At 35.0% G+C, this 72089-nt stretch overlaps 1 protein-coding gene across 2 annotated transcripts; it reads left to right on the plus strand.

The window, feature by feature from the left end:
* The first annotated feature begins 451 nt into the window (after nt 1-451).
* Nucleotides 452-59865, plus strand: LOC149779490 (tRNA wybutosine-synthesizing protein 4-like). Of its 2 annotated transcripts, XM_089940176.1 has the most exons (15): nt 452-630; nt 3090-3214; nt 6869-6944; nt 9664-9747; nt 16755-16869; nt 18834-18981; nt 20898-20964; nt 22445-22476; nt 31183-31273; nt 36563-37013; nt 42804-43163; nt 46079-46179; nt 48369-48547; nt 50229-50358; nt 59353-59865. In XM_089940176.1, exons 1-15 carry the CDS (start codon nt 550-552, stop codon nt 59566-59568), a joined length of 2256 nt encoding a protein of 751 aa, XP_089796302.1. In that variant the 5' UTR covers nt 452-549; the 3' UTR covers nt 59569-59865. The 2 variants fall into 2 exon arrangements, with proteins under 2 accessions (XP_089796302.1, XP_089796303.1); XM_089940177.1 differs by lacking the exons at nt 452-630; nt 3090-3214; nt 6869-6944; nt 9664-9747 and adding an exon at nt 13124-13272.
* Nucleotides 59866-72089: the final 12224 nt, after the last annotated feature.

Consider the following 72089-nt stretch of genomic DNA (forward strand, 5'->3'; position numbering starts at 1 on the left):
GAGAGGGGGCTACCCCCCCCCCCTCCCCCCTCCACACACACACGCACTTGATCTGATCCAGGCGTTGATATGCTTAATGTGATACGAACCAGGCCCGGCCCTTGGGCAAGACGAACGATGCAACCGCCTTGGGCCCCGCGCTGATGGCTATACATATGATGTTGCCAATACACTATTGGTAGGAAATTAACTCCGCAATGCAAATTTGTTGCTTGGTGCCCCACTCATTGCTTGTTGCCTTGGGCCCCGCACATCCTATGGCCGCTCCTGATAGGAACAAGCAAGAAATTGCATAAGTTATCACTCACTTTATCATACCAGATTATGGAGAAATACCATGATCTATTAACATTCTTCTTTGGGAATCAACACAGTTGTAATATGTAGCATCCCTATCGAATAATACAAAATGTCACGTCCATTCGACTGTTTGGCCAAGTCGGAACACAGAGTGTTACAATTTATCGTTGTGGACGAATCGAGCATGCCCACATGTAACGAAAATGCAGATTCAAATGCAAGGCTGTTTATCGTTTTCTTGTTCAGATTATGTATAATTGCAAGGAGAAAACAAGAAATATGAATGAAACAACTAGACACAAAACGAAAAAAACTCGTCGAGAAAGTGCGGTTAGTAAATTTGCATTTTCGCCTTAGAAAGCCAAGTGTCAAAGAGTCCCCTGTTTTCGATACTCTTAAACTTTGAAAACTAAGGGAGCGTCCGCAGTGCTTAAACTCTTAATGTTTGAAAAGGTGTTAATTTCAAAAAGAGAACACGAAATTGAGATCATTTCCCTCACAAATAAAGAAATAAATAATAAATATTCGGTTTGTTTGAATGGTCGCTATGTTTGGGAAGACCCTAGTCGTACAACGTGACACATCACCCGATAGTTTTGTTATGGGCGACACATCACCCGATATTTTTGTTCTGGGTGATGGGGTGATGGCACTAAAACAAGATCAACATGTGCTATGTCTTACATTGTGGAAGACCCTAGTCCAGTGTTGTCCAACCCGCGGCCCGCGAGCTGATTTGAAATGGCTCGCCAGAGCTCGAGCAGCTATATAGTCGTTGCTTTTCAGTTTTCTGCTGCGGCCCTCGGCTTCAAGAAAAACATTTTTCAGTGGCTCATGGTGTCAAAAAGGTTGGACAGTACTGCCCTAGCCATACAATCATAAGACTTCTACGTGTTACCCTCATTATTGATGTGTCGATCAGACAACATACATATCAGGATAGACGTCTTACATGGCTGAACTAAGGAAGACCCAAGGAGGGTATGCAGAGAACTCGCCCTGGGAAAACTCGCCCAAACGTATCTGGAGAAGTCGCCCCAGAGTGGTTGGAGAAGTCGCCCCAATTGGTTGGAGAAGTCACCCCAAAACTTGTCACCCAGATAACTTTTTATAACAGAATTAAATCATCTTTTACGTGATTCATATTTAGATTTTTATATATATATGCGATCACAAAGGAGATATTAACTGGTAATCATAAAAAGCAATATCATAGCAATATTTATAAGGACAAAATTAAATCTTTATATAATCTAATGAATGACTACAGTATAGTTATTTAAAAGGAAGATAAGTCAAACACTATTATTATTATGAATCAAGATGATTATGTTAAAGAAGTTGAACGTCAATTAAATGATGAAAAATACTACAAACATATTATCGAAGACCTGTCAATAGAAATTAAATAAAAAAATTCAACATGCATTAAAAATAATAATTTCGTATATGAGGAATTTGATACTTTCCCTCTTAACATACGTACACCTCAATTCTAGATATTACCCAAATCTCATAAAAATCCTGACCATAATTTACCTTTAAATTTTCCAGGACGACCCATTATATCAGGTTGTAATTCATATACTGGAAACCTATCCAAATTTATTGATAGTGTTTTACAACCTTTAATGAAATCACTTCCTTCATACATTAAAGATATAACTACTTTCATTAAAAAGTTGAATTCTGTTCCACAGCTCATTCTCCTTCTTCTTCTGATTATTCTCATCTATCAATCTATATATATATATCTATGTATCACACCCTTTTCTTACATACAGAATACGATTGGCTGACTATTACTAAGTGAAGGACAGCCCCCTTCCCCCCAGATCATACCAGAACTAAATGGTGCTGAAACAACAGGAACATGACCCAGTTATCCAGATTTGTCATGATGCTGACCAGTTTACCTAGATTTGTCAAAGCCTTCCTGAAACCCAAAACCTTGACCTGATATTGATACGTTTTCCAACTCTCACACCCAACTTATATTAGATAGAAACCTGACACTGGAACTGCTATTCTGTTATTTCCTGCCCACTTAGACTTGTATATTTTAACTTTTTCCCAAACTACAAATCCGTTTTGTCATAATACAAAATGAAGAATAAGAAAGTCTTAATTTAAATTCCTGGAAATTCTTTTTTGCCCAGTAGAGTATCAGTCTTTATGGGACTCCTGTTTTAAATTATCATGAGTAAATCAAACCAAATTATATATTCTGGAGAGATCTTATCAGTGAACAACAAAAACAAAATCCAATTCTAGCTCAGAATAGATCCAATCCAGAATCTGAGTTTAAAAAGTCTTCTCCTACAAAGATTACCAAATTACAATCCAGATTGTAGATTAGAAAAATGATTAGACATGACAAGTGAACCCGCTAAAGATTTGATTGCTGCAAAGTCCATAGTATATCTTTTAAAATACCTTAAGTCAATTCAGAATTTAAGATGAATTTTCTTTGCCCCTTGAAAATTTTGTCTGCCCCAAGATTTAGGGGATAAGGGAACACATTGCCCCTTGAATTCCTGGGTGCAGTGCTGACATTATGACTGCAAATTGGGTGTAAGTTAAAATAGATGGAAGAAAGAAAAGGAAATTGTATACTGGCTTGATATGGGAGGTGTTTGTTTAAGGAAGGTTTCCATCATGTTAGGTTGCATTGTGTACTGTGTCTGTCTTTGTGCATAATTCTGTATAGTGTCCTGTTTTTGTACATACCATTTGGTGATTCTATTAATTCATGGTATCTAAACTTTGTAAATTACTGATGTTTACAGGTCCAAGGGACAAATGACAGCAGCATCGTCAGTAAGTGTTCCATGGCTGCAACTGGCTATTTCCAGGATGACTATCTCCAGTATTTTGTTACCAAAGTCACACGAAGGTCACCACTTATACACAGGTACTTGTTCTTATTACTACACCATGACAGTGTAAGAAAACAAAAGTCACACGAAGGTCACCACTTATATACAGGTACTTGTTCTTATTACTACACTATAACAGTGTAAGAAAACAAAAGAGAAAGTAAATGCATCAAAGAACCCATAAAAAATAATTCTTATTATAGGGCCTATATTGCTGCAAAATGTGACCTGTCCCCAAGTTGGGTTGAGTGGCCAGATGTCACAGAATTAATGGTTTACCCAGTGTATGAACAAAATCCATCAAGTAATTTGGAAATAATAAGCAAATGAGACAAACTTGAACCAAAACCATAAGGTTTAATATATTCATTTTCAGAGATATCTACCATCATAATTTTTGGCAAAAGAGATACTGTAATTGGGATTTGGGACAAAGTTATGTTAAATACATTAAAAAGTAAATTTTGAAATATTGAACAATTAAAAATAAGCTAGTAAATTTATAAATTTGGGGAAAAAATGCAAGCTGGGAAGTCATATTTAAAGAAAATACTGCTATTTCAAGTATTACATTCATAACTATATCATGCTGGGAAAGTAAGACTATTTACCTAGAATGTTATTTTCTCTTTCACAAATCACACTGAAAAATTATGACACTGTAATCTATACATGCATTAGTTGTGAAATTGCAAAATATGAAAAACTGACACTAATAATTTGTGACAAAGTAATAAATACATTTTTTGTATATGAAAATGACAGCAATGTTCATTTGCTAACCAAATAAGCTATATTTTATATGCCAGCCTTAATGTGGAGTATATTAAATTATTATGAAGCACATCCATTGTCCATCATCGATATAATTTCCACACAATACAGTAATTCAAGTTCTTTTGTGGATTGGGGTAAAGAAGAAGCCTATCAGTTTGGGGGTTAAAAGGTCAAGGTCACTGTAACTGATAGATGACAGATGGTTTTAACACAATCACAATTGTTCTACATCGCACACTTTGACCACACTTTATGGCTGGCTTACACTTGGGGAAACAAAGCAGATTAAAATTAACATGAAATAAAGTTGAGGAGATACCAGTAGTTTGCATATGCCTGCTTTGAAAATGAAGCCAGCTGTTCAGTTGTGTAATCCAGGTGATTGATATTAGGTCCACTTGGTCCTCTTGCACTTTATCAAATTTGAACACTTGAAATGCAACATACATGTATGTAGTTTGTATTGTCCAGTTACTTGAAAAATGCCTGTTATTAAGCCACTTGCTACAAGATGTATAGTACAGAATGAGTTTCTAATTTGGGATATTTGGAACGTTGTGCCTGTCATTTTAATGTCAAACATAGAAAGTATAACAAGAAATACTCATTTTTTTACAAAGAACCCCTTTGCAGAGCTCCTACCAAATGATCTTAGAGTGATTCTTAATCATTAAGATGTTTAACATGCCTTTGAGAATGAATAAAATGGTTATAGGTAACTGAGATTAGCTTGGGGAGCACTTGTTTGTTTGGCTGTGTTTTCATGAGTGCTTGTACTAAGAGTGAGTACTCTTATTTCATGTAAGTGCAAAGCATCTGGAACTTGTCTTGACTGCGTAGTTTTCAATCCAGTTATACAATATTATGCCAGGAGCAGAAGAAATGCACCAACAACTTTCTTCTTACTAGTGATGGGAATCGGTCAGAATTTCATAATCAATAATCGGTTCCACTTAACCAACTGATAATTGATTATAATTAGTTACTAAAAGAAAATTTTAATTTTTGTTTGTTATACAGTTAAATCGTTGTTCAAGAATTCAGAATGTTAATAATTGTACAGGAGTAATCTCTTTTAATTTCTGCTATTAATTTTGTGTATTCCAAATAATCTGAAACAGAGGGTAGTAACTATCTTTGACCCTGTGCTACAATGGAAACTTTGTGCTTACTGTACATGCAGTCAGTGTAGCAGATTCTGTGTTGTAAATAAATTGTTTCATGGAATTAAATGTACCTCATTGTTTGGTTCATTCATTATCATTTTTGGAAGTCTTGAAATCTGGAGATTCCTTTGGAGACACTTATCAGAAACTTTAATTAAAATTTTAGTCATATCTGTGTAGTGAAAGATTAGAATGCAAAATTGAAAACTCTTGGGAAGAACTCTTACCCATAACATAAATTAATTGCATAGTATTTACCAACTGACTGTCACCTCTGTCTGCTTGGGTTCGAGTCTCGGATTCAGCCAGTGTGAGAAAGCTTGCCAGTAGCTTTTCAAGGGTCGGTGGTTCTTTCCAGGGATTTCCCGGGTTCTTCCTCCACCATTAATACTGGCCGCCATGTATAGCCTATTGTGTGCTGAAAAATGGCGTTAAACCCTACAACAACAACAACCAGCTGACTGCTGTCCCTATGTTTAAGGTCTATTATAAATTTTGAATAGCAATTTATTAACATAGCAGGGGTCATGCTACCAAGCGAAGTGGGCGACTAAGTCACCTAAAAAATGTAAACTTACCTTCTTCTGTTAGAAAAACGAAAATGACTTCACCCTGTGATTTTGTTTTAGAGGTATATTGATTGATCATACTTTTTTAAATGCCTTAGCCAGGTTTTTCCTAGCATTATAGTGAAATGTATTCATCAAGCCATCAGTAGTTAGGCCTAGTTTTGATATCAGTTATGCAGATGAACAAACTCTTGTACATTCACAGGCTGTGTTTTCATTGCTGATTGACCATTAACCTTTTCCCGAGTAAGTTAGCAACTTTCACTGCCTGATTTCCATATGTTATCCCTCAACGATAAAACATAACAATTTGTGTTTTGAAACTTTAATTTAGTATGTAAATAGCAATTTGTGTTTTAAGAACAGAATCAGTGATCTGAATGTTTTAACTGCCTTTTGTCATAAAATTAGTTTGAAACTATAAGTGGACCAATAATGGGGAAGTACATTGCTGTGTGTGGGAAGTATCAGTTTATTAGATTGTCTTTTTTCATAAATCATCATGCAGGTATATTCAGAAAAAATATACAATTCATAGAAGGCAAAGCCGTGGTATTATGTTATTTAAGATTTAACTTTAAAAGGCAATTATGATGGTCAGAAACGTATATGGGACACTTGTTATGGAATTCGCAAAAAGGGCTTTACGGTCAAAGTTGTTTTCCGACTTGACTCATATTTGGGAAAACAAGGATAAAGGCAATGAAGCAGATGCTATTTAACAAATGCCTAAAATTAATACAAGTACGTAGAGAGATAAATAAACCAGATTTGCATTCCTATCAATGGACTGTTGAAATAAAGCTATATAAAGTGATAACATTACGAAAACCCCTCCTTCTAAAAATGTCTGTGTTGATTTGGTTGTAAAGAAGGGTTTAGTTCATGTACCAACTATAAAGGAGCCATTTTATGCATTGTAGTGTGTCATATACAAACAGTTACAGTAATGTTTTATCTGCAGCAAAGAAATGATGGGTTTATTATTTGGGTGTATAGGGAAGACCCCAAGCTATCCCATGGTACAATTCATGAATCCTGGGAAGGAAGTTGGGCATATAATGTGCCAGAACATCGGTTAACAGAAGTCCTTTACACATATGAAACCTGAACAGTATGCATTACCATACATTATAAACAGGCCATTGAAAGTATTTCCCTTTTATATTTACTGCAGGGGCTATTACATTAGAGCAAGAACCATGGACTACATCATGAAGAAGTTTCTGGAGATCCACACAGGAAAGAGACAAGTTCTGTACAGATACAATACATTATGTCAGCATAGCAAAAATGAGGCTTATTTCAAATACATCTAACTTTCAATAAGGCACATTTCAAATACATCTTACTCACAATGAGGCTCATTTCAAATACGTCTTACTCACAATGAGGCTTATTTCAAATACATCTTACTCAAATTGAGGCACATTTCAAATACATCTTACTCACAATGAGGCTCATTTCAATTACATCTTACTCACAATGAGGCTCATTTCAAATGCTTCTGACTCACAATGCGGCACATTTCAAATACATCTTACTAACAATGAGGCACATTTCAAATACATCTTACTCACAATGAGGCACATTTCAAATACATCTTACTCACAATGAGGCTCATTTCAAATACATCTTACTCACAATGAGGCACATTTCAAAATACATGTTAGGAACTTTGCTGCCAGCGACCCAGTATTTTTCTCACAAATTTTGGAGGCTTTACCAAGGTTCCATTTCCAATAATCTGAGTAAAATGCCTATTATTTAGTAAATATTCTTTTATGTTCTGGTGTACACAATGCACCACCTTATGTCAGTGACTAAAATAGTAGAGAAGTTGCATAGAGAGTTTGTAAGTTGGGACCTTGCTTTGTGGAGCAATGTTGTAATTTTGTAATCTGTAAGTACTGCAAGATAACTTTGCTATTAATAATTAGAACTGAACACAATTTAATATGCTGCTTTACATTTATCAGACTCTGACACACAGCTTTTGATTATTAAGGTTCCTTACTGCCTTACCTAAATTTTCCACTGATAACTTTATTTTCTACTGCACAACTTCATAAACTAAATTTGGTATACAGCTTTTTAGGAACAAAATCTGTTGAGTTCTGCTTTCAACTTGCTAAATCATGATTCCATAGGAGTTATGGATCCCCGTTTTACCATCCCTCTACACTTGATTTCTGCAATGTAACCTTTTGAACCTTCATCTGTTCAGTTTCAGACAAATATTTTCAAGTACAGCTTTATATTTACAAAGACTTGGATGAAATTATTCTGGGCTTATCTGCTTTGCATCAAATTAATTTTGAAGATACAGAACCATTTTTTAACAAAGATGAGGCAAGCTACTTTAATAACATTTGCAGTGGCATCTGCAAAGATAAAAGCATTGTAAATTTTTATTAAATATTTAAAAATCCCAGCTATTCTTTCTTCCAAGATCCTAGGCAGCAGTCTGGATTGGGATTCATAGCACCTGCCCTCAGGGTGAGGGTGGGGGTTGGCGTGGGGTGATAGGTAATATTGTACAAAATATACATATTGTGAGTTGTACATTCTTGGTCAAGTTTTATGTTTAGCTCAGGTTTTTGCACACTGTATAAATACTGGTATGTCTATAATAATAAAACTAGGTAACCGTTTGAGTGTTTTTCATAGCACCTGCAAAGATAAAAGCCTGTATATTTACAGCCTCACTGAATTCCAATCATTATTTCTTCCTAGGTCCTAGTCAACAGTTTGGAGTGGGTTTAAGATCACCTACCCCTTTGGAATGATGGCTACCTTATGTACAAATAATGTTATTAGTTATACATTCTTGGTTAAGATTTTTGTGTTTAGCTCACATTTTTGCACACTTTATAAATACTGGTATACCTGGAATCATGAAACTTGGTGAAGGTATACATTCTAATGATTACTATAACCTTTTTCAATGAATTAGGTCACTGTGACAGAAACTTTATGCTTCAATACCTGGATAAATTGTCGTTCAGTTTTAGTTCTCAAGCTTTGTTATTGAAAATCATCAACGGTGATTATTGTACATAGATGCCAATCAGTTTGTACTACACTCAATCCACAAGTGAACGTCACTGTAACCTACATTTCACATTTTGGATTATAGTTTTGCATATAGCTTGATACCAAATAGGTTTTTCTTAAACCTTGTGTATAACTATATTGTGTAGATTTATGAAAATTGGTCAGGGAATGCATTTTGATAAATACTATTCCATCACGACAAAAGCAGGTCACTGTGATCCATATTTCATATTTAACTGATTTTGGTTAAATTGTGTTATAATTTTATTTCTCAAGCTCTGTTCAGAGTAGAATCATCATAATAGATTTTATGCATCTCTATTAATACTACACCTTTACAGGAACAAAATATCATTGTGGCTTAGGTGAAGGTTTTGCATTAAGCTCATAATCAGATTGTTTTTTAGCACCTTTAATACATGCTGTTGTACCAAATTCATGAAATTTTGTGGGGGATGCATCTTGCTGAGTACTACACTCATGTGACAAAAGTAGGTCACATTGACCAATATTTTTATTATTTAACTTTTTAGGTCACTTTGACCCATATTTTTTTATTTCACTTGTTCAAAGTTTTATGCCATCATTTCACATTACTATTTGTGTAATAGTGGTCCACTGTTTTTTATGACATCTAGTCCCTTTTCTATTTAAAGCCCCCCCCCCCCCAATTAAACTGTGGGGTACCTTAGGCAATTTGCCATAGTTTAACCCTGAATAGCAGATATGTATAATTATTCTTTTTAAAAAAAAAAACTTTCAAAAGAAATATTAAGATTATCAAATTTACTGATTGCATTTGAATTATTTATTGAGATAGAACTTGCATGTTGGCAGACTTGTCCTTTTAAAGTTTTAATTTGTCAAAACACCTGTTTTTGCTTTATAGAATAATTTTATTCTTGCTTATTGTAGATTATCTCTCTTGGAGCTGGATTTGACTCTACATTCTTCCGCCTGAAGCCTCAGAACTTATTGGAAGAGGTCACATTCTGTGAGGTGAGGTCTTTAAGGAATGTAATAGATCTAATTTAGTGAAATTTTCTTTAGAAATGAGACACTACTTGGGGTGGTGATTGAAAATTAGAACCATCTACAAACCCTTCTTTCTTATGCTGAAATGAGCAAAATTGAAAACATGTAACATCTGAGAACCATTGACTCATAAATTGGAAGATCTTTCCTTACTTTCTTTTTATCCCTTGTTGGTTCTGAAAATAATATGGCATTCTAATAAACAATTTGCATTAATTGCTGTGACAAGCCCATCAACTGATGATAGAACAGCCACAAGTTTTGGATTATAAAATTTGAACAGCAATCTACACTGAAAAAAAAAATAAAAGCACATTTTAATAAAAATTTGCAATCAGAACCAAATCAGTGCCAAATCTTTTTTTTACAAATCCATTACATAAGTCGCAATGCATCTGTTTTATGAAACTTCATAACAGGTGATATACTGCACTGAGCACCTTTGGTAAACAACTGTCATTTGCATAATGGGAATAATGACATTGATTCAATGGGTTGTATCAAAGTTTCCATGACATTATAGCATAGAGTATTGGTTGAACCTTAAACAGCCAATCACAGATAAGGAGCTATCAAATTTCAAGGCACAAACAACAGCTGTCATTAAGGACACAGGTGAAAGCATGAAAACTTTATGCTAAATAATCAAGAAACATTTTTCCATACAGTCCTGTCCCCTATATTGCAAGGTTTGACTTGTTCTGAAAATGAAAAAAAAAGAATAATAAAAAATTTGATGGAAAATTGTGAACAAGGTCACCAGACTGAAAGAAGAAAAATGGTTTTACAAAACAACTTGACATGGTTGGCATATAATATATTGTTTGTGGTACTCTTGTTTGTTTCGTTGTTACATCTCTGAATAATGTATTGAACATATAAATGTTAAAGAAAAAAAACTAATTTCATGTGTGCCTTGATTGAATATACAGCTATCCCTCATTATAATGAGATTGACAGGGTCCATAATTGTTGGCCATGTTATGCACTGAACCATGTTATACTGAGAACCACAATATGTACAGAACCTATATATATTAAAAAGAGTGTGATATACCAGGCCCTGTCAATTTTTTTTAAATAATGCTGTTTTGAAAAGAAAATGAAGATGTAAGATTAAGTTTTTCCTTGTTTTCTTTCAACCTTTATTGTTATACATTGGTATGATTTTGATTATGGGGTCCTGTGTTACTCCATTATATCTAGAATTGTTATAATGTGGCATATTACAATGGGAGAGAGCTGTCCAGAGTAAATAACAAATGAAAATGTTAATTCACAACAAAACATTTCCTTTTTTAAAAAACACTCTGGATATTTATTTTTGAAACAACCATGAAATCAATTGTTTGTGTTGTTCTGTTTGTAAAACTTTGATCCCATGATTTCATTGCAAGTAATAGTGAAACTGTCTCATCCTTGAGGAAATGTCTGAGTGCCAGTTCAGGAATTTTAAGTTCACTACAAGTCCTGGAATTTGCTTCATAAATATGAACCATATCTATGAAACAAAGCTTTTTATTCACCAAGTACTCAGTTTGCTTGGTTGCCTCACTATCTTTGATCATGTATGTCAGTGAGTAGGCTAATTTAAGGTAGTTTAATAATATTACTTGATAATAATATTTATAACAATGTTCAGTTGATCAGTTGAAGAGTTTACCTGATACACAACTGTGACTGTTAGGTATTATGCAAACAAGATATGCATGCCTTTTTAGTTTTCTTTTTTTTCACCCCCCTTTATTTGATTTGATACAAAAGATGTAATTAACATGATAATACAAAGTAGGTCTGCTTTTAACTGAGTGCAGCAATGCAACAAATACTTATGCAAGTTGGAGATTAAAACAAGGTTGATATTTAAAAAGGTTCTCAGAGAAATGCTCATGCTCATGAACATAGCTGTGATGCTTGATGGACATTTTTCCTTGACTACATACATTGACTGAAGGTTCGGGTCATTGAAACTCATTAGTCAATAACCCTGCACTCCTGGAGCCTAAATAGAATACTATTCAACACAGAGGTTACTCGTCATTCACAGTACCTTTGTTCCTTGTTTATTTATTGGAATCTCCTCATCAGAATATGGGCCTTCTTTGAAATGGACAGAATGAAATGCTATCCTGGAAATAAATTATGTTCCCCCTCCCTCCCACTTCATCTGATGACAGTCTTTCTGTTTAAAATATTTCCAAATTGTGTCCATTACTGTTGTTCTCTTTTGATAATAAAATGAATGTTGGCTCTGTTCTCCATTCGTTCATTACACTGAACTGATATCATTTGCTTGGTGAAGTGTTTGTATTGGGCGTGTTTTGTTTATAAAAAAAGCCTTCAGAATATTAAAATTCTTGCTCCCACTGTCTCATTGCTGTCCTTTCTAACAGTTATTACTCATTTTAGCTGTCTTTCCAGAGAATAGTGGATTCTTTGTCTTTTCTGTGCCTGGACATATGGTCATAGCATGAAGATGTATGTCAGCTGCTAAAAATGATTGCCATCGAATCAATAACAAATTGTTCAAGGGAGTTTATGATTTTTAAAGATTTAAATATACATGAACCCCTTGAACAATGGAATGATTGCTTTTCACGTGCAGATGTGAGGCTTCAGGTGTAGTACTTCGTAACAATTAATTACGAATGTGTCATGCTTGTAATAGAACCTATGGCTGTTACCCGTCTAAGTTTGGAGAATAATAGAAGCTTCTGAAGCAAATGTTAACAATTTTTGTGATTTGAAAAGAAAATTAAAGAAATTAAGAATTGCTTCTTTTTGGTTTGTATCAATATATTCTAGTGCTTCTGATTTTAATCTGTAGTAAATCAAGGTAATAATTTATGCATGAACTGTGTACTTCTGGCTGTCACTCCAAGTCATTCAAAGCCTCTGACTTTCACCTAGTAAAGTCTGGCTTCTGGGGGTGGATAATGATAATAGCTTGTCAAGCAGACTTTAAGAACAATGATTTTTATAAAAGATATTAAAACATCATTGATCTGTTTTTATCAACTCATTTTAGTTGAGTACTGATATGATGGAAAAGAATGTTACTTTTTATCTATTTTACGTCCTTTAACAGTAGAGACTGTAGATTGGTAGGTAGGATAAAATGTAGATGTTTTCACATTATGTCATCATGTTATAGTGGTTGTATAGAGCCAATTAAAAATTCAGATTTAAATTTTGAAATAATTAAAAGTTGATAAAAGATTGCAGAAAAAGTCTTTAGTCTGAATTTATTTTATGCATGATAATGTTTACAGTAGCCATTGGATACTAGTAAAAGTAGAGGTTAGCTGTGTAATTGTTGTTTACACACGAGTTTCAGACTTTGGTTTATCACACCACTCCAGTGGCATAAGTCATTAGAGCATCTGCCTCGGATGCGGGAGGTCACAGGTTCAAACCCCAGCCGAGTCATACCAGAGACTTATAAAAATGATACTAACAGCTGCCTCGCTAGGTGCTCAGCATTAAGAGGTTAGTGTTCGGACTTTTCAGTCTGGTGTCAGGATAATGTGACTGGGTGGGTCATCATGCTCCATGTCTCTTGCATGATGCCCCAGTGCTACACATCACATTAAACTGCCACACAGCAGACATCATATAAATATGACTGGAAATTTTTTAAAGCTATGTTAAAAATCCAAATCACACACACACACTTGTAACCATCAGAACTTGGAAGAATTGTATTTATGGCTACATGTATTGCAGTCACAGTTATATTTTTAACTCAAGTGGAGAGCTTACAGTATGATCCTTGATCTGTCTGGCATCCATCAACATTTTGCTATTTTCAAATTCTTTTGTGGAACCACAAGACAAGTTTCAGCTAAACTTGACACAGAGCATCCTTGCATAAATACCTTTCAAGTTTAGACAAATGATGCAAATCCACCATCAAATAGGGCTGCAGTTGCTAAAAGTACTATAACCTTTAAATCCAAAACCACAGAACAGAATTTGATCAAATTTGACAGTACACTTCATTTCATGTAGACTGTCAGATATGGGTGCCATTACCGAAAATAGAAAAACCTGTCATCCATCAACAATTGCTTTTTCAAATTCTTCTATCAATCTGCCAATATTAATTTCATCCAAACCTTATAGAGAGCATCTTGGCATAAAAGCCCTTCAGATTTATACAAATGGTCTCAATTCACAATAAAATATGGCTGCCATTACTAAAATAGCAAAACCATTAAATGACTTTTTTGTATAAAAAAAACTCTGAACAGATTATGATCTAATGTAACAAAAAGCATAAAACCTGAAGACATCTGAAATTTATAAAGATGATGCCATTCTGTTATCAGATATGCAGCTGTTACTAAAAGCAGAAAATCACTTAAACAATTTCTCCAAACCGTTGAATAAATTTTGACCAAACTTAACAGAAAGCACCCTGGCATGAATTGATGAGAATCCACCATCAAATATGGCTGCTTTTACTTGGAATAGAGAGACTTCAAACAACTTCTCAGAAATTGCTCAACAGAATTTTAGCAAAATTGACAAATATTCTGGTATTAAGGTCTTGCAGGTTCATAAACTTGTGTATGGTTCACATTAAATATAACCTGTCAGTACTAAAAATGGAAAATCCTTAAAATGATTTCTCATAAACCAATAAATTGAATTTAATCACAATTTGTTGAAAGCATTTTGGCACAAAGGCTTGTAAGTTTGTACAATTGATACAGTCCGCTATCAAATATGGTTGTTGTTGTAGGGTTTAAGGCCATTTTTCAGCACAAGATAGGCTGTACATGGCAGCCAGTATAAATGGTGGGGGAAGAACCCAGAAAAACCCTGGAAAGAACCACCGACCCATGAGAAGCTACTGGCAAGCTTTCTCACATACCCACATTGGCCGAATCGGAGACTCAAACCCATGCAGACAGGTGAGATAGCAGTGATCCGTAACAGTGAGTGCTTTAGACCACCCTGCCACTCAGGGCCCTTAACAAATATGGCTGCTGTTGCTAAAATTATGACAACTTATAAGAACTTTTTAAAATAAGCGCTTAATAGAATTTGACAGAAAGTGCGTTTGTTTGAACACCTTTTAGATTTATACAGATGATGATATTCTGTCGGCTGCCATTGCTAAAAATAAAACATTTACAAGCAATGTTGAACAGAATTTAATTAACTTTGCACAAATGATCGTGGATTATGTGAGCTTTTCAATATTGGACAAATGGTGCTGATGTGTGTTCAAATATGGCTGAATTATAAAATATAAACTAAAGAGACCATGAAACACTTGTTTTTCTAATATACACGATCAACGTCATTGGAAAAATTTAAGCACGAAGCATCCTAATGACCCAGATTTTTTGACCAACTGATTTTGCATTTGGCTGTTTAGCAACTAGAATTCTCAGCACGCTTTTGTTACTTCTTATTTATCATAATTTCAGTGCTATCATTTGTATTTTATGCATTTGCTGTTTTATTCAAGCACACATTAATCAACATGATTAAAAGTTATTGCCCTTTTTTAACACTCGAAAAATGAAAACCAAACTTTGTTAAATGCATTTAAATTTCCATCCCATCGAGCAAAAAATCAATAAATGAATGCAGCACAAACAAAATCATAATTGCATTTCTGAAACCATAAGTGAAAAAGGAATAAATATAATAGTCAAAATGCAAAACCAGATGAATATCAAATGCATTTCAAATAAATAAAGCTCAGACTAAATGCAGAAAAATACAGATAAAATTATTTATTTCAGGGTCTGTACATACCCTAAGGCATAAGTTTCAAAATACTTGCACAATGCATGGCTTGACATCTGTGTATTGCGTTCACAGCATGTTAAATTCTTCTATAAAAAAAACTCCCACCATTCAGTAGTCACAGAACATTGATATGTATAAATAACTCAACAAGCGACATGAATCTAGCAATGATAATATAACTTAGTCCATCCTGTTTGAGGCTTTATGTAAGTGAATGCTATTTAGTACTGTTTTCATTACATGTTATAATGCTAAGTGTACATGACATACTGATTGTACATATCATAATGCAAATTGTATATGTCATACTAATTGTACATGTCATATTAATTGAACATGTCCTAATTCAAATTGTACATGCCATACTAATTGTACATGCCATAGTGCAAATTGTACATGTCATGATACAAATTGTACATGTCATAATGCAAATTGTCATGCCATAATGCAAATCGTACATGTCATATTAATTGTACATGTCATAATGCTAATTGTTGTTGTTGTTGTTGTGGGGTTTAACACCATTTTTCAGCACACGATAGCCTATACATGGCGGCCAGTATTAATGGTGGAGGAAGAACCTGGGAAAAACCCAGAAAGAACCACCGACCCACGAGAAGCTACTGGCAAGCTTTCTTACCTACCCACATTGGCCGAATCCGAGACTCAAACTCATGCAGACAGAGGTGAGATGGCAGTGATCCGTAACAGAGAGTGCTTTAGACCACTTGGCCACTCGGGGCCCCCATAATGCTAATTGTACATGTCATGCTAATTGTACATGCCAGTGTTAATTGTACATGTCATGATAGTAATTGTACATGTCTTGATGCTAATTATACATGTCATGATGCTAATTGTTTTATGTCATAATACTAATTATATGACATTATATAGATAATTGTGATCAAGATATACAAAAATTGAATTTAAATTTGCCATCCTTGTGATCTGGTTGACAGTAAAGAATTAACAGTGGTTTCCTGCTATTCTGTTTAGATTATTCACCATGTTATTACCAGCATTGCTGGTGTTGAGATTTGCCATGATTATCATTCATGATGGCTGATAAGACCTTTTATCCAAGTTTTTTTTATAATGAAACACACTATAATGTAATCATTAATAATTATAGAATTAAAGACAATGGGATATTTATTAGATTGGATTAGTTTTATGCTAGATTATAACTTTGTTTGCAGATTGATTTTCCAGATGTGGTAAGAAGGAAAAAGGAAATAATTATGTCTCAGCCACCTTTACTGGAGTTGGTAGGGGAGATTACTCACACCAAGGCCACAGACAATCTTTTGGTGGGTATGTATTTGCTTGGAAAAGCATTCTTCATGTTTTGATTATTACTGTCTTTCTATTTTTAAATTGAACACCAACTATTAAAGTTTATGATACAAAAAATGGATGGGTATATATCATCAGTCTTTAATAAAACAGTTCCAAGTTAACTGGCTGCACTCTTTCATCATAGAATCACCATATGAGACCAAAAACAAAACAGATCTTTCCATTTATCATTACAAAGGTCTTCAGGGTCTGGTTGGAGAGATAAACTGTTTTAAAACATATTCTGCTGGGATCATTCTGATAGTCTACTTCATTTAAAATGATTTGTGGAGATAACCAGCATTACTAAAATTGCTTCAACACTAAATGACCTATTCACCAATCTAAAACCCATTAAGGTATCTCTGCATGATTCTCTGAACTCGTGTAACGGTGTCATACAACCTACAGATTTAGATGGTCAAAGTGAGACAGAGATGCTTGAAATATTGGAACTCAAAACATCTCCCAACTAAAATGAATCAACCTTCTCTGAAATAGCAAGTTAATTCCACCAACATTTACATATTTTCTTTTTCAACTGTAACACTTTGCCTGAATCAAACAAAGCTGGTTTTTAAACATCCCAGTCAATTAATTTATCCCTAATTCTCTACAGTGCATTAACTGCCAGAAGTGTGGTCACCACAAAGAAGAATGCAAGAAGTAACAGTCTGCTCCAGATATGGCCACAATAGGTTGCCATGCATACAAAAGATGTGCAGATTGCTAGAGTAACCATTTCTCTTACTCCAGAGACTGCTGTTACAGTAGTTGAGAAGGAAATAGAGTGGGCAAAACATCATCTTCACTAGCCAAGGTTCTGATATGTTAACCCAATCTACACCTTCGTGGATGAAGCAGATATTTCTATGTTTCAGGACTATGAAATTCATTGGATGCTGCGGCAAGCCACCACATCTAATCAAAATTAAGTTGTTCAAATTTGAACACTGTTACTACATGATCGATACAAGGGGAGCACACCATTTGAGTGGACTCATAAATAAGCAATTTTTCACTGTCAGTCTGTGTTTGTACAAATACCTTTCACTCAAATACACCAGTGATGGCTTATCTCTGATACTTAGTCATACTTTCAGTGTTAAATTTATAAAGTATCCATTTGAAGTCAGTTGCTTCCACCATTTTTGGCCGATGTACAAATACACCACTATTACACACTATTGGTGGTTGGCATTACATACTAAGGGAAGCAACTCATTAAATCCAATAGATGTCACTAGAACAAAGCACTAAAATATCTGCTTGATCCGCCAAGGTGTAGATAGGGTTAACATATCGGTACCTTGGCTAGATGGCAAAATAGGAGATAGAAAGGCCTGACCTTACCTGAGGCCAGAAAGTTTGTGGAAGCCACAGCTTAAGATAACACTGCCTGCTAATCCTACATGAACATGGCAACGGTGGAGAATAAATCTTCCACAAATTCTGACTGAAACCAGACAAATTACCTGGCCACAGGACAAGACTAAATTTACATGTGAAAAGCATGAAGAACCTGACTTAAGATAAAATATTAAAGTTTGGATCACAAAAAGGTTAGAGCACATGTGCATTGGAACTTTCGAGAGAGTATTAGAGTATATACTCGATTATAACTTGACTCGACTTTAAGTTGACCATCCTTTTTTAGGGCTACTAAAGCTAATTTCTCTTTGACCCTGAAAATTGGTGTAATGTGTGATTCTTTTATTTTGGGGCTCTTGACATTTAGCTTTTTATCAAGAGTTGTATTTTATGACTCGATATCTTTTGATCAAGAGTTACATTTTGGGACTCTTGACATCTTTTGATCAGGAGTTACATTTTGGGACTCTTGACATTTATCTATTTATCAGATTATATTTATTAGTGCATATATGGGAGTAGTTGATTAAAATAGACAGGATTAGTGAATTATTTCTTTTTCATTTCAGAAATTGACAGTGCGAATTACAAGCTCCTGGGGATAGACCTGGGACAACCCAACACATTAGAGGCTGTCCTGAAACTGTGTCAGATTGACTTTGACTGCCCAACCCTCCTCTTCTCGGAGTGTGTCCTTACATACATGACACGCAGATGGTACTTACTCTGCTTTTTCAAATATATTTCCAATCATTAGCTATTCCAGTGAGAACACTTGTACTGTGGCAGAGGTAACAGGTCATTTCATACCCAAATCAATTCATCTCAGGGTCAATTTGTCCCTGGTTGTTTTTGCCCAGGTCATTTCATCCCTTAAACTTTTTCACATCTTTTACCTAAATATATGTACCTTTATTTCCAAATATTAATTTTTCCTTCATCAATTAACTCTGCAGAGACTCACTTGATGCGTTGGTTGTTGTTGTAGGGTTTAATGCCATTTTTCAGCACAAGATAGGCTATACATGGAGGCCAGTATAAATGGTGGAGGAAGAACCTGGGAAAACCCCAGAAAGAACCACCAACCCACGAGAAGCTACTGGCAAGGTTTCTCACGTTCCCACATTGGCCAAACCCAACTTGATGCATTGGTTAAAGGCCTCAAATGAGAGGACACAACACTGAATTAAGCATGCTGCTGGCACTTTCGGTGTTAAAAAATCTCACTCATTCTGAGGTTTTGTAGATCAGTACATTGATAAAAGTAACATTGAATATTAAACATTTTAAAGAATTGTTAAATAGTTTGAAACAAGGTATATTGGGACTGAGCTAACCATACTGCACATACAGATGAGCCAACATATCAAGTATTTTTTTCTTCAGTCATTACTATGCTTTTTTCTTTTTATTTTTCAAGTTATGCAGTGTTGTGTTTTTGGTTTTCATTATAGAAATAATATGCATACATTTGTAGTTTTAGTTTTTTACAAAGTTATTATTGATTTTCTTCGTCTGTTATATATATATATATATATATATATATATATATATATATATATATATATATATATATATATATATATATATATATTCTTTTAAAATTATTTTTTAAATCATTTTTATTGAAAATGGTATATTAAAATGATATGGATCTGATCTCAAAATAGCTGTAGTATGGTGCTTATATGACCTCCAACATGGCAACATAGTGGCAATCTCTGTAATTTTATCACAGTTCCACATACATGAATGGTGACATTGATGTGACCTTTTCATTCGAACACTTCTTGCAGTGTAAAGTTTGATTATTTTTTTAAGAAAGTGGTGCATATCTGACCACCAATATGTCAACACTTTTGTCAAGGAATTATTTTTTTAAAAAAACCTAATTGGTATTGGGGTTGAATCCAAGGTCATTGCTTGCATTTTTATACTTTATCATGGAGCTTATGAACACAGAGACTTGCACATATACAAGTGAATTTTGACCAGACTTTGTATTTCATTACATTCCAATGAACAAGTTGGTAGCACTCTCATATTGATCTTACAGTCAAATGGTCCTGACTATAGTTTTGAGCTGTACTTGCTTGTCAGCAAGATAACACTAACAAGTATGAAGAGATTTTTTATCAAATCTAATTTGTGAACAACTATAGCTTTAACCAAACTTGGCATGTGGATATATCTTGACATAGCCATGATACCAGGTTTGAGGTGAAAGGCTTCAACAACAGAATTTTGTATCGCATTTACAGCTCTCTTGTGAACATGAATGTCAGACATGGAAGAAAATACTTTTTTTTTACCAAATTTCCTTAGACTCTTGTTTAGTTAATGGCAGGGGTCATGTTAGGTCCTATTTTTTAAAAAGTCATTCCTTCACTCCATCAGGTCCAAAGGATAAATTTTGGATCAAAGTAATGCTTAAAGAAACACTCTCACACCCATTGTTGATAATGTATAATAAATTGGAGTGAATTGACAAGATCTAGGGATAGAGTTTTGCCCCACTAGCATGGACCCTGTCAGTTCTACACCTCCTGTGATTCTACATTACATATTTGCTTCTTTTGAAACAATTGTAGTATGTTCAAACATTTAATCTTCCATGTTTTTATACTTTTCAGTGCCTCAGCTGTGATCAAATGGGCAGCAGATACATTCACATGTGGACATTTTGTAATATATGAGCAGGTAAGATTCTCTTTGCTTGGGTCATATGGGAGCTGCGATGGCTCAGTGGTTAGCATGTCAGACTCATGTCTGAAAGGGTGCTGGTTTGAATCCTACCATCAGACCAGCCTTGATTCAGCTACTGTGGTGTGTCCTTGGGCAAGTCACTTTACTCCAATCGCCTCAGAAAATTGTGTTGCTGTGCAATAAAACACCAAACCCCTTCTCTCCCCCACCCACCCCGAAAAAAAACTTGATCATTCAGCATAATATGATCTGACCCATATAACCTTGGAAATGTAAGGATATGTAACTGAAGAACCCAGTTTGCATCGAATGTAACACTGTTAAACGGATGTTAATTAAAGATTTACCAGATGCCAACATCTCCAATTTTGGCAGAGTTTCTTAGATTGTTTAAAACAAAATTGGCACTTTGGATTATGATCCCTTGCACTGGACTCACAGGTTTGGTATTTAGTTCATATCAGATGCTGGTTTTGTCCTTGAGAAAGCACTTAGTTTCCATTTCCTGAGCATGATCTAGCCAAATAAAAGGCTGAAAGAGGTGTAAAAAAACAACAAATGAACGTTTTCTCCAATTATTTAGCCATGTTACCATCAAGGTAATAGGATCTTTAACTGGTAAAACTTTTGAACATGTTCTTCCATCAAATACATTACCCATCCACATTTACTGTTTGAAATTACTTCTGCTACCTCCAGAATCCAGGTCATCCATAGACTAGAAAAGTCTCCCTGTGTCTCTTGGTATAAACAAAGGGAAGTAACTCTTGTATATTACAACTGTCAACTAGGGGTTTCATGGCGTTATGCCCCTACTGGGGAGGAGAGGAGGAGAAGACAAAACTCCTCAAAGCAGCAATAATTCTCATTATTTATGCAGTTGGCCTCCTCTTAACAGAAAAAATATGTTCTGGTGTTTCATCACTTGCCTTTGCAAACTCAGCATGTTTCTTTTGAGTTCATGATTCTTAAAGATCAGATTCTGCTCTGTGTACTAGATCTATGTTACTTGCACAGACTTTACAAAATGAATAATGTTCTCCAAGTCATGCCTTTGGGAAAGTAGAAAAGATAACGGAATGCTCTTTCAAATATTGCAGAATTTGATTTGAAATCCATTTGTATTCTTTAGGTGGTGTTTTATCAGCCATCATTTTCCCATGTGTCTCAAAGTATATAGACTGGTACTCAGTCTCTTTATGTTGTGTCTAAAACAGACAAGGGCAGATTATAGCATGTATACTAGCCACTACAAATAATGAAAAAGAAATGTACATAATCAAAATATTATTGAAAATTTGGTATGTGAGATAATCATATTTAATTTTGAGTCTGAGAACCAAATTGGTGCTCAGTTTTTTGTGTGACTGTAAGGCCAGGAATATGGCACTGTCACTCTCTCCTACACTGTATACTATGTCCATATGAAATAAAGGTACATGAAAATCAGTTTTACAAACTTTTCTGTTTACAGATAAATCCGGATGATGCCTTTGGAATATTCATGTAAGTACTGTAAATAACACAAATATGACAAACATAAAGTTTTACAAGGGAAACTGATTTTTTACAAAAACTTGTATACACATTACATTTTCATGATGGGTGTAGTGTAAGCCTTAATCTAATTAGCTTTGAAATATCACTTGACAGTAAAAGTAATCAGATATCCCACACTGGACTAGAACTGATACACACCAACAGCTGGCTTATGTTATAGATTCACTAGGGTTTAAGTTCCATGGGAAATATACGCTCAGGGCAGACTTTACTCCCCTTCCAAGTTGTATTGATGTCTTGTATTTAATAAATACTATAGAACGCCTTCTGCAGTTATTCTTCAATAACAAATAACATTACATGGTGGCAGCGGTAAAAACACAGGATTGAAATTATCAGAGTTGAAAATGGCTTCATTTCAATATACAAATCTAGACAAATTTGACTTTTCGAGACCTGAAACTTGGGAAAAGTGGTTTCAGCGCTTTGAACGCTTTCGTCAAGCGTCTGGACTTAGTGAAAAAGAGGAAGAAATTCAAGTGATTACCTTGATTTGTTCCGTGGGAAGTGAGGCTGATGACATTTTGTCTTCGTTCAACCTGACAGAGGAAGACCAAAAGAAGTGGAAGCCCGTGACAGATAGACTCATGCGATATTTCATTCCAAAGAGGAATGTAATTTTTGAAAGGGCAAAATTTAATCAAAGAAAACAGGAAGAAGGAGAAACAGTGGACAGTTTTGTTACAGCTATCTATGTGTTAGATAATTGTAATTTCGGGCCACTACATGATGAAATGATCAGAGATCGACTTGTAGTTGGACTGCGAGATTCAAAACTGTCAGAAAAATTGCAGTTAGATGCAAATCTAACTCTAGAGTCTGCCATTAGTCGAGCTCGACAAAATGAGGCTGTGAAAAAGCAACAAACAACAATACGAGCAAGTGGAGAACGAATGTCTGAAATGGATGCAGTAAAATCATCTTCACTGAAATATGGGAAACAGAAACATAAAATCCCAAATGTTCAACAAAATAATGTCAGCAGAAAAGGATGCATGAGATGTGGAAAGAAAATCATCTCGAGACCAATGTCCAGCAAAAGAAGCAGAATGCTACAAGTGTAAGAAAAGAGGACACTATGCAAAATGCTGTCTGTCAAAATCAACAGTTCGCACAATAGAATCTAGAGCAGAATCTGGATTTCTAGGGACTGTTAGCACAAAGAAGGGTCAGCTGTGGATAACACGTGTGATATTGAACAACACTTCACTTGTATTCAAGATTGATACTGGAGCTGATGTGACTGTAATTCCTGAGAGGGATTTAAGAAAAATTGGAGACCAAAAACTATCAAAATCAGATTGAAAACTGTATGGACCTGGAAACTTTGAACTTAAAGTGCTGGGAAAATTTACATGTGGACTGGAATCAAACAATGCATTCAGTGTACAAGACATATTTGTTGTAAAGGGACTGAATCAGGCACTCTTGGGCAGGCCCGCGATTCAGGCTCTCAAGATTATTGAACAGGTAAATATATCCTCAGTAAATGCCTCAGATAAAAACTCACAAAATGCAAGCAAAATTCACGATAAATCCATACATTTAGATAGGGATTATCACGAAAAATATCCAAATTTGTTTAAAGGTCTAGGGAAAACAAAATGGTTCTATAACATAACTCTGGACAAAAATGCCAAACCTTATGCCTTATCTACCCCAAGAAAGGTTCCTATCCCTTTATTGAATAAAGTTCAAGAGGAGTTGGATAGAATGGAAAAAATGGGTGTTATTTCAAAAGTAGATGAGCCCACTGAGTGGTGCGCGGCAATGGTTGTTGTTCCGAAACCAAACGATACAGTAAGAATTTGCATGGATCTAACAAAACTGAATGAATCGGTTAAAAGAGAAAACCATCCACTACCATCAGTTGAAGAATCCCTTGCAAAACTAGCAGGTGCAAAGTTTTTCACCAAACTTGATGCAAACTCAGACTTTTGGCAGATAAACCTGTCAGAAGATTCACGCCGCCTTACAACTTTCATTACTCCTTTTGGTAGGTTTTATTTTAATCGCCTTCCATTCAGAATCAGTTCTGTGCCTGAATTTTTTCAGAAAAGGATGTCAGAAACTCTGGAGCGACTTGACGGAACACCTTGTCACATGGATGATATTCTTGGGGAAATGCAGAAACAGCATGAGGAAAGACTAGAAATGGTCATGAAATCAATTCAAAAGGCCGGCGTCACTTTGAACGCTGAAAAGTGTGAATTTTTGAGACCATCCATAAGGATTCTTGGGCATGTTGTTGACGAAAATGGTTGCCGACCTGATCCAGAAAAAGTCAAAGCTATAACTGAAATGGAAACACCAAAATGCGTAACAGATATACGACGATTTCTCGGTATGGCAAATCAGCTTGGCAGATTTAGTCCAACTTTGGCAGGAAAATCAAAACCATTATGTGAGCTTTTGAAAGGTAAAAACTCGTGGACTTGGGATCCAGATCAAGAACAAGCTTTTAGAGATATCAAGCAAGAAATGATATCTTCACCAACTTTAGCACATTATGATCCAAATAGAGAAACAGTTGTATCTGCAGATGCATCTTCATTTGGACTAGGTGCTGTGCTACGGCAGAAGCACGGTAGCACTCTGAGACCGGTGGCGTTTGCATCACGAGCTATGTCAGAAACTGAGCAACGCTATGCTCAAATAGAAAAAGAGGCCCTTGCAATCACTTGGGCTTGTGAACACTTCAGTAGCTATTTAATTGGGTCACAATTCAAACTTGAAACTGACCATAAGCCATTAGTACCACTAATGAGCACAAAAATCTTGGGAGATTTACCCCCAAGAATTCAACACTTTAGAATGCGTTTGATGAGATTCAACTTTTGTATAGTTCATGTTGCTGGCAAAAATCTATTAACTGCTGATGCTCTATCCAGAGCACTTTTAACTTATTACTCTGAGAGTGACAGAGAATTTCAGGCTGAAACTAACACCTACATTGATTTCATAGTTAGCAATCTGCCTGCATCAAATACTCGACTTGAACAAATAAAGTCTGAATATCGAAATGATTCGATTTGCAAACAACTTGTACAATTCTGTGAAACGGGGTGGCCAGAGAAATCTGCTATTGACGTAAAACTTCAATCATGCTGGGCAGATAGAGGTGAATTTACAATTCAAAATGGTCTTTTAATGAAAGGTACACGCCTGGTCATACCAGAATCACTTCAAAGAGAAATCCTTGAGAGAATTCACGATGGTCACCAAGGCATATTTAAATGCTGAGAACGCGCCAAAACATCAGCTTGGTGGAAAGGACTAAGCATTCAGCTAGAACACTTGGTAAAGTCTTGCCAAAATTGCATCGAAAACTCACAAGATCAAGCTGAACCAATGGTACCAAATGAATTTCCAAGTCGACCTTGGCAAAGAGTCGCTTCAGACTTGTTTGAACTGAATGGTCAAACATATCTCTTGGTGATTGATTATTTCTCATGATACATCGAAATAGCAAAATTTCAAGACACAGGTTCAAAAGCAATTGTCAATCATCTCAAATCGATCTTTGCGCGACACAGTATACCAGAAGTATTAGTTTCAGATAATGGACCACAATACACATCCGCAATACTCAAAGATTTTGTGACAAATTATGGGTTCAGGCATATCACAAGTAGTCCAAAATATCCACAGAGCAATGGTCTCGCCAAAAGAGCTGTTCAAACAATTAAAAGAATGCTTAAAAAAGCAAACGATTCTTACATAACTCTTTTGACATATCGCGCAACACCACTACCAAATGGATACAGTCCTGCTGAATTACTGATGGAAGAAAATTACAAACTACTTTGCCAATGGCACCAAACTACTTAGAGCTGAAATGGCCAGATTTAATGAAACTGAAGAAATCGGAAAACTATCAAAAGCAAACTCAAAAGAGAAATTATGATCGTTGACATTACGCCCGAAATATGAAAAAACTTAAGGTAGGGAATAAAGTATGGATTAAAGATCATTTTTCATCAGGGATAATTAAATCTTAGGCATCTACACCGCGTTCATACATGGTAGTAACTGACAAGGAAGAGATACGGCGTAATGGGAGAAATTTAATTCCCATGCCTACCACATTATTGGAGCCTCTCAGAGTGACTGCTTCAGACCCTGATACTTTGACTGACTCAGATGAAAGCAAAGCAGTGCCAACCAGTCAAAACGGATATTTCACACGTTCGGGAAGATTGTCAAAACCACCTGAGAGACTGAACTTGCAAAAAAAAAAAAAATTAAGCTGATGTAGCTTGTTGAGAAATGCGGTCATCAGACCACGTTTCATTTTAATGTAAACTTCTCAGGAAGGAAGATGTAGTGTAAGCCTTAATCTAATTAGCTTTGAAATATCACTTGACAGTAAAAGTAATCAGATATCCCACACTGGGCTAGAACTGATACACACCAACAGCTGGCTTATGTTATAGATTCACTAGGGTTTAAGTTCCATGGGAAATATACGCTCAGGGCAGACTTTACTCCCCTTCCAAGCTGTATTGATGTCTTGTATTTAATAAATACTATAGAACGCCTTCTGCAGTTATTCTTCAATAACAAATAACATTACAGTGGGTCTCTACGTAATGTAAATGTAGATAACTAGCAATAATTTTAAATCTGTAGAATGAGGAAGTAAGAGGGCATTGCAGAAAAGGGGTTATGATTCACAAAATCTGCAGGGGTAATTCACAGGAACAGCTTCCTAGCTAGGCAATTTATAGGCAGCCATATGCCTCTAACTTGTGCAGACAAGCCAGAATGGGGAGAGAGAAAATTAGTTTCTCCACCCCAAGCCTCCCACCAAGTGTCAGTGACTTCCTATCCATCCTACCTGTTGGCAAGCCCCAAATAGGTGCCAGACTCCTTATGTTCCATCTTAACTTGGATCAACCTGATCCCGACAAACAATTGGGAGAACCAAGTCTCTTTGGATGGACTCTGGATCTCATTTATTCACCCCCCTCCACTTCCATAATGCCTCATGATGACAGAGATCCCAAGTGATCCCATGAAGGCAGATGTATTACAGAGGTTTTATTCTGGAGTTTTTCTGGTCACAAAAGCCAAAAGGAAAATAAGAACTGTCATAGACTTGAGAAGACACAACCAGTCAATCAAGATCAAGACAGCAAGTCCATCTATTTGTAAGTGTGACAAAATGAATGTGCAGTCAGCCTTGATCTCTCTTATATGTATTTCCATATGCTCATTCATACAGTAGCAGAGTGTATGATACCAATTCTGTGTTCTTCCATTTGGTCTCAACCTCAGCCCTTGGGTCTTCGCCATACATTGGACTGTGCCATAACCCACTTCTGGAATGCACCTCCACAGCAACAGCAGTATACCTTGACAAAATATTGCATAAGCATCTGGTAATTTTGGGTTAGTTCTGTACCTCTTTCATCTGCCTCCACAGCAACAGCAGTCAGAATCAGGCACGACTTGTGAAGGTTTTGGCTTTTGAAATATTAGTTATTGATATTCTGGTCTTTAAATGTATTTTCTCAGTTTGAAACATAGTGAAGTCAGCTGACATGCATATTCGGTCTGCTTCATTTTATATTTATGTAACATGGCCTGGCAGAGGAGATCTCAATCTTGTCAGGCCACTTGTAGCTGGTCAGATGGTTACCAAGCCTGTTTATAATATCACAACCTCAGACAGGGCATTCCTGCAAGTTTTGCTGGGTTCACCGTAAGGCAAAAGCCAGGTGCATGATCCCACATGGATTACCCTTGTATGCATATTCTCTGGTTGTGCTGTCTTTACATATGAAGTTCATCCTTTTAGTAGAGCAGTCACCATTCTCCTTAGGGGAGATGTGGATTAAGATTAGATGTCCAAACATTTCCAACTCCTCTTACCTATTCTACTAATGTTAATGTCATCTGGTAATGTATTTGACAAAGAAGGAAAATTTTTCAGTATGTTTCTCAAAAATTGTTACCTGGGTTTTATTGCTATCAACCCCTTCCACCTTTCCCTACAAATGTGGGCATCATGTTATAGATTTTGCTTAAGCTTCAACTAGCAAACATCCAGGATGTGGGTGGCCAGCCAGCTGGAATTAGGGGAGATAATCTGTAAGAGTTACTTCCCTTTGTACATGCATGATAGTGACGTTTTTTCATCTTTGGTGGCGCTCTACAGTTTCATATTTTGCATAGGGCTAGATTTTTTAAGAAAAAGAGTTTCCCTGATTTTCCTCATTGGTTATACTGGCTATTTAAGAGAAAAAAAAACATATATTAAGTATTGTTCAAAGAACTTTTAATTCCTTTTTTGTTGTGTATGATTGGTGTGAGTAATATGGGTTATAGCGTATACGTCTTGGCCTTGCTTGAGATGTGCACCTTTCAAAAAACTGCTAGCTCTGCTTGGTCATTTTCACTTCCTGGACTTCAGAGGTGAATTGTATTTAAACAAAACAAGCCAATAACTTTTGTTACATTTTATGTATATGGTAATTCATTCATTGTACTTTCAGAAGCTGGTATATTTTAATCTGGCAAATTTCCTTTTCCCTATTTTAATAATTGCAAAAGATAGCATACTTATACTATTTCAGACTGATCTTTTGAGCACAAGGAAGCAGTCATTTTAGTTAGCTATATGCTTAGATCATGTACAGTTAACATAAGTACAATATCCAAAGAAATGCCAGCCACAGTACATGAAAATAACATAGAGGTATACCAATATTCTCACTGTTGTGCATATTACAAATGTAAACAACTTCACCTTATTCATGCCACTGTCTCAGAAGTTCATAGTATCTGCAGAACGCCCCCTTTACCCCATTATGAGAGTGCTGGATTCAGAGGTAGCAGAGAGTAATTTTCTAATATTAATGTCATCTAGTAAGTTGTTCTTAGAGTAACATAGTTTCTGAATATTTCCTTTTTGTTACCATGGGCCTCGACTTTATACACCTTGACACAATATAGCTAAGAATCATTGGGGTAACTGATGCATAGTACAGAACCTGGGGCAGTCATTCAGTTATAGATTTTTTTTATAAGTCCACACCTCTTTTGGCTTGTGCTTTGTGGCTATAGAAGATTGTTTCATGGATAAATAGTTTCTAACATTATCTACGAATACGTGCACTTAAAAGGTGCAAACTATAATCAGCATTTAATTTTCTTGAACTTTACTACTATGATGTTCTCATATGTTTCCTAATTTCACTGGATTTACATCACATTTTAGTCAATATTAATTACTATAAGTGGACATAAAATGTACATTTAGAAGTAAAGTATTATAATAATCCATAAGTAAATTTGCATTTATTGTTGAATGATCAAATAGAGCGATTACATTAATACATAACTGTCTGATTTATGCAATTTTACATGTAAGTTAAATTATAACCAATCAGTTTCCATTGTTCTTCATCATTCACAAATGTATCATGATATTTGTTTCTCAGCACTACAAGTATTACTGGTATGGAATCATGCACATAAATGAGTAACCCTTTGCCATCCGACACAGGGGTGTGTTGGAGTGCTTTCTCTATGAGCTTAGTTCATATTTTGCTGTGTCTTTAAATTTGTAGTACAGCTAACCCATGAAACCATGAAAAGCTTTACTCCTCAAATTTAAATTGATTCACAGTATTAAAAACTGAACAAGATTGGCAGAGAACTGTTTTCCTCAATAGATTTGAATTGTACAACTACTACTGCCATATATACTCACGTATAAGTCAAGTCCAACTGCAAACAACATAGACCCAGATCTGCCATCACATAATGCACCAGTAGCTCAGGATTTTTATTGTTTGTTCTACTGATTGGTCCAAACAAAGTACACAGACCCAGATCTGCTAGCATGTTATATGAGAGCGGAGTTGAGTCTGTGCATTTTTTTGCAATTGAACTCAACTTATAAGTGAGTATATATGATATGAATGACCAATTAGATCATCAGTCTTTTAAGTGAATTATTGTCCCATTTATGCTTGCTCATAGCAGCTTAATTCACGCTGTGCAGATAATGGTTACTAATTATCAGTGCTTACATAATTATTCATCACAAGTAAATTTATTTAAATTAAAAGATTGATATAAGCTATGTTGTCAACTTTGAAGCGTATATTTATGTCCACCAATAATTGTCTCATTAAGAAGAGTTTTATTCAGGTAGTCATTGTCGATCATCATACTTAAAATTTCATTCTCTTTATTAATCTAAAATGAATGTAACAATCTACACAATTTATTGCAAGTTGTACTGTTGTCATTCTGATTATCTAGATTAAGCATACATGGTTGATCAAGCATTGGATACAGATGTTCAGTCTGAATTTTCATATCGCACAGCCAGATGGAATTTTTTGGGTCTCTGTAATGTTCACACATTGATATTTTTAGATGCAGTGAATCAACCTTTCTATAAGTCCAAATTCAGTTTTAATTTCATTTATACTTGTAATAAATGCAAAATTGCATTTGTCTTTTGTTCTCAGTTGAGGGAAAAGAAATCATTTGATTTGGCACTTGAATATCTGACATCCTTAACATATTCCTTTGCCATCTCAGACTTGTTCTTTCTGCAAACTCAGAACAAAATACACATGTAGTTTTTGTTTTGTGTATCTACGTGTAAAGTTTACTGTTATTCTTTTGCAGGCAGAAACATTTCCATCACATTGGCTCTCCTCTGAAAAGTATCAGCCATTTTCCTACGCTGGTTTCACAGAAGGAACGCTTCCTTAAGTTGGTAGGTTATTACAAATTTTAAGCTTTGCAGATTGCGACTTTTTAATCATTGCAGAAATTTATGTTGTGGTGTCTTGAACATTAACAAGACTAATGAATTAAGTTTGAGTTGGTAAAATTTGTGTCAAGGGCTTTTGTATAAACTTATACACATCAGCAATAACAAAAAAATAGATTTTGAAGTAATTTTTTTATCTACTAGTCATAGCTATGTTCATTCATCTGGTGTGTGTTAGCACAAATTTGTTACTGCTACTTCCTAAACTACGGAAAGATTGCCACAAAATTGTACAGACACATTTGTCTCAGGTTCTAGTTGGTCCTAAATGAAAACGGGGTTCCCCGAGACATTCAATATGGCCACCATGGCAGCTGTTTAAAAATATTTTTCTATTGCTACTACTGCCAAACTCAAAAGACTTCATTTGGTGTCTAGTTGATCCTAAATGAAATTAATGACAATCTGAGATCAGAGATCTTGACATTTTGTTATCGATACTCCTGAATATCATGTCTCATATCAATATGGGTTTTCATCGAAAGGCTAATTATAATGTTTGATTGGTCCTAAAGGAAATGAAACCAATCTTATACCCAATATGGCTACCATGGTGGCCATTTTGAAAATCATGTTATTGCTCAGAATGTCATATGGTTTCAACACTCAGCAGTTAAAGGAAGAAATGATCTTCTCTTCAATTCCTGGACATTCTTTGTGGTCAGTACAGCATCGCTTCTATCAAGGGACTCTTGTACATGTTAGAGCTATTTCATATTTTAGAGAAAAATAAAGTAAAGCATTTAACAAAGACAAATGTGGTCGAGATTAAAGGTAGATTCATAATTTCATTAAGATATTAATTTCTACGTTTCTCTACAGGCAAGGACTTTCTTCTGTTTTAAACTTTATTTTTGAATCTGTGTTTAGTCTGATAAATGTACGTAAAGATGGGGAGTTGTATAAATTATTATATGGTAATTTTTTTACGTGTCTGTGTTAAGGTATATCATTTTATGATGTTATCCATCATGCATTAATCCATCTGTAATCATTTGCTTATATGACCCAGGCCTTCTACCTCGAGGTAAAGGTAATGGCAAAGAAAAATGGATTTCAGTGATGTATCATTGTTTGTAGTATGTATTTTGGACTACAGGAGATATTTTAATGAAACATAACACATTACATAAAATGTATATACAGTTTGCTACTTGCTATAGACCCCCCCCACACACACACACACACCATAATATTAGTAAGGGAGAATGTATTCCATTAATTTGTATTCTCATATGGGCTATAACTTTTGAACCAGTGAAGATATTTTGTTGATACAGTTGTACATCACGTATAGTCAGGTGTTGTTGCATATCTTTTAAGTTTTAAGCCACTAAGACATTTTGATCGGAAGAAACAGCTGCCTAAAGGAAGACAGAAGCATTCCTCTCATCTGCTGGTATTGTCTGGTTAACTGTATTGTTAGCATTGTAATTCAATGGGGGAGGGGGGCCTAGGGAATTCAGGTTGATGCATTGGTTCAGCAGATCACCATGTATTGTCAGCATGTAGTTAATTAGTCTTTCATTGGCTGGTGTAGCTGCCTTTTAACCTTGCGACAGTTGTTTGGCAGTAGGCCATCATAGATTTCCAATTCCAATAATCCATTCTGAAGCTGATTTTGTTGTGGTGCAGGTCTGACTGAATGAATTCATTTGAATTTGATTTGGTTCTATAGTTCATTCTGCTGTTGAAATTCTGACTGAATGAGTTTGTTTATTTTCGATTTGGTTCCATAGTCCATCCTGTTGTTGAGCTTGTGATGTCTTCAGTATGGATTCATTTGTATTTTATTTGATTTTATGGTCGATTCTGTTTTTGAAATTCTGACTGAATGAACTCATTTATATTTGATTTGGTTCTATAGTCAATTCTGTTGTTGAGGTACTGATGTCTTCAGTATGAATTCATTGAATTGACATGTTACTTCATTATTAGAATCATCTGCATCATCCAGAAATCAATCCAAACTTTTGAAAATAAAAATGAACTCTGTATTCTCTGTAACACAAGCAGATTTATCCAGAAAAATGTACAAACTTATATGGTCATAAACAGATGGATTGATCTTAATTACTGCTTTTTATAAAGTCAAGTTTTGATGGAATTTGTGTACATGTTTATGTGCATCTTCTTTCCTGTTGTACATATTATGGTAGCGTTGGCAAAATTCTTTTCTATTGCTGTGGAGAGTTTATGGTGTCAGTCTAAAGATTGCCACTGTTTACTTCTTATTCTTTATATATCACAGTGATACACCATTGTTTTTATTTGGCATTGCCATCATTAGAAGAGAAAGTAATGTGTCAGTGTTTTTTGTTAGCCCTTGAAAGCAAAGTATGGCATGGCATGGAGAGTTGAAAATTCCAAAAAGTGACAATAAAACCACAGCATTCAAGAAATCATGGGAGGAATTTAATAAACAAAAAAATGCCTGGAAATTCATAAGGAAATATGGATCTTCATCCCAAAAAAGACATTGGTTTTATGCAAAATAATTATCTTTACTGTTATATATATTTGATTTAATTTATATTTGATTTAATTTAATTGTTTGTTTGTAAGTTTTTAAAAAAATTTTATTCCATTACATGCTGTTGTAATGTAATTTTATTTACTGGATTTGACATTGTCCAGAAATTCAGTTCAGTTTGTTTGACCTGTTTTTCGTAAACAACTAATAATGGAAACTTTGTATCTAATGCTGACCTAGTTCCTGACCTTGATTCAGAAATCAGTGAGAGTTGTAGTAAACTACTTTTAAAATTTTTTTTTTTAATCCATTCGCAGAGTGAGATTCATAAAGTGAAATCGAGGCCATTCTTGGAGTACATGACAAATAACATGTGTCAGTTAGGTTTTTCCAGACAACTGACCCACATCCACATATCAGTTTTGCATGGTAGCCAGATTTATTATTGATGTTTTGAGAAAGAATAGTCGTTAGTGCCTTAACACTGGAGACCTCTAGGTGTTTTATGTTGTGATCAGTTTTTTGGGCTAATTATTTTGTTTTTTTAAATTATTTGGATTCCAGGAGATTATTTTTCCCTGGAAATACTTCTGCTCTAAATTAATTCTTGAACAAGGACAGTTATCAAAATTTACACAGAATTCAAACACTGGAATATTATTTTCTGTGATTCAACAAAGAACTGTTGATACATCAGTATGACGCTGAGCACAGCATACATCATTGCCTTCCATTTTGAATTTCATCAGGATTCGAGTTTAGTTTCATTAGGACTCTTTATTACTAGGACTCCTATTTTTTAATTCTTGGATTATTTTTGGATTTGATTCATGAAAGTGTAAGTTATTTTTTTTTTTTCATTTTTACCTTGATCTTCTAGGGAAATAAATTATTTGTTAAATTTTACAAAGCTTGTTGTCTTCATGTTTTTCTTGTTTTGTTTTGGAAGATCCTACACAAGTAACATTACATTAATGGATACTAATATCTGATCATCAGAACAACAGTTTATAAATAACAGTTATTCCTTTGTGATTGGGGATGTCTGCTATGACCAAGAGGAACTCATCCAGTAAGTTGTTAGTAGCTTGAATTTTATTAATGAAATCCATGGTTTATTTTATGTGCTTGGCAATGGATTTAACAAACTAAAGATATTTTGTTAAAATTTGACCAGTTATAACAAGACAGTGTATCCTTGAACATAGCCACATCCTGTTTCAATGTCAAAGTAACAGCAAGGAATAATTTAATTACTTGTGTTGATGTGCGCATATGACTTTTAAACCAATAAAGATATTTTCATTCAGCTAAGCTTTTTATGCATCTTGACAGTGTTTCACATTCAGCCATACCTGAAGGTCAAGGTTACCGAAAGGGATAATATAAATTAGAGTCATACTTCCTTATCCATGCTGTCACTTTTTAATCCCTTAATTATGTTGATGAATTTTATTCAAGTCCACAACTTATCATACAATAATTCAAGTTCAAGGTCATTAATGGGGAAAAAGTCACGAGAGGTTTAGTACGTGTCATATGCAGTATTCTTGTTGCAGTTTGTAATTACCATTTATCATGTGTCATTTGTATTCTTATTGCAGCTAGTAATTACCATTATCCTGTCATATGCAGTACTCTTGTTGCAACAAGTGATTACCATTTATCTAGGCTGATAAATCAGCCCCTCACCCATGATGATGTTGATTTTTGGGTTGGGGCTAATATCACCTATTCATTGAAAGCTGCAGTTATTCACAGCTGCTTTTGTCTGCACACATTGGTGTATATTTTATACACTTACTGGTATTTCTCATGGCTGTTGAGCTACCATCGGCTGAAGGCTTTTTTTGGTGACATGTACATTATATTTCCAGCGGAAATTCTATGTTTGGTGACTTGTCAATCCACGTAGAGTAGCACAACCATCTGTCCTATGTCCATTTTAAATTATTTCTAGATATGGCTGTTACCAATTACCGGCATGTGTCAAATGTGTACGCAGGATTGTTCTGGAATGATTTGCATGCACAAAATTGCACATTTTAATGAACAGTTGACATCAGACCTACATATCATCCAAGAGTATCAACACAGATTTGGGGGATTGTTTTATCAAACTTCCATTTATCGAGTGTCATATGCAGTACTCTTGTTGCAACTTGTAATGACCATTTATCATGTGGGGGCCCCGAGTGGCCTAGTGGTCTAAAGCACTCACCATTCCAGATCACTGCCATCTCACCTCTGTCCGCGTGGGTTTGAGTCCAAGGCCCGACTAGTGTGGGTATGTGAGAAAGCCTGCCATAGCTTCTCATGGGTCAGTGGTTCTTCCCTGGGTTTTCCAGGGTTCTTCCTCCACCATTAATACTGGCCGCCATGCATAGCCTATCTTGTACTGAAAAATGGCGATAAACCCTAGAACAACAACAATAACAACCATTTATCATGTGTCATATGCAGTACCCTTGTTGCAACTAGTAATTATCATTTATCATGTGTCATTTGCAGTACTTTTGTTGCAGTTTGTAATTATCATTTATCATGTGTCATTTGCAGTAAAAGTGTTCCAACTTGGAATTATCATTTATCCCGTGTCTTATGCAGTACTCTCATTGCAGCTTGTAATTACCATTTATCATGTGTCATTTCCATAATGGAGTGGCAACTTGTAATTACCATTTATCACGTCATTTGCAGTACTCTTGTTGCAGTTTGTAATTACCATGGATTAACTGTTTGTTATATGCATTCCACAGGGTTGGTCACATTGTTCAGCTATGGATATGAATCAGTTTTATACCAGCCTGGTACCTGTTGAGGAAAGACAGCAAATTGAGATGTTGGAGCCATTTGATGAACATGAGGAATTCCATCTTAAATGTTCTCACTACTTTGTTCTCTGTGCTCACACGCAAGCAAAACACAACCTGCTCTCAGACCTACATTTCTCTCTCACCAACCATGCATTTATGCCAGCACCCAGTAAAGTGGGATTTATCTCAGTCAAATGTTGCAATTCAAACAACCAGCCACTGAGACTGTTTGGACACTGTTCTGTGGAACTGGACAAAAGACATGTACTGATAATTGGTGGGTTTGGAGAACAAGATGGTAAACATCAGAGGTTGACGAATCTAGCAATAATGGATACTAAAACGATGGAAACGGTATTAGTTCAGCCTGATGATAATCCTAGAGAGATTGAAGGTTTGTAGACCAAAAATTTAGTAGTATGCTGTGAATTCATTTAATTTAACAGATCAGCAGCACATTTGTGTATTTTACATAAACAGGTTGAAAACATAGTTCATCCAGCCTTGATAAATCCTTGAATTTGTGGGATTGCCATGGAAGTCCTTGTTATTATTGAAAAATTCCAGAAATTTTTGCACAGATTCCTTGAGTTCATCTGAGGAAATGCAAAAATAAGTTAAAACTATAAAATATATCACTTCTAAATTAAAATTTTTGTTATTTAACTCTTTTCCAAAAATAATTCATAAATAAATGCACACAATGTGATAAAATTGGGTTGAACAAATGGCACATAACAGGGGTAGTTGCCAGTTGTCCATTTGTTTTAACATTGCACTAATTTGTTTTGATCTTTTTATTCTGAATTTGTACCTATTTATACACTGCTATGAAAATTAACATGGAGACGGTTTGAATTTCTGTAAGAAAAAGTACTCGAAAAGTCTGTGAAAAGCAGCTCTCCTGACCTTTTCAAAACATGATCTAATAGTCATAAAAATTCTAAAATTGTTAAAATTACATTAAGCAATTTACATTTTAGTACTTAGTCCAAAGCTGTCAGCCTATTGATCCTGTTGCAAGCAAAGTCAGTTTTTTACTATGGTGTAATCAATCAATGTAAACAATGCTATCAGAACATATTTAGGATGTTTCATTGATGTGTGAAATGATTGAATTGGAATACTGAAGAAACTTAATAGAACTATGGTGTAATTGATCAATGTAAACAGTGCTATCAGGACATATTCAGGATGTTTCATTGATGTTTGAAATGTTTGAATTGGAGTACTGAGAAAACCTAATAGAGCTCTATGAAATTAGTCTTAGACTCTAATTTATTTTATGCATTTTATGATTAACATCTAATGAATAGGATTCTGTCTGGTATCAAAAGTTTGTGTTTTGCAGTACTCACACATTACATGTATCCCATCAGATTTAAAAGGTGCACTTAGCTCCAAACAGGGGAGTAAAATACCCAATTTATTAAATTATTATCTAGAGTTCCGTGTCAGTTTTTCTGTCTTTATATTCATTACACCTTTGTTAAGATTAGGTCAGATTCTTAGGTATTGTTTGCTACAAAGTCATAGTAATGCAACTTTATGTGGATGTGTTGTGGAGAGTGCAACAGTATCCCATCAAAATTAAAGTCCCTTTTACCTATATTTCACACTTCATCAACTTTAGATGAGTTCTGCATTTTGACTAGTTTCTCCTTCACATATGTTCCCCAATCACATTAACGTTAGGATATAAGCTTTCTACCCATTAAATCCAGTCCTCCAAAAAGGAAAAAAACTGTCTTTTTCAAGTATAGTATAAAAACAAAGGCAATAACCCATGCCCATTCCTTCCTTTGATGCCACCAGGTGTTGGTAGTTTTAAACATTCACTGTTGATGAGTCAACATCATGCTGAGAACTCTCAAAAATCCATCCAGTGTACTCCTGAATTTCAACCATCCATCATCAAATTTAGGTAATGTCTTCATAATAATGTATCTGCAACAGGTTATATACATAATTTTTTCATTTTTACTAATTTATATGCAAAGTGCAACATTTGCAAACTTTGTTATCTCTGAGCTGTGCATTATACCTTCCATTTTATATATCAGTCAAGTCTGAAAACTCTACCATGCCATTACATTATTAAACTGTTTGGGTTTCTATCTTTCCACACATACAGCATGGCTGGTGCCAGAACACCATGGGGACCTTAAAGCTAGTGCCTTCCACGGTACCACTGATATATCATGGCTGGAACTGGAGCCCTATGGGAATCTCAAGGAGAGATTTGTCCATTTATCAACTTCCATGACATAACCGTTACTAGACCTGTACAAGATTTTAATGAAAGACCGATCCTAATCACTACTGCTACGGCATGACTGATTTAGAAAACAGAGCTGTCTAGACAATCACTTCTTACACGGTTCACTTCAGTACCTTCCGTACTTGCCATGAGGCAGCAGGTGTACTGGGACAACAAGCCAGTCTATGGATACAGCCTTTCCTTTGTTTATGGTCTACCCAGGACTCTTATAACAATGACAATGTTGCCTCTTTGGTGACAACAAACATGTTCTGTTCGGACCGAGATGTAGATGTATATCAGAATATCCCACACAGTGAGTATGCAGATCTCCTGGTGATCTATCCTACTGCAACCCAGTTATGGAATGGACGGAATTCAGTTTCAAGACCACGGTGGAGATTTATCAGGTGTTGCCAGCATCTGATTGCTCCTACCCTCATCACCATGCAGGACTACAAGGTCGAGGCCTCTGTGAACTAGGAAGAAGAGGAGGGTTGTCCTTCCTTTCATCTTCTGCCATAGTCTGTCAAAATCTAAGAAATAACTGACCACCTTTCCAGCAAAATTACCGATCAGGGCAATTCTAACACTTTCTTTGCAGAATGTCAACTATCAGTGGCCTTTTCATCTCGCTCGTACACAACACACTCAGAGATCTTTTAGTTGATGTTTCTGGCCCTTGATAAGAATTTTGCAGCTGTCAATACAACTCCCCCTTTCTGTTATTAAATCTCTTTGATTTTAAACTAATTAACAGAAAAGAGTGAAAACCAACAAGTTTTGTAAAATTCAACAAACAATATATTTCCCTTGAATACAAAGTGAAATTTTAATAAAGAAATTACATTACTTCAAATTAAATCCCAAATAGTCCTAAAAATTGTATCACATATCCATATGTATGAAATTCTAACTGAATTCAAGTGTTATTCCAAATAAATTTTGATAGAGTTGATGTGCCAGTAGTTTTGAATGTACTAATGTATCAATGGCCAGGAGTGTGATGATGTGCTAAGTCTTTTGATATATCACAATAATATAATCCAAAAGGTTCTTGTCTTAATTCACTTTGATTCCAAATTAAAGTTTTAGTCCAAAAATATTATGGAGCACTTTGTAATTCCAGTGAATAATAGTTTGAAGTAATAATTCCACCCAAACTAAAAACTGAACACAACAATGACTGATTCTGCTTCAGGCAAGAATGATTAAATTTAAACAACATTACATAAAAAGTGAAGACACAATAATTGAGCCATGATTTAGGTCATTCTCATCTATAAAACATTTATGTTGTCAACAAGTTTAGGAATTGCCAAGTGGAGAACAATGTCCTAGACTCAGTTTCAGATAAACATGTTTACCTCCAAACATAATGATCTGAATATTTGACCTATACTATTAGATAAATATTAGCTGTGTATTATGTTGTTCACAAAATTTTACTGGTCAGGTACACAATGACCTTGATTTTGGACAAGGTCAAGTACAAAATACAGATGTACATAACATATAATCATTAAGAAAAGCCATCAACTAATACAGATTAAATATACATAACATTGTGGTGTGGACAAAAAGGTTTTCCTCTCAACATCAATGCTGGTTCAGCATATTCTTGCCGCTTGGACAATGTTAGCTCTTACATCAAAACCCAGTCACTTTCTAACTCAAAACAGATTATCGTTGTGAAAGGGACAAGGAATTGTTCTTTAAACAAACAGAGAACCAGTCACAACTTAAATACAATGGCAGCCTGCTTAGTTTAGGAGGCGGCTTTATCAGGGTGGGGGGAGGCAAGAACAGTTTCTCCCACCCCAAGCCTCCTAACTCCTGCCATTGGTTCACCACCTGATCGCTTGCAGATGGCCTACCAATTGGAGCCAGGCTCCAGCACTTTAATTCTCTTTAGATTGCTGTATTTCCAGAAAATGAATGGCAGATCCAATTTCTTTCTGAGGGTCTTTGGATTCCATTTATCCAATGCCTTTCCCTCTCATTCTGTCCACTAGCTATAGGAGTCCTGTCACAGCCAGAGAGGGCTGAAATAATGCAGCAGGAGATCTGGTCACTAATCAACAAGCAGGCATTGGATATTGTTTCTTTTGATTCTATTCAAGGATCATCCTTGTACTAAAAGCAAACAGCAAGCTCAGGCCGATTATCAACCTGAAATAGTTCAGTACATTTCACTACCAAAGTTCAGTGATGGAGACTTCACACACAGAAATGGCAACATATGTAAATGACATCCTCCAGAAATATATGGTAAGTTCTATTCTAGTCAAGGGCAAGGACAATATCCAATCCCTTTTACATCATCTTGTTTTTCTAGCCAACTGGAAAAAGTCTGACCTCTGTTCATCCCAGCATTTTGTCTGCCTAGGTATGGAATTTGTAACCAATCACAGTCTTGTAGGACTACCACACATTCAAAAGATGAATATCATAAAACTCAAAGAGTCCACTTCCAACACGAAATGGCTCTTGGCAAGAGACTTTTTACAACTCGGATTATTGAGTTCAGCAGCTAACCTGGTACCACTGCACTTTCTTTTCGTATGCCCTTTATAAATGACAATGCTTGCTTAGTGGTGCCACTTTTCTAGTGTACTTGATCAAAATATGAGTTCTTAACCAGATCTTACTGACATCAGTACAGCCTGCATTATGGGCATTCCTAGCTTTTTTGCTGGATTCACCCACTTTTTTTTTCTTGGTAAGAAGATTTAAATGACTCTCCTCTTAATTGGTTGTAATTGCCACAAGCTATCTGACTGTCAGCTTTGGTGAACCCAAGACAAGAGAGGGGGTTATCATTCATGTACAAATCCAGCCTTCTTCCAGGGTATAGGTAAGATGCTCAGAATTCCTTCCTCATATTACCTATTCTCCTAAAATTAAAGTGATCAGGTAATGTATTTGAAAGAAAATGCCAATTTTCTAAGTAAATTACTTTTCTCCAAAAATACTTACCTAATCACACTGTTTTAAAGCCTTTACCTCCCTGCCATGTGAAGATACTTGTTAATCTATCAATAGCCTTAAAACTAGAAACACCTATTGACATAAAGGGAGTTAATTGGCAAGGGTTATTGCCCTTTGTATGCTATGGACCATAAAGATGATTTTTGTCTTTTCAGCTGGATTTGGGAAGTTTTGAGCTTATATCCTAATGTTAATGTGATCAGATATTTTCAGGAAAACAATTTACTTCAAAAATTTGCTTTTATAGGGATTAGTGCTTCACACCTCAGTGACTTAAGGTTAGTTTCTGGGTTTGATCACATTCTCCAGCGCTGTTGAATGAAAGTCATCAGCTTTGTATGGGGATGTTTTGTGGTGACTGCAAGTGTATTCCACAAGAACTTGGTCCCTTTGACCTACATGTGTATATTTCACACCTAAAAGTCTTAAGTAAAATTTTGTTTTTAAGTCCATTTCTCATGCGTTGTTGACCTCAGACTAAATGTAACTTAAGTTTTAGATATGCCTTGATGAGTACAACACAACTGCACAAAAAATAGGTGACTGTGGTAGGGCATTCATATTCATTACCCTAATTCTAGTTTCTTTTCTGCAGCATATCTCCTTTAATATATTCCCTGATTACTGATTACTATTACATTACTATGAGGAAGATGCTCCGCTTCCTCCAAATCTAGCAGTCACAGAAAAATGGAATATGGATAGGACAAGATAAAATTTTGTCTTTCCATGATTGCTGGATTTGAGAGGTGGCAGTGCATCTTCCTAATGTTATTGTCAATGGGTAAGTATTCTCAGAGAAACATAAATTACTTTAAAATTTGCATCTCGGATATTAAAATGCTTGCCTTGATGCAACTGTTGTTGATATAGGCATCACAACATGCATGTATGTATTATGATTGTGACTAGTTCAGTGCATCCTCTTTTCAGCTTATAGAATGCATGCAACACTTTCAAGATTACAAAGTGGGAAGTTACTTTTAATTGGTGGAAGGATTTCTCCAGTGAGACTGTGCACTCAGGTCATTCAGATTGATGTTAACATGGACAGTCAGATAAGCTGTGATGGCATGAAGATTAATGAAGGTGCAAGTATGTGCAATTCCTGTGATGATAATACAGTATCTGATGAATCCAATGGAAGGACAAACAAAACACAGAGTCCTGAATCAACCTGGAAATTAGGACCATGGCTGGATTCCACACATGTTAGATTTAGTGTTGTACATCAAATTGGGGATATACCAGGCCTGAGGTGGAGGCATACAGCTGTCATTTATCAACACAGTGGTAAGATGTTGGCTGGAGAGAATAGTTGTTGCTTCACTGTTGTATGTACTCTTGTATAAATATTTTATGAGTTTGATCTATAATCTTGTATCAGTCTTAGAAATTTTCTGTATAATTGTTTCTGAAAATACAAAGTATTTGTTGTGTTGAACTTATTTAGATTCAGCCTGTTGTGACTCAAGACCACTCTGGTGGCCTAGTGGTTAGAGTGTCCGCCTCGGAAGCAAGAGGTCATGGGTTCGATTCCAGGCCAAGTCATACCAAAGACTTACAAAAATTGTACTAACAGCTGCCTCGCTAGGCGATCAGCATTAAGAGGTTAGTGTTAGGACTGGTTGGCCTGGTGTCAGGATAATGTGACTGGGTGGGACATCATGATACATGTCTGTGGCATGATGCCACAGTGCTAGACATCACTATAAGCTGTCACACTGCAGACATCATAGCGATATGACTGAAAAATTGTTAAAGCTACGTTAAAAATCATAATCACACTCACACATAACTTTTGTATTTGTTCTTGTTCTTAACAAATTCTGCTGTGCCAGATTGATGATAAAATATAACACAAAAACAGTTCTTATGTTAATTAAATAAATTATTAATAAGAAGGATGTTTCTATTAAAGGTAAACACAAATGTTTATTCCATCTCCCCCTCCCTGCCGTGCACATAACTCCCTATGATTTTGAGTCACCAGAACTTAAATGGGTCTTGGAGTACCACCTAAAGCAAATGAAAATCAAATTTGATCCCTTTTGTTGATGCATTATTGGAGATATCTTGATAACTAGACAGCCTATACTAGACAGAAGATGTTGTCCATGACTTTGAAAATTACGTCTCAATTACCACAGCCTAATCTTGGACTATTAACAGTTAGGTGTTTTTTAGTACTGCAGTTCCAGAAATACCATGCTTATAAGCTTGGAGCCCCTGGTAGACAAGTGGTCTAAGGTGTTTGCCTTTATAGATCACTCAAACACCTCACCTGTCTACAGAAGTTCGAACCGCGGCATTTCCAATACAGGTATGCGTAAAAGCTAGCCAGTAACCTCCTCATGGGTCTTTGATTCTTCCTGCATTCTTTCTACTTCCACCAAATATACTCGATGCCATCATGCTGAAAAATGACATTAAACCTGGGGGGATTTTTTTTTTTAAATTTCATTTTTAAGGATGGATTTGACATCTCGAAACTAATAACTTCCTACCTACAAGGGATGATGGAGATTATTGTGTTCATTCTGTCTCGTCACTGTCAATTAACCAGTTACTTATCTGTACATGCAAGCAAGGTAAATTTTGAATTCAAATATATTAAGTTAAGTATCAGATTCCACATTGAATCATCACAACATTACAAAATATCGTCTATTTCACATTTCTAAAATGATATACATGCCTATACTCTGGAAATTCAGTTTAGAAATGTTGCAGGAGAAAAGAATATAGGGTTTAAAACATTATATGAAAAGCTAAAATTACAACAAAATTTCTTCTTCCAAATATTTAAGAATCTCAAATGTTGCATAAATGTTAGAAATAATTCTAAGAAAATCAATATTTATGATGAGGTTTTTAGAGCAAAATCAGTATTAGATAAAAGCAGTTTCTTGCAGATAAATATCTGTAATTTTATAAAGAAACTCTGATCTTTACTTACAACACTTTACAAGATTTATGGATCGCCCATCATTGTGCATGATCACTTACTGAATTTCCTTTTTATACTTTTTCTTCTTTCATGAATTACAGATTACTTATTTCAGTCCCTAGAGTGTATTATTTTGTAAATTTGTAGAACTTGTTCTGTTGAAATTTGCTCATCTTGTATTCCACAAAGTTTATAATTTTTCTTTGACAGGTTTGTAAAAATTTTATTGCAAGGGAAAGAACTCTGTATAATCCATACCTGTGCTTCTCAATTGTCAAAATCATGGATTACTTCCCATTCTTTTCTTTAGAGAGGAGACAGATATTTTAAAGGAAAATAAAACTGATCACATTGCATCCAGTTAAACAACTGTTTCTAACCTGCACTGAATTTTATAATTATATTCAGATCTTACTCATTATAAAAGCCATTGGACATCTTGATTTAGGTCGGTTTAAAAACTTTACTTGTATTGGATAAAAATACCAAGCCTAGAGTGCTAACAATCAAATGCTGGATCACCTCATTAAGATTGCTATCTACAGCTAATACCTACTTTTGATATAGTGACAGTTGTAAGATGAAGTTGTTTGCATTTGCAACAAGTGGACTTGAGAGAATGTTGGCATACCTTCATGCAACTTTCATGTACTGTGGCTGAAATTTCTTTCCGTGTTGTAGTTGGGGGACTTGTGTATGATCTGAGCACACATCTTCACTAGCCAAGGTTCCAATATGTTAACCCTATCAACACCTTGGCATATCATATGGTCCACCAGATTTTAGAGAAATGTTAAGGGCAGGAAGAGATAGGCTAAATCGTTGTCATATATTTAGTATGGTTAAGGGATGAATTTACAAGAATGACTGCTACTAAAATGTTAAGGATGCGTTAGACCCGTATCATGTCACTCTTTTCTCATTTTCCTACTTAGGAGAAAGGAAGTCGGATATTGTTACAAGCACAAGCACTTATGGACAATGACAGGGAAGGTGTTATATGCATGTTATTATTTTTTTAAACAGTACTTTCAGCACATTATTGGCTATAGAAATGAGAGCTGAGTACCTTTGTGAAGAACACATCAAGTCAAATATGTGGCCTTTTCATTATTAGTCTGATGCTTTACCAACTACCATGATACTTAGTCCTCTGTTAATTACTGTAATCATAATTTGGCAGCTGTGAAATGAGGTCACATGCATTGCTTAATTTCTATATGCATTTTTGATTGTTATTTCTTTTAATTGTACCCAGATGGTGGTGAGAGGGTCCTGATATATGGAGGTAGAGCCCAGTCCAGCTTGACAGAGGAGGAACCCTATGTATTCACACCACACTCCAGTACCTGGACACAGGTAAAGTCTTTGTAAAGCCATTAGTACCATTCTCCAGTACCTGGTCATCAGTAAAGTTTTTGCTATGTTATTGGTAGCACACTCCAGTAACTAGATACAGTAAAGCCTTAGTTTTAATGTTAACACCATGCTCCAGTACCAGGGCCCCTTTAAAGCCTTTTTAATGTTCTTTTTATTGTTAATGCTATACCCTTGTGTCAAGTCACAGGTACAGTCTTTGTAATGTTAATGGGACCTCATTCCAGCACCCTTTAAACAGGTAAGGACTTTGTAATGTTAGGTGTGCTGTTAATGCCTAAGAAAAAGCATAGTGGTCACTTATGAGTTACAGAGGAGTATGTTGATAATTTCTGTTGAGATATCACTGATGAGTTACAAGTAAGTATGTTGATAATTTCTGTTGAGATATCACTGATATCTTTCGTTGTTTGTTTTCAACTCCCAAGAATTTTTTCAAAAAATTCAGCAATGATCAAGTGCTTTTTAGTACAGATTTGTTGACAACTTGTTATTATTCTTGCATAACTGAAAGTGTAGAATGGTATGTGATTGAAACACATAACAGCTTGTATCACTGTAATACCTAGTGATAAGTACAGGATATACACTCTGTCATAACTGTTATGTTATCATTATGTTTTGGTTCAAGTGGAGGATGGCAGAATGACATTTTTCACAAACATCTGGCAAGAATGAAATTCAATGTAGATAGTTTGTTACATTGCAGAATCCTAAAATTGATTTAACTATACAAATATCCACTTTACTTCTTAAAAATGTGCAAGAGATAATTACTTTGATTACTCATTATAATAACATTTTATATACTTTGCCTGCTCATTATAATAACAAATTCATATAAATTTAAAGTTTTTCTGATTAACAGTCTGACTGCTTTATTGGAGATTAAGTTTGAATTAATAACAAAGTGATGAGCATTGGACAAATGATCATGAACTTTTAACCAGAGTTCCCACAGGTCAAGAAAAAGCCAGAGAATCTCAGGATACCTCAGGGAAAATTGCTATTTTTGTCAAAAGGCAGGGAAATTCAAATACAACTTTCCCCCACTATAAGATGATTCTGGATTTAAATATGGACCCCATGACCAAAGTCATAGAAGGGACCACATCGTGAATCATGCATGCCCTCTGTGTTAAGAGGTAGCTTTAGAGCAGTGGTGTGAGCTGCAGACCCAGTGGGCTGTGGGGTTATTCCAAGGGAGCCTAAAAGTACAACTGTTAGAATGTGGGGAGCCATGTGACATTTTTTAAGTTAAGATGGTGTCCTCATACTAAAAAAGGTTGGGAACCACTGGCGTAGAGCACATCCTGTCTGCATGCCAGACTTCACTAATACAAGGTCACTACAGATGGAGGCTTGACAGGATCCTCTGAGACCTGGCAGACATCTAAGAGAGACAGAAAAAGAAGAGACCAACACCAATCACCAGGCCAAGATTTATAAACTTTGTCAAAGAGAGATAAAACCAATAACACCTCACCATAGAGGAGAGAAATCTTCAGTGAAACTTGGAAAAAATTTAGTTTTAACCAAACTTGTCCAGTATTTTCTATATCTATATGTTGTGATTTGGTTAGAGTCTAGAAAGAAGCTAGTGGTCATTGAGTTGACTGCACATTGGGAGGAGATGTGTGATGAGGCTTATGAAGAAAAGTTGACCAAGAGCTCATGGAGATATGTAAGAACAGGGGATGGAGTGCTTGTTCCCAGAAGAGGTGGGAAGATGGTTTCCTGCTCAAAGATGCTCAGTGCTCAAGGGATAACAGGGAAAATCCCTAAAGTGGCAGTTCTAGCACTGAAAGAACATCTAGCTGGATATGGATGAAGCTTGTGGACAGGAGCTAGCAGCCCACTACCATCAGGTCTTGACTGATCAACACTGCCATGCATTCAGGAGGGTGTTCCAGGATAATGGGTAAAGCAACCAGTAATAGATGGTCACAGCTGGTGATGTTGTTGGTGCAGCATTGGATGTACTGTATTATGTCATATCCTATATCTCATTAGTCAATCAACTTTCTCTGTGATAAATATTCTGTTCCTGATAAATTGCAGGTGTTGTATTGCTGTATTGCTAGGACTGGATGTAATTACATATATATATATATATATATATATATATATATATATATATATATATATATATATGATTGCTTATTTTGCAGATCTGCACTGGTGGAGAGAAGCCAGAACCACGACACTCCCACTCAGCCTGTGTGTGGGAACACAATATGGTCATTGCAGGTGGGGTAAATTCTGACTTCCAACCTTTGAACTCTGTTTACCTTTTGGACCTTGAGAAATTACAGTGGACAAAGCTACCTACCCCCACACTTAGCCCCAGGTATAATTTCTACTGTAGATACATCAAGTTTTTATCTGAACATTTAGTGATTTTATAGTTAAGGAATATAACTAGTCTATGTCATTCAAATTTGCTTTGGAATAACAAGGTAAGAGGTGTTCAGTTTTCATACTGAACCTGCTTTAACCAGGTGGAATTTGTTTTGGTTTGGTGCTTCTTGGCACAGCAACACAAGTAGGTTATTTAGTGCCAAGGCAATCGATTAAATTGATTTACCCAAAGACACATCATTGTAGCTGACCCATTCTGATCCAGTGGAAGGATTTGAACCGAACCTATTGGATCATGAGACTGACACTTACATGTGAAAGTGCCAGCAACAGGACAAAAACTGTCATGGTTCTTGAGTCTTTGATAAAAAAAATCAGCCAATCTTTAGCAGAGGTGTGATAAAAAGGAGAGACTGACCAAAAATGATCATAGCAGGAACACCTGAGTAAGTATTTTGATTTTGTTAAGTTGAATACTTAAAGGCAGCAAGTATCCTTGTTTGGTCAATTCATGTCAAAATGCAGAAACACCCCACTGCTATAAAAAAAATAAAACCCACCAGCTACAATATTACAAGTTCAACATTGCTTGGAAATTAGAGTCTAAGCGTGTGCTGGTGGGTAGCAAAATATTTGCATTGTGTGTTTCACACCAAATGGATTTTAAGATCTTATATGATATAACCAGGCACATGCAGATTCCTTTGCATAGAAGATTTGATTCTTCTGTAACAAACACACCCACTTTGAAAGCCTTGTTTGAGTTGGATAGAAAGTATTAAAGTGAAATTTGTTTGCAAATTTTGTGGCAGAGCACAATTTACCATTTTTCATTGCAAATCATTTTGCAAATCTGGGTAAAGTAAGGTTTCAAAACTCAGAGATTGCACAGACATTTTCATACCCAAGTTCATAATCAACACACATTGTCACCCAGGGCCTAGCCCGCTCACTGGGACAGAGTTGAAAATATATGCAAAAGTTAGAAGTTAAGTGTCATTATTGAGAATACATAAGGGAAAAAATACACTTGTTTCATTTTTATTCCCCTTAAAACATGAAAATTTATAAAATTTATATCGATAAAAATTTACTGTAGGCCAGTCCATGAACATTTTGAAATCTTGTGACTTTATGTCTCAGTTCTGTCACATGTATGCTGCCATGCTAACAACTGAGTCACCATGGCTCCTTGTCAATCAAGTCTGATGGCTTTATGATCCTACCAAAACTCAGCTGTCTGATGGCTTTATGATCCTACCAAAACTCAGCTGTAACGACTGAGTCACCATGGCTCCTTGTCAATCAAGCCTGATGGTTTTATGATCCTGCCAAAACTCAGCTGTGGGAAAATAGGTTTAGATAAATTGTCTTGACATTTCCATAAGGTTGGACACTATGTTTTTATGAACTTGTTCTGCTGAGAGTACAAAAAGCTATTGACATTTTAGCATACAAATCTGTGTAATCAGTGTTTACATGCATCTTATTCTTGAATTCTATTTTCCTGGCATTCTTTTCTATTGATAAATGTATTAGAATTGTACAAAAGTAAGTACTAGTTTTTTTATACCATTAGTGTCATTACATGAAGTCTTTAATAGATTTACGATGTATGGCTCTACTGATGATCGGAGGTGAAAATCAATCAATCAGTCCTTTTGTTCCAGATACTCACACACAGCTCATGTAGTCAAGGATTTCCTGGTTCTGGTGGGAGGGGTCAGCATGGCCCATACCCCTCCTGGTGTGGCCTTGGTACACCTGCCTTCTGGAGCAGTCACAGAGTTTGTACTAGATGTGAGTATTCTTTTAGACTGGATGCTGGAAATACATTTATTTTGTATGTGCCCACTTTGAAATCAGAGGGGGTCATATTGCTCTGCTGTTGTCTATTCCATATGTCTCTCCAAAATTTGTTATAGCATAATTTGACAAAAATGGTTTCATGTGGAACAGTGAAGTGTTCCGTATTTGCTGTATATCTCGAGACAAGATAGAATAAATGATTTTTTTTCCTGTCTCATAACTTAAGTTTAATTTTGTGTTACCTAAAACATATGTCCCAAAACTTACAGACAAAGAACAAATTATGTTAAATTTGCTGCCTGCCACCACATATTAATAAGGTAGGTAAATAGAATGCTTTTTTGATGACACATTGAAAGAAACTAACCTTATACTTTTCTCATTTGTTTTATTTTTTGTTATTCATAAGCAATTTGTTTTTTCAGCTAACATATCCACTTTTGAAAATCAGATATTCCTCTGATACAGCATCCATATCCATTATGTATATAACTTAAACATTGACATATTGTTCTTTGATGTGAAGATGTATAAATGAGTTGTGTTTGGTTCGTGTTTATAACATTTTGTTATTCAGAAGTTTGCAGTTAGAAAGAAGGGTATAAAAATCAGTGACCAGTTTTTTATTTTACTATTTTTAATAACATTTAAGTTTGAGTGTAGTTTTGGAGATGCAAGTTTCAAATGATTTCATTTTTAAATCCTACATTTGATACCCTTATTAATTATTATATCTTCTAAGTATCAACATTATGATTGAAAAGTTGTCTAAAAATTTTTGACTCAAAAACAAAGATCTGTCTCAAAACATACAATACACACACAAAAATTATTTTAGAAACTAATTTATGGTGTCCCAACATATTTGGTAAATACAGTACATGTTATTATTATTATTATTATCAAATAAACATGACCCAAGAAGATATTCGTATTTTTAACTGCCAAATTTATTGTCCATTTTTATGACCCATTAAAAACATGAATGTAATTGGGACACGCATTGCTATATATCTCTTGATCCATTAAAGTTTTGCATTCAGATCAGTTTCTCAGGTACTGTGGTGCAGCACACGTGTTCTGTGGACAAATTTCTTCTTGAAATACATTACCCAATTATAAAATGTTAGGTGTATATCCACTACCTTATAGATCTAGCCACAACATTTGGCATGTGATATCAACAGAATTACTAAAAAGTAATCTGCATGCCAGAGGCCCCAGGTAGCTGATTGGTCTAAAGCATTTGCCTTTACTGATCACTGCCATCTCACCTCTATCCACATGGATTCAAATCTCAGGCTCGTCCATTGTGGGTATATGAGAAAGCTTGCCAGTAGCTTCCTCTGTGGTGGCAGTTCCTATTGGAGTTTCCTGGGTTCTTCCTCCACCATTTACTGGCTGCCATATATAGTTTATCTTGTACTTAGAAATGGCATCAAACACAAAACAACAAGAACAACAACCATCTCAGCTCTGTCCGCATGGGTTCAAGTCTAGGGCTTGCCCACTGTGGGTATGTAAGAAAGCTTGTCAGTAGCTTTATGTGTCAGTGGTTCGTCCTGGGGTTTTCCTGAGTGCTGATGTGCCCATAGTCTGAAATGGTTTGATGTGCCAAAAGTCTTGAAGTCTCACAGTGATATAATCCAAACAGTCATTGAATTCATTTACAATCATTCCAAAATAGTCACTTGTTCCAGAAATGAGCAATGAGCAGTTTGTAATTCCAATGAATGATTTAAAAAAGCAAAATCCTTTCAAATTAAATATGAACACAAATGAACTTAAAGATAGGAATTAATTATTCTGATGTAAACAACCCTACTATAAAAACCTGAGACACAATAAGTGGACCAGAACGAGGGTCAAAAGTTCATTTCCAGAACATTCTGAGTTGTAAATGATTGATGTATTGGTCTGCATTTGACCTGTGTTGCAATAACCATTATCTGAAAATAATCTTAATAAAAAATTCCAGCAAACTGTCCACAAAATTTGTTTCTAAACATTTGAAGGTCAGAATCAAAGATGTATCTAGAACTTGAACTTGTTTGCATAAAATGACAGTCATGTATGCCCAAACTCCTATCCGCCATTATGGACAAAGGTCAGTCACACAATAAGTATATTCTAGCAATCTTTCTATTTTTCACTCTCCCTTCATTGTAGAACAAGTATTTTGTACTTATATGTCTAACATGCAATAAACGTGTTGGCACCATTTTAATTGCTAGCAATAGAATATGTTATACTTTCATTTCAACTCAGTCGTTAACCTTGTTTATGAATTCTGTAATTGTTGTTATCACGTGTAAGGTCATGCATGTAATTTCCATATATGTGCTGTCACCTGATTTTTCAGTATTTGCTTGGTACCCTGTTTTATTGAAGGTTGATTTCTCATCAGTTTTGAATCCACAAATGCTCTATTTACCTGTGTTGACCAAGTTATGATCATGAGAGTTACCTCCAGTTGTAATCATCAAAGAGAATAACTCAACAGCTGTATGAAGACCAAAATCTACCACAATACTTCTCAAGCTCATTTCCTGCAAATGTCAGCATTTATAATGATCTACCTTACTATCCATATTGGTACATGTTTTAATGTACTTCAGTCAACACTTCTCTCAGTAGTGAAAATCTGACACATAGAAACAGAATCGGAAAAGACAGATGGATTATGTACCTTACCTTATGAATTAAATATTGGTTTCAAACACATATTAGATAAAATGCGGCTGCTTGTGAGGGGTAAATGTGACCTTTTTGGACTAAAATGCTAGCGGCATGCTACATCAGAGGGTGGCCACCCATGAGGGGTACTTTTGTACACAAACTTGTCAGTGTCCAGAAAACTGGCTACGTAGAGAAGTTGGCTGCTTGTGAGTGGGGCTGTATCAGAGGGGGGCTACTGTACATAGATCTGTGTAGCAAAGTGTTAGTATCACTGAATAATGATTGATTTTTTTTCTAACTCTAAGTGCAAGAAAATCATCTAAAAGCACATATGTTTCTCTGTGTGTGTGTGTGTGTGTGTGTGTGTGAAATTAGTGCCTATCTTATCATTGTATTCAGGTTGAGCTAATGTGAACTCTGAATAATGCCAAGATCAAGCTAGTAAAGTGTAGAAAGGGTTACCTCCCTTACACTTCATTGCACTTTTTCAGTAGCACTGTAAAAGGAAATTGTATTTATATATGAAATAAAAGTAACTATATTTTCATTATATTCAGGTTGACCTAATTGAACTTAGATTGAACCATGCCGAGATCAAGCTTGTAAATTGTATAAAGGGTTACCTCCCATACACTTCATTACACTTTTACAGAAGCTCTGTAATGGGAAATTTTATGCATCTGAAAGGGACCCTAACTTCTATATTACATTAACTTTCTTTGATATATTCATGTACAGCTTGAAAATAGTCAAACTTTGGTACAGTTGTACCAAGGAAAGATTTAGACTTAGATATTGCACAACAGTCTTTCTTATCAAAATAAGCCCAATTGTCAAGTATAATTTTCAGAACTTATTAGTAATTCTATGTATATCAGTTTAGGACTGCATTATTTTGTAATTTTTTTAAAACAAAAACAAAAATGAAAAAAGGCAGACCTAGACTGATATGCATGGAAGTACTAATAAGTTATGAAGGTAAATACATGGAATTACTAATAAATTCAGAAGGTAAATACATGGAATTACTAACAAGTTATGAAGGTAAATACATGGAATTACTAACAAGTTATGAAGGTAAATACATGGAATTACTAACAAGTTATGAAGGTAAATACATGGAATTACTAATAAATTCAGAAGGTAAATACATGGAATTACTAACAAGTTATGAAGGTAAATACATGGAATTACTAACAAGTTATGAAGGTAAATACATGGAATTACTAATAAATTCAGAAGGTAAATACATGGAATTACTAACAAGTTATGAAGGTAAATACATGGAATTACTAACAAGTTATGAAGGTAAATACATGGAATTACTAACAAGTTATGAAGGTAAATACATGGAATTACTAATAAATTTAGAAGGTACGCTCTTATACATGACATTCCTTTTTTGGCATCAGTAAACTTTTATCTCTGACTCCATCTTGGTTTCCTAGACACCTGTATGCATTCAAATTTGAATTAGGTTTTAAGTTTAACAAATTGAATGCAGACAATTTTTCAGATTGTGGTATGCTACCTTTACTTTGAAACCATTATTGTGATTTATGAAGTTTCATTCATGTGGGAAATTATACAAGTTCCATTGTTAATTGATTGGCTTTATAATTAGTTTTTCAGGCCCATAGCCTTGTGCAAATGAAATGAAACCCACTCAGGCCAAGTTCTGAAATGGACAACCTTTGTGTATAAAAAATATAAAAGCCATTTCTTGATAATGTTGACATTAGGTCCTCTTGCTTCAGAATTTCATCCAGAGTTATGCATTTCACTACCAGGCAGATATGTGCTATTTTTGATAGAGTATGCTGCCATTAGTGCTAGAAGGTTTATCAGATACATTAGTCAGAAATTTGGTGTAGAAATAAATAAAATCTTTTGTATTTTCTTTCTTTTTGTATTTGTGTTCGCTGCTTAGAGTTAAGTTGAGTATATTTCTTCAGCTCATTCATCCTTTTTTGAATTATAGTAAATCTGACCATAATGTTGGAATCAACCTCAATCGTAAGGATGGCGTATGAATAGCGTTTTTGAATTTCATAGAAATAAGAATGTATAATACTAAACCACTTGAACACTTTATTTGGCTAGTATTTATATATGAATGCTTGTTTTTGTGATTATGACAGAGAACGTGTAGGGATGTACATATAAACTTTTGATGTTGAAGAACAACTTTATAATATCTCAGGTTATTGATAAACCTTCCCTACTTTCCCAACTTGAACTGATTACCACTTGATGGTTTGAAATTATCAAATAAATATATAACCCTTCCAGTTAATATATCTTGTATTTGTAATTGTGCGTTATTGTTGTTGTTGTTGTTGTTGTAGGGTTTAACGCCACTTTTCAGCAATTGTGCATTATTGTGATCGTGTAGCTAAAACAATTGACAAAATATATAGAGGATATTTTCTTTTCCTATGTTAATGTAAGATATATTTCAGTTTGTGGTACCAAAGCCATGAGTTAAAATATATTGTTTTTAGTACTACAACATGAAATATAGCTGGTATAAATATAGGATAAGAAAATTTATTTTTATTATATACCAAACTTGCCCAAGAATTGAAGTTTAGAAAACTAAACTCACTTTTCAGAACAAGCTCACCCCCACCCCATTTTCTCAACTTCTCCTCGCTTCCATAGCCTGATCATATAAATATATGTGACTTGAGAAAGTGGTAGGAATGGGTTGACCTAATATGTTGCAATAAATTGCCATCATATAAATACATGTGACTTGAGAAAGTGATAGGAATGGGTTGACCTAATATTTTGCAGTAAATTGCCATCATATATAAATATATGTGACTTGAGAAAGTGGTAGGAATGGGTTGACCTAATATTTTGCAGTAAATTGCCATCATATAAATACATGTGACTTGAGAAAGTGATAGGAATGGGTTGACCTAATATGTCGAAGTAAATTGCCATCATATATAAATATATGTGACTTGAGAAAGTGATAGGAATGGGTTGACCTAATATTTTGCAGTAAATTGCCATCATATATAAATATATGTGACTTGAGAAAGTGGTAGGAATGGGTTGACCTAATATTTTGCAGTAAATTGCCATCATATATAAATATATGTGACTTGAGAAAGTGGTAGGAATGGGTTGACCTAATAGTTTGCAGTAAATTGCCATCATATAAATATATGTGACTTGAGAAAGTGATAGGAATGGGTTGACCTAATATGTTACAGTAAATTGCCATCATATAAATATATGTGACTTGAGAAAGTGGTAGGAATGGGTTGACCTAATATGTTGAAGTAAATTGCCATCATATATAAATATATGTGACTTGAGAAAGTGATAGGAATGGGTTGACCTAATATTTTGCAGTAAATTGCCATCATATATAAATATATGTGACTAGAGAAAGTGATAGGAATGGGTTGACCTAATATTTTGCAGTAAATTGCCATTATATATAAATATATGTGACTTGAGAAAGTGATAGGAATGGGTTGACCTAATATTTTGCAGTAAATTGCCATCATATATAAATATATGTGACTTGAGAAAGTGATAGGAATGGGTTGACCTAATATTTTGCAGTAAATTGCCATCATATATAAATATATGTGACTTGGGAAAGTGGTAGGAATGGGTTGACCTAATATTTTGCAGTAAATTGCCATCATATAAATACATGTGACTTGAGAAAGTGATAGGAATGGGTTGACCTAATATGTCGAAGTAAATTGCCATCATATATAAATATATGTGACTTGAGAAAGTGATAGGAATGGGTTGACCTAATATTTTGCAGTAAATTGCCATCATATATAAATATATGTGACTTGAGAAAGTGGTAGGAATGGGTTGACCTAATATTTTGCAGTAAATTGCCATCATATATAAATATATGTGACTTGAAAAAGTGGTAGGAATGGATTGACCTAATATTTTGCAGTAAATTGCCATCTTCACTAGCCGAGATTCTAATGTGTTAACCCTATGTACACCTTGGTGGATCGAACAGATATTTAAATGTCTGTCTTAACAACATCATCTGGGGTTTATGAATTGTCTCCCTTAGAATGTAGTGCCAACTAACCAATAGCATGTAACAGCAGTGTATTGTATGTAGGCCGAAAATACTGGAAGCAATTGAGTTCAAAAGGATAATTTTTAAGTTTAACATTGAAAGTGTGACCAAGGACCAGAGAGAGGCCTTAATACAGGTGTATTGGAAGGAAAGGATGTATCTGTACAAACACGGACCAGCAGTGGAAAATTGATTATTTATTACATGTACATATATTGATAAACACAACAGCTTTATTGCAAAACAAAAAGTCTGTGTGACATATATTTCATTTTTCAGTAATTGTTGAAATTTTATTTTCAGATTTCATTTTTTGTGTTTATTTTAGAATCACAAGACTTGACACATGCAGTTGGATACGTCTCTGTTATACTACCCCAGTACATCCAAAGAAGGTCACTGTGACCTACATTTTATGCAATAATAACTTGGGTTAAGTATTTGTATTTAACTCATGACCACAGTTTTTCAGTACACTTTCCAGCAGGGGTCTCAAACTCAAACCACCCTAGGGCCTTATGAGGACATTTGCGATGGTTCAAGGGCCACACCATGTTTATCTCTAATGACAACTTGTGATGCCAGTCATTTTGTGGGCCACAGGATACAGCTTGGCAAGCCAAATGCAGCCTGCAGGCCCGGTGTTTGAGACTCCAGCTTCACAGAATATTCATTTTACCCTACACAGAAAGCTGTTTCTGATCAGTACATTTTGGAATAAATATGTTTCTTTAGTGGTAAGCTTTTCATCTTAATGATTATACATTGTATACCATGATATGTTACCTATAGTGGGTTTGGTACATGTGAATGAGTATAGGGATTAGATAAGTTGACTTGTATGTATTTTGTGTGAGGTCTGAGGTGTAGAGATGAATCATGGTAATAGCTGATGCATCAGCTATGTTTCTGATTGGGATCATGTGTATGTGCCAGATTCATGACCAAGAGGGTGTGGATTCAAATCCTACCATTGTATCAATCTGCATCAGCTACTATGGTGTGCCCTGGCACTTAGTGGCCTGCTTGTGTTGCTTTGCCTTAAAACACCAAACCAAATTGTGGTTATACCAGGTGCCTTAAAACACCAAACCAAAATGTGATTATACTGTGTACCTTAAAACACCCAACCAAAACCAGTTGTTATTCTGGGTGTCAGGCAAAGCCTATGACTTTTTCACCCAGTAAATCTGATTCCTTTAGGTGGACGATAGTAATAGCTTTTGAAGTATATGTAAAGAAAAAGAATTTTTAAATACAAGAAATGAAGAAAAAATAATAAGTTTTTTTTAAAAAAACTCATTTTAGTACACTGTACCACTACTCTGTAGAAAAGAATGTTCTTTTGTTTGGTCTTGCATTGTCACCAGGGCCAACATTTCATTGTCAGGATCAGTTTTATATGAAATTATTTTCTGCATGATAATTTTTGTTCATAGTGGCTGCTGGAGACTACTATAGTATTCACACACTCTCCCATTTGTTTGTAGCCCCTGTTGGTTTTAAAAACAAAAGGCATCAAGGATATTAAAAATGCACAAAACTTAGTCATTTAATTCATTGATGTATAAGTTTTAACCTGATTGTCAACAGGGAGTCCCAGACACTGTAGTCACCAGAGGTCCCAGACACTGTCAACTTGTTATAGTTTCAAATCAAAGGGGAGTTTCTTTAGTAACAGGGTCACCATATTTGTATGGTTGAGTCTCAGTTTTGAAGTAGCAGATTTGATATAGTTCACTCTCTTTGATAATTTCATTAGTTCCATAAATTTTGGAGTTATATCTTTTTGTGTAAACAGTAGTTCCTCCTTTTTATTTGTTTATTTTGTTTTAGAACTATTAAAACTAGACATTGCAATTATGGGATGCAGACAACACAGTATTTACCAAAATGGACTGTTATAGAAACCAGAACATGACAGTGAGTAGTGTGTATGTTTATTTACATTGAGAGCTTCCATTTGCTTTGAAGCGGCAATAAGTCGACAGTGTTAAGGACCCCTTGTTGACAGTCAGGTTATAATTATAAATTATAAATTGGTGAATGAAATGACTCAGTATTGTGTAAATTTCATATCCTTGATGCTTTTTATTTTTAAGATCAGCAGGGGGGGAGGTAAAAGAAATGGGAGGGTGTGCAAATACTGTAATAGTTTTGTAGAGACATGCTACATAATAATTGATTGCCTCCTGGTTCTTATAAAGATATGACCATTTGTTTTTTAGGACGTAAAAGATCAAGATCAGTTAAAACTGCTGATGTTACACAAGCACACCAGTCATCTGCTGGAGCCTGACAATGGGCATATCCTGGTCCTGGGAGGAGGAGGCAATTGCTTCTCATTTGGAACACATCTGAACTCGACACCAGTACAGCTATATATTGGCCAGGCCATTAAATACATGCAGGAATTGCCATTAGAAATTCATGCTGCCTTATGAAACAATGTAGTCATACCTGGGAGATGCATTTCACTTTATAATATACACACAAACTAAATGTGTAACAAAAATAATTGCCTTTTGCATGCACTTAAATGGCTAATGACTCATTTAAAAAACAAAGCTTTGTTATTGATACACATAAATTTGACAATATTAACAATATGACTACAGTCATATTTCCATATATATGACCAATCATGGAACACCTACGCGCGGTCATTATGAACAGTTGGTTATTGTATACAGGTAAATTTTTATTTATGAATAAATGAGATCTGCTACCTTTTACATGTACACAGAGGTTGCCTTTTCTATTTGTATGCCCCCACTTTTTACAGCAGGGGCATCTTCATTTGTTTGTTAATTCATCTGTCCATACAACCCTCTGTCCAAGAACTAAGGTTGAATTCACTGCAACTTAAAGAAAAAAATTGTTTCTGCACAGCAACAATAGTTCTACATCACAGACCTGAACCAAACATAATGGATGGCATGCACAAAGGGTAACAAAGATATCTATCATCAGAGTTGGCCCTGGCAGCACAAATTTGTTTCTCCGATTGAAAATTGTTTAGTTTTCTGAAAGTATGTACTTAACTTAATATCAAGGAGAACTAGAACAAGCTTCGTTTTTACCTTTCACAATCAAAATTTTACATGATTTAAGGCACTTATTTTAATTTAAAGTTTTGTTTCTTCATGATGACTTTGGAAGGACTTAATGGATTGAAATTAAATTTGATTTTGGGCTTTGTATCACAATGACTTGATTTGATTTTGATTTTCATGTTTTATATGAAAATTTTAGTAGCTGCTCTGTGACCTAGATGTTTGTCCAGGCAACTTCAGCCGAAGTTTGTTTAGTTTTGTCCTTTTGTGGAGTGTATCAGTGTCCTTAAGTAAATTTAAAATGGCTCACTGCATTTTGGTTATCAGATAACTAGTTAGTGTCTCATTGAGACCCTTTACCTGTCTATGCATATCTATCCATCTGTCTCTCCATTCATCTATCAATTTATATCTTGTCATGTTATATATATATATGTATATATATATGAGAGAGAGAGAGAGAAATTTTTTAGGGCACAAATTCAAAACAGTTTCCCAACAATTCAGGCTAGACAAGCTCTTTGTCAGGGTGAAAACACAACTTACATATACACAACAAACACATAACACAAAATCTACCAATAAAAGTCTGAATTCCTACATGCTAGAATCACTAGGGGCAGTTTACAAGAGATATAACAATTCAAAGTTGTGCAAATTTAATAGATGAGCGGGTTCTTTTGTCATTTATAAGAACACTAATTTATGTGTGTGTTTTTATATATATATATATATATATATATATATATATATATATATATATATATATATATATATATATATATATATAACACATGTAATTGTGACCCAGTCATTTCAGGCATACACAAGTCGGGAAATTCCTATGTGCATTTTTATATTTACATATCATCCTCAAACAATGTATCAAAGACAGGATGCATTGCAGTCAAATTTGATATAAATGTTTAGGCTGAATTTGATTAACACTAAAACTACAGGAAAATTTACATATAATGAACTTTTGAAATCAATAATACCATTTCAGTATATCTTAATGGCAAATTAAAGATATATTGGGACTGAGTCACTGGCACAGAAGAACATGTATTCTCTTAATATATGTGATGCTAACTCATTTTGACTGTGTTTCCTCAGGGTTATGGTTTTTTTATATTCCCATGTGATAGCCAAAAGGAACATATCCTGTTGAAGATGCCATTATCTCACTGCTCTGGTAGCCTAGTGGTTAGAGCTTCCACCTCAAATGTGGGAGGTCTCGGGTTCAAACCTCGGCCGAGTCATACCAAAGACTTATAAAAATGGTACTAACAGCTGCCTCACTAGGCGCTCAGCATTAAGAGGTTAGTGTTAGGACTGGTTGGCCTGGTGTCAGGATAATGTGACTGGGTGGGACATCATGCTACATGTCTGTTCCATGATGCCCTAGTGCTAGTCATCATTATAAACTGTCACACAGCAGACATTGTTGCGATGTGACTGAAAAATTGTTAAAGCTATGTTAAAAATCCAAATCACACTCAAACTCACTTCATACATACATCCATCTGACAGTATGCCTATGTATCCATCACAGTCCATTTTAGAAATCAACTGAGGTATGCAAATAAAATTTGGTTGGCATCTATGTGTACAGTAACTGGTCATAAAAAAGTTGCCACTCCTAATGATCTGATAGACTGCTATCATCGTCAGTGAGGTTTTTTTTCTGTTGAAATTCTTATTATTTGACAGCTTGAAATGAAGATGCATTAAATGTATTTGCATTTTCTGTGAAAATTAAATTTTTATTGAAAAAATGAATATTCATTAGATATTAAATAATTCATTTTGAGAAGGCTTTTAATTTCCTGTTCCTAAAAGTTCTAAAAAATGCCCAATTCCAGTAAATACATATAATGTATAAAACTTATCACTTGTTGTCATATGTTTATAATTTGAACCCTAAAGCATGATGAGGGATGGTAGTAATCCTGGTTGTCATAATCTCTTAAAAGAAAGAAATAATGATAAATTGAAAAAATCATTTACTGTGACTAATTTTATCTTACTTCATTGATGTCATAACATTTTGAATGTGTTATAAAATCAGTAATTTATGAGAGATAAGTTTTATTTCAAGACAACATTTTCATAAATACAATGAATGGGAAGATATAGCTTGCTGTTATTTATTTTATCATATTACGACTCTGGTCATAAACTATTAACAGAAAAGAGCAAAAAAGAGTAAGTTGTAAAATTTAACAAAAATATTTATTTCATTAGGATACAAAAGTGAAAGTTAAAGAAGTTACATGTCCAAAAATATAAAGGTCTAATTCACTTTCAGTGGATTTCCAAATAAATTCTGATATTGGATGTGTTGATATGTATGTAGTCTTGAATGTGCTAATGTGCCAATGCCTGAAATATGATGTTTTAAGTCTTTTGATGTATCACAATAATATGATCCAAAATTTCCTTGTTTGAATTCAGTATGATTCCAAACTAATGTTTTGTCCAAGAATATTATTGAGCACTTGTAATTCCAGAGAATAATAATTTGAATAAATAAATCCACCCAAATTAAAAGCTGAACACAACAATAAAACTGATTCGCTTTGGATATTAAGACAAGAACAAATAAAACTTAAATAAATATGTTTATATAACCCTTCACTTGACTGAGGTCGCAATTATCATTTTCTGGAAATACTCTGTCAATTCAATGACAAATTTATTTTCTGGAACTTTTCTAAGGTCAGAATCAAGACTGTATCTTTAACTTGAACCAAAGTAAATATGTTTATAATCAATAGTGATCTGAATAGTTAATCATTAGTCATAGAGAAATATTAGCCATGTAATATGTTGTTTGCAAAATAAATGCCACTGGTCAGGTACACCATTACCTTGATTTTGGACAAAGTAGATAGAAAAGCTAACAAATGAACTAAATATATATAACACTTGATCCTTGTAATGACCAATATTTTATTACAGTTTAATCACTTAATAAGGTTAAAATATTTTTAAGAAACCTCGAAAAATTAAAGTTTTATTTAAAATATATTCATTTTAAAATTTCTAAATAAATGATGTCAAAATCAAATTTTACAACTATAGATATTATATAGGATTGGAGCCATTAGAGAATTTAAGGTTTAGGGTGAAAGTGGTTTCAAAACCCCACAACCCACATTATTTTATTAAATTTCTCCTAGAAAATGCTTTTGATCGGTTTTGTTCATGCGATGTTTTTCAGATAACTAGGACACTGTTCAATCTTTATTGTCTTAATCATGACACTAAGAGGTTTCAGACTGCTTAATTTTAAGAAGGCACCTGACCAGCAGAGCTGTACAAGTGTTCAACTGCTCTTGCATGTGCCCAGGGTACCGAATATACAATGCTTGCCAATCGACCATGTAGTTGTTGCCAGGCCATCGGAGGATAGACTAAGAAAACCAGTGCTCAGTTTTGAAATTTTAACAAAATACTAATGAAGTATGATGTAGGATTCCAATATTCCAAATTGACTTTTAGAAACAAAAATAAAATCCAAGGTAAAATAAGACACAAATAAACAACACATGTACACACATTTTCTTAATTGCATGCAGTATTTCGACTGACATACGATGTACAATTTGAGCATATGCATACAATTAGCATTAAACTATTCAACATTTTTGCAAGCATGAAAAATAGTCATTTTTTAAACAAATTTCTTTTGTACAGATATATATATATATATCAAATATGATTATAATTACTGTATCACTTCCAATGCAGACATTCTTCCATGTTGGGTTTTCAAAGAATATACAAAAATATCCCCTTTGAATCCATTCAGGATAACAGCAGTCTGCATTGCATGTCCCCCCAAGTACAACTGCAGAACATTAACCTGATAAATTTTCCATTTTCTCTGTGTGTGTGTGTGTGTGTGTGTGTGATTTGGGGTTTTAACGTAGGTTTAATGCTACATATCTGCAGCATGACAGTTTATAGTGATGTCTTGCACTTGCCGCAGACATGTATCATAATGTCCCACCCAGTCATATTATCCTGACACCAGGCCAACCAGTCCTAACACTAACCTCTTAATACTGAGCGCCTAGCGAAGCAGCTGCTAGTACCATTTTTATAGGTCTTTGGTATGACTCTGCTGGGGTTTGAACCTACAACCTCCAGCATCCGAGGCAGACCCACTAACCACTGGGTCACCAGAGCGGTCCAGTGAGTTTTTGTATTATCTTTCAAATCCCTTTGCAGTTTAATAAGAAAGTAATCATGCATGGTCTATTGTTTGTGAGCAAATGTGGTGGATAGCAAGACATAACTATGCAGTAAATTTGATGCCTATTTTTGATCAAACTTAGAAAATAGGTTTATATCATCAAGAATGAATTTTATTATTAGCAAGATCTGCAGATATCACTGAAATTCAGCAGTTTCAAATCATTCTCAATACATTTGATATGTAATCAGTTTCCTTTTTTTAATATGGTTCTCTGTCTGTCTGTCTCTTTCTGTCTCTCTTTCACACACACATAAAATGAAAACAAGGGAGGTAACCCATGATAGTACTATTGAGAATCACGGGTTTGGCATTGCACAGAATTCTTCCCCATGCAATAAATAATAAAAATAATATTAATAAACATAATAATAATAATGAGGACTTTGTATAGCGCCTAATCTTTAGAAGCTCTTAGCACTTTACAACATTAGACAACACCTAAAACATAAAATAAAAACATACAATGATTACAAAAAACAAACCAAGAAATTAGAAAACATAAAACAGGCTGAAAATATTTAAGGTATGAAACATTATATGGTCTTTAGGTTTCTTCTTGCAGTCGAAATAAGTGCGTTTTAAGATCACTGTGTCTTTGTGTCTAAGTTCAGTGGGCAATTCATTCCACGTTGCTGGGCCCTGGTATGCAAAAGAACGTTGTCCATATGACTTCGTTTTCATAGTGAAAATAATGAGTATACGATTGTCAGAAGAGGAGCGTAAGTATCTTGCTGGTGTGTACACACGTGCGGTCGGATAGGTATGTTGGACTGGAGTCCGACAGTGAAACGTAGCACAGAGAACAAATTTTATGGTTGATTCTGGATCGAATGGATAGCCATTGTAGGGTACAGAGCAGCGTGGGGGGTGGGGTGGGGGGTGCTCTTGATCGTGGTACCCAAAGGATGATCCAAACAGCTGTGTTTTGAAGTTTCTGGAGTAGATATTGAGACGAACCAGACAGAATTGAGTTACAATAGTCCAGTCTTGAAAGTACTAATGAACACATAAGTGGTTTAGTGGCATCAACTGAAAGATATTTGCAAATGGAGCTGATGCATCTCAGCTCAAGATATGCAGCCTTGCAAACCAGATAGAAAAAAAAATATTTTGAATGCAAGATGAATTTGTTTTCTTCAGTAGAACAATTCATACAAATTAGCAAAGTAATACGTTTGAGAGATTAGTATGAATTTTGTTTTCATTTTTAAACTGAAGAAATTATCAAATAGAAATGTAGCAAGCAGCACTGAGTAGATAGACTAATTCGCTATAAATTTAGTTTGTAAAACTGATGAAATATTACAAACTTGAGACAGTTGTGAGGATGAGTTACGAGTGGCATTTCATGAGATGTATTGAAACAAACACACAGACAGGAATGGGAAATTGTTTTCCCATTAAATTTCCTTTTTTTTACTTTTTCTTCTTTTTTCGAGGAGGGGGTGTTACTTTAAACCTGATAATGTAAAAGGCTTTAGATATCGCATGAAGCGACACACAGGGCTGTGCCCACATACACAGGGCATCGTGATGAAATGAGAAATAAAGCAAGTGCTGTTCTTTATATATGGCTAGGCTCAGTACCCTTCTTTTAAGTACGCGTAAGATGAGAGGACACACTCATATCATGCAAACACACAATGGCATAAAGATTAGTTTTCTTTTTCAGTTTATATTTTGTTAAGAGTTTACACGGATCTCTCGTAACCAAAAAATACCACAAAAGAAGAGCTAAAACAAAAGGAAAATACATAAAACAAAAAGTGAAAGACAAAAGAAGGAAAAGACTATATACCACCCGACTTAAAAAGAACAGATTTGACATGAATGCTGTCCTTGCAAGAAAAAAGTAGCAAACACACCAGTATATTATAGCAGGATACATATCGCAAACACAGGACCGTAGGAGGTATCTGGCATAGATCACAAAAAGAACAGGGAAAAGGAAACCGGGCCTAGACCTGTGTCTTTGGCAGGAAATACGACCTCCACAAATTTTAATATCAACATCAAGGAACCTGACCGGGTGCCATAACAAGTACCAGATAGAAAGATCAACCCCTAATTCAAGAAAAAATCTAAATAAATTTTTGCTTCAAAATTATATGTTTTTTTTAATTCTGAAACACAACACTATAGACCTTTGGGGGACACAGGTATATATAAAAAACCTTTAAAAATTTCGGCGACGGGGGGGGGGGGACATCTCAATGGCTACCAGCTAATATAAATGGGAGCTAGCGAGGGACCCACAAATAAAGATGTTAAGATGTTGGAGATAATGTACAATTGTAGACTAGCATATCTGCAATGGTGTAATTAACGATCAAATATTCTTCATATAATTATTCATATTTGTTTGCAATATATTTTTCTTTCTAATATCGATTTTGCTCAGAAAAGAACATATTTCTTACAAAAACAAATGTTTAAAATGTATTTGCAGAGAATTATTTCGACAAATTTTACTTCATTTGAAATTCTTCAATATTTGGAAGCAGAAATAGTATCATTTGACAGTTGATGGTGTTAATATCATCATGTTAAAGTGCCTTAAACACCTGTCATTTATGTTCTTACATGCATTTTGCATTATTTGTTGTGTTTCATATAATCAATTCCATGACTCAAACTTATATGAAATATACCGTAGTTCTTCTAATATATGCCACGGCGGTGGTGTAATTTCCGGGGGGGGGGGGGGTTGGGCGGGGGGAATACCGTACAACACTGTTTGACTTAAAACGTTCGTAAATAAAGCTATTTTGATTTTTCTAATAGTCGTTGGATTACTCGTGCTCTGTTTTAAATTATTTCGACATACCATAGCGGATATATATGGATCTATAAACCTCGATAAAGTTGGAATATCTTTTTTTTGTCGAAAGGAGGCGTTTAGTAAAAGGGGGCTTCTACTGTAATAACTACGGTAAGCTTTTTTGTATCTTTTGCTTTATAAAAAAAATAATAATAATACATTACCCTAATATTCTTTTCTCCTGAAACACTTCTAAATGTAATCACCATGAATAAAGAAAACCCATTGCATTATATAAAAAAGAGGGAAAAAAATGTTGAATGAAAATTGCAATTCGCATGAAAGTCATGTGACTGTAGCCACAAATTAAAGCATTGTGTGCAAACTGAACTATGAAGATCTTGGATGATCTCGATCATTTGGAAGAAACTATGTGTATTAATTATAATTTTGGGAGATAGTTACATAGGTTGTGTTCTTACAATACTACATCAGCCTGCTTGGGGAAATGGTCAGATGTAAGCCGGGTAGTGATATCAGCCCCACTTGGGCCTTTTGTTGGACCAGGTTGTGTACATGCACTTCTGCATGTACATAACAGCATCCGTGGGGACTAGATTTATCAATTGCTACAAGCGTTGAGACGAGTATGGAAAGTCAAGTATTATGGTAAGACCAAAGTATCCGATATCGATTTTGGAGGAAAAAGTTAGTTTTGTTGATACAGTTTGTAACAAAAAAGAAATTAGAACAAACTGAAGTTGTGAATTAATCAATGTACGAGTCTAGTGTACAACTTGCATCTAAATGTACAAAATAGTTATTTGAGGATATTCTCTCTCTCTCTCTCTCTCTCTCTCTCTCTCTCTCTCTCTCTCTCAATTGGTAGCTGTGAATAGGTACAGTCTTCCTTTTTATTAATTAGAGAAGGAAGTACGTTTATCACATAACTGCTTATAGTGCTTATGAAGTCCCTCTTTTAAATTCTGATGAGCCATTGTAAAGTACCCGGATTTAAACGAGATCATTCCATGTAACATGGGTCTCCTAACTTTTTGCAAAGTTTAGCTCATCTAGGCTAACACGATGTGATATGGCCTGTGTCCGTCCTTAGTTACACGTTCGTCATCTGCTGCTGTTTTAAACTTATCAGAAGTCACTGACAAAATTTGGCATACAACATTCTGGCAGAAAGGGCTTTCAGATTCATACAAACTATGCCATTCTCCTGTCAGATATGGCCACTGTTACGAAAATGAGTAAAAACCATTTAAACGACTTCTCAAAAACAGCTGAGCAGAGTTTGATCAAATTTGAGGAGAAGCAATCTGGTAGGAAAACCTTTGAATTTTTAGCCGTACTGGCCACAGAGCAAAAGAGCTAATGGTATGGCCAATTTACAAGTCTATTACCGCTATTTCTCCTAAAACACTTGGAGAATTTCATGAAATGAACTTGTCTTGAATTTCTTGATTTTTTTTTTTTTGGGGGGGGAGGGGCAGCAGAACGTCAATAAGAACTCTTATTTAGAAATTATTCCTATCCACCATCAATTATGGCTATTGTTACTAAAGTAGAAAATTTACCGTTGCTAAAACGATTTTTTTAATAATAATAAAAAATTCATGACTTCTCCAACACATTTAATATCATTTTACTTTTTAAAAAATTGACACCAAACTGTCATGAAGATCTTTCAAGTTTGTACAATTTTTTTGAATTCGACATCAAATATGGCTGCCGTTACTAGTGACAGAAAAATCTTAAGCAACTTCTCAAAATGTGCTCAGCATAATTTGGCCAAGTTAGAAGGAAAGCATCATTGTATGTAGGTCTTTCAGTTTTGCTTAATGACGGCAATCCAAAATCAAATATGGCAGCCATTGCAAAAATAGTCAACTTTAAAACAATTTCTAAGAAATAAAAATTTTTTTTTTGATTAGATGATTCTGATCCTCCGTCTAAAATAACTGCCATTACAAACAAGTATGAAACCTTCAAACAGCTACTCAAAAACCGCTTGACAAAATCTGTACAAATTTGACAGAAAATATTTTGGAATGACAGTAGTTCAAATATGGCCACCGTTTCTGTAAATAGAAATTCCATTAAATAACTTCTCAAAAACCACTGAACAGAATTTCACCAGATTTGACAGAAAACATCCAGGCTTACTTTTACGAATGATGTCAACGTGCATTCAAATATGGCCACTATTACTAAAATACCTGTCTTTAAACGACTTCTCAAATACCACCCGACAGAATTAAACCAAAATTAACAGAAAGCATATTGACATACCAGCCGCTGAAGTATTTGCTAATGATGTCGATCCGCCGTCGTAAAACCTAATTTAAACTCTTCTCTAAAAATGGCTTTGCCAATTTTGATTAAATTTAATAGGGATGATTTGTAGGACGTGTTCTTTCAGATTTGTTTCCAGACCGTCTCCCCCAACAACAACAATTTTAGCTTCTTTAACAATTTAGTATAAAGTTTATTTCTTCTTGAACACCTGAGCTAGTTTTGATAAAAATTAGTACGAATGTTTCACAGGACATGTTTAACTAGAATTATATTGAGAACTGCCCCCTTCTCAATGGTGTGGTTTCCATAGCAACTAGGTGTAAAGACTATTTTACTTTTCAGAGTTGCTGAGCCATGCATTTTATTGTTCCCAGATTCATGATGATATCAGGGTTGGGGTCTTTGGGGTTACCAGGTACAACTGCACATTTATATAAATTATGATGCACAGTTACCAGCACTGTGCTTTCATTGTTTTGTAATTAGTCGTAGGTAAAACATTGCTGTTAATTGCTTTGTAATTACTCTTTGATGTTCACTTACATATAATTGTTTCATACAGTAAGACTGAGATTTAGTCGTTTCCCCATCCCACCCAACACAATAAGGGAGAGAGACCAATAGTGTGCTGTCCGTCCATCCGTAACACTTTCTTGTAAGCACGACAACTGATTTGATTGTTTTCTGGTGAACCTTTTACATTTTTACATATTTTTGAACACTCTTTTATTTATAAATATTTGGCAAGCACGTTTAACACTGAATGTGGATCAATACAATTTGCTATGTATCTATTATTAATATTGAATTTTCTTTTTAGATTTTCTGGCCATTATAGCTATTTATTTAATTGTTTACGATTTTTAGCTTTGTTAAACATAGACATGTTTGACAAATACCTTGTAAGTTCGATAAAAGCAAAATGTATCCAAATGAAATTTGATAAGCATACTTGTTATAAAGGTCATTCAAATCCGTTTGTCAGTAATCTCCAGAGTTAACCATTCGCTACTAATGCCAGAATAGGAAGATTATTAAAGACAGTGAGGTACTCCTGTTATTAAAAATATGCGAAACTTAAGCACGAGATGTATCAATGGGATGTCGAAGAACGAAACTCGAACGCGACCAAGAATATATATATATATATATATATATATATATATATATATATATATATATATATATGGAAGCGTTTGAATCATATTGTAAAAAGTACACATAATTTTCGACACAAAAGTTTTGGAATATTAGGTGTATTTGGAAAAGTCTCTAATATTTGTTTCAGATTATCCCGTAGTAAAATGCATGCCTAACCAGCATAAAAGTTCAAGTGAACCATGTTCTCTTTCTTGCATTCTTCCTTCATCCACCCATCTTCCCTATATTCATTGTACACGTCGCCGTCCATCTGTATTTTCTGTCCTATTCCAATACGTGTCTCTCTGACAACCACTGTACACGTCTCCGTCCAACAATATTTTCTACATATTACAACACCCATGTTCCTAACAGTCATTGTACACGTCTCCGTCCATAAATATTTGCTATATGTTTTAATACCCTTCTCCCAAATAATCATTGTAAACGTATCCGTCCATCTATATTTTATATAATATTCCAATACCCAACTCCCCGACAGTCAATGTACACGTCTCCATTCATCGATATTTCCTAGGATATTCAAACAGTATTCTGCAACATAGCGATTCTTATATTTCGACAACCAATATTATACAAAACTAGCAGTAAAATAACAAAGTAGTTTCAATCCTTGTAAATGAGCAGAATGTACTAAACACATTCAATAAATGTGCTAATATATTGTCATTGGGACAAGGCAATATTTATGAAAACGATATGAAACAATAATCCTTTTCAGAAAAATAAATAGAAGAAAATAATTATCTATACCTGTTTAAAATGAGCAGGTGAGAAAATAGAGATTGATGCAAACGGTCGAATTTTTACGTTAATGAATTCCTACCAATAAATCTAGAACAATAACACATGAACCCGCATGCTATCATATCGCATTAGTTATCCTCAATATACTGGCGACATTGTTCTTGACAACATTAACTTTGTTAAGTTTTTCTTCGGGTGATTAAGGTTTTAGTTTTCACTTAAATTCATCGTCAACTATAGAATAAGAACATAAAAAAGTTTGTTTCCAATATTATTTTTCTTATCGTTGTCTCAATGGATATACATTGCTTGTTCCAAATCAAGTGAGAATTGGATCGCGCATATTTTCGCATTATTATGCGTATATGCAAGCTCATCCTCGGATACTCAAGGCTTCCTGTAGTAATGTGATTCTGACGGTTCGCTTTCATCTAATATTGTGCCAATGGCATAGAAACAGTCCGGGTTTGGTGGGTGTGGTGGGGGGAGCAGGGCCACTGGGGGCCTGAAATTCCAATGAAACAACTTTTTTTTATTTTATTGGGAGAGGGCCCTAGAAAATTAAGTTAGGTTTTGCGGGGGGGGGGGGGGGGTATGATTTCCTGTTATGCCACTGGTCGTAAAATTACTCCCATTACGCTGTAACATACGAACGTAAGACATGGA

This window comes from Sinohyriopsis cumingii, chromosome 17 (assembly GCF_028554795.1).
Source record: "Sinohyriopsis cumingii isolate HCF-2022 chromosome 17, ASM2855479v2, whole genome shotgun sequence".
Classification (NCBI taxonomy): Eukaryota; Metazoa; Mollusca; class Bivalvia; order Unionida; family Unionidae; genus Sinohyriopsis; species Sinohyriopsis cumingii.

Coding starts and splice junctions, on each gene's coding strand:
- LOC149779490 (XM_089940176.1), top strand. CDS start 550: ATGTATAATTGCAAGGAGAAAACAAGAAATATGAATGAAACAACTAGA. Junction 631..3,089: donor AAACTCGTCGAGAAAGTGCG/GTTAGTAAATTT, acceptor TGATGTTTACAG/GTCCAAGGGACAAATGACAG. Junction 9,748..16,754: donor AAGAGGTCACATTCTGTGAG/GTGAGGTCTTTA, acceptor CTTTGTTTGCAG/ATTGATTTTCCAGATGTGGT.